Source organism: Aplidium turbinatum, chromosome 17 (assembly GCF_918807975.1).
Source record: "Aplidium turbinatum chromosome 17, kaAplTurb1.1, whole genome shotgun sequence".
Classification (NCBI taxonomy): Eukaryota; Metazoa; Chordata; class Ascidiacea; order Aplousobranchia; family Polyclinidae; genus Aplidium; species Aplidium turbinatum.
Genome location: NC_137488.1, coordinates 21336681 through 21408769, shown reverse-complemented (window position 1 = coordinate 21408769; position 72089 = coordinate 21336681). Strand labels below are relative to the sequence as shown.

Sequence of the window (72089 nt, the reverse complement as noted above, 5' to 3'; positions counted from 1 at the left end):
ACAAATCTAATATGGGCTGCCCATATGTAACCCATAAATCTAATTCAGGCTGCCCATATGTATATCAGGTATATATATAACTGCAGACAGATGCTAAAGTGCTCAATTCAAACTGCAAGCAGTAACTTTGCGCAATGCATAGCAAGGTGCCCCAGTAAAGTGCTCAATCGGCGTAAGCCAAGAGCGTCAACAGACAGTGACTACTGTTTTACTTATACACTGGAATGGCCATGAAGGTGTATACCTCCATGTGACATTTTCCTATTTGTGGTACGTAAGCACTAAAAATAGTACTACTGGCAACTTTGCCAAAGTGCTCCAACTGCAAGCAGTGAGTTTTGCGCAATGCATAGCAAGGTGCCCCCAGTAATTTTGCTTGTTCAATTTCATTTTGCGTTTGTTTAAAAGATCTCAAAGTCTAGAGTCTAGACAAATGCTGATCGATCAAGGTGTATATCATATTAGTATGGGTTGCCCACAAACCTTTGAATCACTGTGTGAGTAGCCCATGGTCTGCCCATAAAAAATGTGGGCAGCCCATGGTCTGCCCATAAAAAATGTGGGCAGCCCATGTTCTGCCCATAAAAAATGTGGGCAGCCCATGTTCTGCCCATAAAAAATGTGGGCAGCCCATGTTCTGCCCATAAAAAATGTGGGCAGCCCATATTCTGCCCATAAAAAATGTGGGCAGCCCATGGTCTGCCCATAAACAAAGTGGGCAGCCCATGGTCTGCCCATAAACAAAGTTGGAAGCCCATCAATATTTCATGCTTAGCCCATGATCAATAATTTTATGTGGCTAAATTTATTAAAATGCATTTATGTGATCACGCATTTGAAGACTGGAAGTTTTATATTCCACCTTGCCATTTAGCAACACATTCTGCAAGAAAGCCCATATTGGGCACATATGGCAAAAACACAAAAACCCACATAGAACCCACATGCCCACAAGCCCATTAAAATAGTATATGGGGCCCATATGGGCTTGCTGGCTGGGATGGTCAGCTTAAGCATTTACCCCTTTACCTTATGTTTCTTTTTCAACAAACTCTCAGTTTTTAATGAATAATAACTACAGACAAAGCTTCTGTAATTAATTTAATGCAAGGTTGCATGAAAAAGGTGTTTATTACAGTGACGAAAAATCATAATTTTGTATTTGTAATAGAAGTAATTCGCAAAATCTTTGAAGAAATGATTTCAAAGTTTATTTGTAGCAGGATAATTCTCATTTTCTTTTCCAGACTGTTGTAATCAATGTAATTCTGAGTTTATCCATGGAAGATACTTTCAGAACTTTTTCAGTGTGATTAGTTCATTGCTTTATGGGAAAAAGTTGCTTGTTAGAGTTAGTTACGTGGCTTCAGCAACCAACCTTTTCCACTAGACATATTGGTTTGGACCAGCTATTGGCAATTTATCCCAATGACATTATTATTTTTAGATGGAGTACGAAGAACCCATAACTTGTCCACAGCAACAAATTCAAATATCCATGCCGCTATTTCAGACTGGCTGAAATACGCAAGAGATGAGGACTGAGAAGTTTGAGAAGAGGAAGACAGGAAATTTGATTTAATTTGCCTCATGCCCTTTTCTAGACCGCTGTTATATTTAGCATGTTCTTTGTTTTTGCTGTGATGGTTAGAAATAAAAACAAACTTAACTGCCATCTGTCCTACTCTTCGCTTGTATGAGTGCCTTTTCTAGCAATGTTGTACCGAGTGGAATGCTAGTATGGTAAGTGATAAGGTTTACTGCGAATTGAGGCCTAGATCCCACGTCTTCGTGGTCATCATTTTCAGCACAGATTAACTCGAAAAAAGTGAGTTAACAACACGCCACCATGTGGTCAAAGTTAAGAAACGTTTTCGGTTTGGTGAGGTCGTAATGTCTAACCCTTGTCAGAGCAAAACGTGAGCGTTTGGTCGTAGATTAGCAAATGATGGCCAACGCTAGGCCCACGAGTAACCAAATCGTTTTCGCCAGAGGGGATGATAGTAAATTGCGTCTTCCACGTCGACCCAACGAAAGCGTTTGGTCGTAGGTTGGCCAACAGTGCACTAACGTTGGTTCTACGATTAAACAACTCTTTTTTGCCACAGTGAGGATAGTTGTAGGCTAAATTGCGTCGTGGATCCCACGTCGAACCAACGAAAGCGTTTGGTCGTCAGGTTGGCCAACAGTGCACCAAAGTTGGGTCTACGATTAGCCAAGCATTTTTTTTGCCACAGTGAGGATAGTTGTAAATTGCGTCATGGATTCCACGTCGAACCGACGAAAGCGTTTGATCGTAGGTGGCAAATGGTCGGGAAAGGGTTGGCCAACAGTGCATCAACGTTGGGTCTACGATTAGCCAAGCCTTTCTTCGCCACAGTGAGGATAGTTGTAAATTGCGTCGTGGATTCCACGTCGAACCGACGACAGCGTTTGGTCGTCAGGTTGGTCGCAGGTGGCAAATGGTCGGGAAAGGGTTGGCCAACAGTGCATCAACGTTGGGTCTACGATTAGCCAAGCCTTTTTTCGCCACAGTGAGGACAGTTGTAAATTGCGTCGTGGATCCCACGTCGAACCAACGAAAGTGTTTGGTCGCAGGTTGGTCGCAGGTGGCAAATGGTCGGGAAAGGGTTGGCCAACAGTGTGCCACCGAGGGATCGACGTTTAACCAACCGATTTTTGTGACTGACGATTCGCCCAAGGTGGCCCGCTGGCCAAATTTGTTACGCGCCAACGTCGGAAACCAACGGAGGGCCCACGGGACGTTTCCGATGGTCTAACGTTGGACCAACGACACGTTGTTATGCGGGTGCTGACGCTTTAAGCTGTCTTTCGTCCAACGATGACACAATTTTTGACGGGAGGAAGGTGAAAATGATATTGATATTGTTTACGCAATTGATACGTTGGACTCGCAGATAAGTCATTCCGACTCGACCACTTTGAGCAAGGAAACATGCAACAACCCTCCGTGCAACATTCAAGCGACCAGCACCACCTATAAAGCAGCGGCTGAAATCAAGACGCCCCTTTGTGCCTGCCGCACAACAACTACTTAAGAACGCAGAAGAACTTGGTTTAAAGTGCCTCTGACAGGAAAATAAATTTGCTAAATTTACCTAAGATGCCAAAGAGATGACACTAACAAACTTCCCTAACCAGCAAATCGCAAAAAATATCAACAGGCTACTAAGTTACACGCTTGTAAACTTTCGCTCACTTTCGGCGAATCCGCACTCATTTAATTGCGAAAATAAAAACGGCAACACCACTGTGACGTCACCATGGGTGGGAAGGATGCTTTCCTTGTTTCTCTGTGGTGAGTTGGTATAAGGTATGGTACGACTACTGCAAAACGTCAATGTGTGGCGCTCTATTAGTCTAAACAATGTGCAAAATGAGAATTACCGAAATGAAAAAGTCAACTTATTATTACTATCAGGTTTAGATCAAATAGGTTGAGTTTATTTTTATCAAACAACATCTCAATTCAATTAAAATTGCAGTTTTTCTAAACTCTTGTAGGAAACAGTACCGTAAATACTACAATTTTGATAATCTTTTATTTGTCCTAATCTGTCTATGGCCATTTGCAGTGTAACAGCAGTATCTAACAAACAGTACCCTTAATTTATGGTTGAGGTAATGCCTACAAATTGCTATTTATGTGACAGTGTCGTGACAAAGACGTGTGCTATCTTTTCACGCTTTCAAATAAAACAAGGTGCTGAGAAGAAAATAGTCCAAGCATGGCCACCTAAAGATACGACCTGATTTGTTACATTTTGCAGAAATTTCCAGGTTTTTCTAACTTTGGGCGAACGTTTGAATAAATTTTTTTTTAAATTAGATTTTTACGTTTTCTTTATTCTTTTCCCCAGATGACACAATAGGTTTTAACATCCTCACATGTTGAAAAACAAAGAAAATTTGATTTTGTAGATTTTAGTCAGACTACAGCATAGATACTGTACACAGACTGAGTCAGTATCATAAATAGGCCTAGTACCGTATCTTGAAATTTTTTACCATGTCTCAGATCATTGTGAAGACGTTACTGACAAAGAGAAAATTTTGAGGAATATTTGCATCCCCCCGCCAAACTTTTAGGGGGAATAATTCTCCTCTCTCCGGATTTACGCCTATGATGGCTACCCATTGACAAACTGGTGTCGTTATTTAATGATTTTCATATTTTTCAGACGTACATAAACGACGATCAAAACGGGATATTTGTGGAGGAGTAGCCTAAGTAAAAAAAGAACGAAAAGCGGACATGAAAAAACGTCGATGTCCTTTTGCTTAGTTTGCTTTGAGCAAAACAAAAGTAAATTTTGGTTGGGAAGATTCAATACTTCAACATCAAAAGCACACATTGGTTCTGTTCACAAGAATTGCAATCATAGGCGTAGCCAGGGGCGGCGAAAGGGGTTAGTCTACTCAAATGTCCTAAATAACTATGATAAAAGCACACAAGAATGTTTAAGTTTTTTTTCTTTTATTAATAACTGACACGCAATTTCAACGGTCAATCAGTGAGACTTTTGTGCTTGCTTTCCACGAACAATTTTGGAGATTCTTGGAACAGTCGTTGAAAGAGCTACTCGCATGTCGTCTTTGGAAACTAAGCGAGATTGATGTTTTTGTTTTAATAGTCAACAATGAAAAGAACCCTGCTTCACACAGATAAGTAGTTGGAAAAGATATAATAACTTCAAATGCACGCTTAGTCAGCGTAGGAAACTCTTCGACTAATCCACACCAAAACTTGGAAAAGTCACCTTGCAGGATAAGAATTTGGAACAAAGCGTTGTTGAACATTGAAGATCAATCAATTCATCTTTGCAAAGATTGTCGTCAGCAATACTTTCTAACTTGGCTTCGAAGGGATGAGTTATCCAAAGAGCAGTAGCCTAGCTGTTAAAACTTTCACCTTCGAAGCAACCGTCAAAGGTCTTTTTTAAAACGAGTATTAAAAAATCATTATCCTTCCCAAGTTGATTATATAGAAGCTCATGTAATGCGAGATATGCCAACAATATATGCTGTGACACCTACTTATGCTAGATTTACACAGAAAGCTGACTTGGTAAGGTTATCACATACCTTAGGCAGCAAGGATGATGACTGATGGCATATTTCGACTTCGAGGTTAGAAATCTCGTTGCAACATATACTGACTTTCCAATCATCAAATGTTAGAAAATTTGCGTAAATTCCTTTTTGAACTCTTCCACTCCACAAATCTAATTTGTCTGAAAGCCCTGAATTTTATCATGTACATCTATAATGGTAACACTTTTTCCTTGCATTTGCATATTGAGCTGGTTCAAACTTGAAAAAATGCCTGTAAAGTAAGTCAATGCACCAGTAAATTTGTTGTCGCCCAAGTGCTTACTCAACGGGAATTTGCGTTCTCGAAAAAAATCTCGATTTCGCCATGCGGTAGTTCAAAAACTCAAGACAAAACAAGACCCAAAGAGAGCCACCGAACTTCGGTGTGGTAAAGGAGAACAGAGTGTTCTGATCCCATCTGATCACAAACCACTTTGAAAAGACGATGATGATGAAGTTTGCTTTAATTTATGATTCAGTAAATTACCCCCTCGGTAGGTAAAATTTACCCCCAAGGGGTAAATTTACCCCCGGTTAAGAACTCCTGACTTAGATAAAAGACGGAATTTTTGTCCAGCTAGCGAGCACTAAGCCAACAGTTAAATGTGCGACTAACTCTCAAGCAACCATTTCACGAATGACCAGAATAGATAGCAATATCTCAAATGCACGTACACAGTACTGTGACGCAATAATGAAAAACATTGTCACGCAATTCAAACCGGTGTTGAAAGGCAATGATGCAATATTTCATCAGGTCTTACGACCGATGGTGCAATATTTGGACATTTTTTTAGCAATTTCCATGACGTAAGATGCCAGCTAGGTTAAGTAGACCATAACGGTTTTTATATGACGTTTGATTTGGTGAACAATTGGCTGGAACAGGGCCATACAAAACTAGTCGTATATGTTCACTTTACTGGAGATGATTTTGTTAACACCACCAACCCGATTTGGATCTTCCCAGCAATGAGTGGCGTGCTGGGAACTCTAGGTGGTGCGTTTGCCACAAGTGCGAGTCTATGCCCCAGCCCAATGAATGTATATGTTGCCATGCAGTGACACAGACGAAAGAACTTTTGAAGAAAGACGCAGAGTTACCAATTTTACCTATTTTGAGGCACACTTACATCCTGCAGTTCTGGGGACATTTTTTTATGAAGAGCAGGAAGAACTGGAGAAAAAGCAATAAACCGAAAGGAGAAAACGGAGACCTATCAAAAGAGTAAGGATGTTACATTAGGCTAAAAATACCCTAAACGCTAAAGAATGCACACTAAAAGAAGTGATTTTATTTCCTTGCGGGCAGTATCGGTAATTAGTCGCTTACAGGCATGTATTGGAGTGGATACTACAAGGTGATGCTCTCGGAAGCAACAATCGGATTGTGCTGCCGTCATGCATTGTTTGGCGAATCCGAAACAATTTTCCAAGTCCAGATGACCGTTACACCGGATTTCAATGGCCAACTGAAGGCACATTATGAGAGAGAGAGAGAACTTTTATTTATTTATGAATAGTGATAAATGAAGATGAATTTAATATGAATGATGATTCGTACGATTTCTTCATTTTTCACTTCAAGCATATTTTAGGTTTTGTAGGAACGTATCCAGTGCAGTTTTATTAAACTGCAAAAAACAATAAATCTTTGAAAAAAGCAACCGCTTGTACTAACTCCGACCAAACTGTGATCCACCAATTACATCTAAAAAGCATTTGTTTTATCCGTCGCTAACGACGCCCACCCACGATGACGTAATACCACCAAAGTCGTCCCAGAGCAGTGAAATATGGAGTTTCGCCTGTGGTGGCGCTGCGAAGCAGTCGTGTTGTATAAATTTCTCCATAACCAGTCGAGCTTCGAGGGTAAGATTAAAAAGTTCGCTAAGCATAATTCTGCGCTAAGAAATGCTTAGAAAAGTTACTATACTTGGGTCCAACCTGTCAGGGGCACTTTAAGCGCGGCACACTGGACGAATCACATGTGGAACACGGAGTGGCAAAACCACACCTCCACGCATAAATCCCCCGCGCACTTCAATTTCCAGCCGCGGTGTCAGCCGCGCAATTCACGAAAAATTACAAGCGCAGCCGCGCAATTCACTAAAAATCACAACCTCAGCCGCGCAAAATCGCTCCGGCCAGCCGCGAGAATGCAACTAAATAATCGCAACAATTCTATCGTTTTATGCAAAAACCACTCGTGAGTTTTTGTTAAATTATGGTTGAATCGAGAAAATCAACAATTTATGTTCCATTGTTTCACCTTATGTGACGTAACAATGAAAATTGCCCACCCTGCAGTGCTTCCACTTTGAAGGATTTTATCACGAAATTAGGATTTTTCAACGCTTCGAAGGATAAAAAAGGAAATGAAGATCGGAAGGATTTTTTAAGGATTTTTAAAAATTTTACAAGGAAATTTTGTCTTAAAAAGGGAATTGTTGTTTTCAGCAATTTTAAAGAAAATATTATTAACCTTCCCTTTCAAAAGTTCTAAAAATGACTGGAATAACGATGATCAGCTGGTTTCAGTCGTCACTCGCCACCAGGAACCCCCTCTCACTCCCTTTCCCATTCTCGCCTTTCTGTCGCTTGATTTCTATTTTCGTCATTTTGGGAATTGGACGTGAGTGCAGTGAGTGAGTTAGTTCTCCATTCTTTTAGTTAAAATTAGGTAATCCGTTGATTTAGGCTACAGTTGAACTTGAGTAGCAATGACAAAGTTCACTGAGCTTCGACGTACAGTTAGGCATGATAAGCTTAGGCTAGTGGTATCCTTCCGGTTTAGAAAAGTTAGTTATAGCCTAGCATATGCTAACCTATTATGCTGTCATAATAATAGAGCTAGCTAGGCTGTGTATGTGTAGGCCTATAGCCTAGGCCTACAGCATAGATACTGTACACAGACTGAGTCAGTATCATAAATAGGCCTAGTACCGTATCTTGAAATTTTTTACCAGTCTCAGATCATTGTGAAGACGTTACTGACAAAGAGAAAATTTTGAGGAATATTTGCATCCCCCCGCCAAACTTTTAGGGGGAATAATTCTCCTCTCTCCGGATTTACGCCTATGATGGCTACCCATTGACAAACTGGTGTCGTTATTTAATGATTTTCATATTTTTCAGACGTACATAAACGACGATCAAAACGGGATATTTGTGGAGGAGTAGCCTAAGTAAAAAAAGAACGAAAAGCGGACATGAAAAAACGTCGATGTCCTTTTGCTTAGTTTGCTTTGAGCAAAACAAAAGTAAATTTTGGTTGGGAAGATTCAATACTTCAACATCAAAAGCACACATTGGTTCTGTTCACAAGAATTGCAATCATAGGCGTAGCCAGGGGCGGCGAAAGGGGCCATGGCCCCCCCACAGTGGCGCCGGCAGGGGGGGGGCAGGCGGGGCAGCTGCCCCCCCAATGTTTTGGGCATCATCTTTTTAATTTTTTTTTTTTTATTAATACATATTAATATTTTTTTTTAATATTTGGATCCCAACCTCAAGTAAGTCAACTCAAGTTGCAAGGGAGGGGGGGGAGGTAAAAGCTCTCTCTTTAAAACAAAGTATGGAAAACCTTGATGACTAAATTGTACAGTAGATTAAAAGATTTTCTACAGAAGCAAAGATATAGACTTTTTAAAGTTTTAACTAACGTCACATTGATGTAGAAAAATAACAACCTGTTAAAATTTTGATCCCTCACACTCCCATGACTTCTTCCGCGCGCATTTTGGCATTGGTTGCTTGCAGTGATTCTTTCACTTAAACAAAACGTTTTGTTTCAGCAGTTTTGCGTTGTTCGATTCTTAAGTTGTAAAGAGACTCAATTTCTCCAATATTTATCATTTATGTTTCTTCTTTAATCTCAGCAGAATATAAAACTTGTAAAAGTTTTTCATCCATACGACGTCATGAATGAAATTATATCTCAAATCAGCGTAATGACGTGACATCATCTAAACATTTTACCGAATAATAAATTAACAAATTCGATCGTAAAAAGTGGTTTGGTGGTGGTAAATATTACGTAATGAAAAAAATGTGATAAGGTTGGAAGACATTACGTCATGTATTTTCAATATAAATATGAAGTTTAAAATTTATTCTTTTGTTTATAGTCGTAATCCACCTTCGAAGCGGTACTACAAAGAACAATTTTCGATAAGGGGGGCATCAAGAATAAGTCGACATGACTTTTAACCCTTAGAAGGTTGGGCTCCTGAAGTCTTGCTCAGTTTGGGGGGGGCTGTCAATTCTTCTTATGCTTTAGGAGTGATATCTCTGTTATTTTGGCATGGTTTCAAAATTTGGGATTCACTTTGTAAAATTATTCACGCTGAGCATATCCGAAAATTAAAACTATGTGAATTTTAGAACTGCTCATATACGTTGAAATGTTGAGGTCACTTATGAGTGTAATTTGTAGCGTGAGTTTACACATTATTTTTTGGTAGAGTAATGAAGAACGTGCATAATAATGTTGTGATTAATTTTTTTTACATTATTTTACATACAGCCAATGCCCTTCACGCTGTGAAACAGTTAGGATTAACGAGACATGAGCCAAATTAATTACTTTCATCCAGCTGGGGGGAAAATGTTTCACAATAGAATATGAAATATTTCAGAGGATGTGCTGAGAAATGCCTTATATCTTTCAATTTATAACCTTTATTCGCTCAAAATTTCAGTTCAATAGAGGTGAATAAAAGTTAGGAAAAGTCAAGAAATCTCGTAGTCGCAGCCTCAGTGGTTTTAGAGATACAACTGTTGATACAAAAAAGTTGAATTGACAGCCCCCCCCCAACCTTCAAAGAGTTTGCATTGAGTTAACAGATCTATGCCTGGTTTACGTCAGCTCCGGGGATCAGTGAAATATAAGGTTGTCATCTTCAGTGCAACAAGACCATTGATTGATTGGTTTAGTGAGGATTCGTAGTCCCATTGCTTTCATTTTGAGTGATCATACTGATTTTCAATTTATTCCTACAAGACGTTACGTAATGAAAAAATATATAACTAAGGTTGGAAAACATTACGTCATGTCTTTTCAATTCAAAATGAAGTTTAAAATTTATTCTTTTGTTCATAGTCGTAATCCTCCTTCAAAGCGGTATTACAAAGAACAATTTTCGATAAGGGGGGCATCAAGAATATGTCGACATGACTTTTAAGGTTTACGTCAGCTCCGGAGATCAGTAAAATATAAGGTTCTCATTATCGTGATTGTAAGCCGCGGGAAATTTTTTCTCTAAAAAACAGATTCCCGGAAAGTTAAACATTTTTTCCAGCCCTGGTAGAAAACAAGAGAAATTAAATAATATGCCACTGTCTTGCATGTCTTGCACCAGTGGCGTAGCCAAGGGAAGGGGGTTCGGGGGTTTCAACCTTTCAAATTGAATTTACGGATGTTAATACATTGTTTACAAGAAAAGTTGTAGCCTATGATGTAGTTTCTCGTCAAACTGTGCAAGGATGCAAGCCATCTGCAACTGCTGAGATCGCTTGTTCGATCTAGATTAACATCTAAACACTAGCTATTCGTTATACAAAACTTGAATATATCAGAAATAGCCTAAAGTAACTTCATTGTCTCAAAGTTTTTTGTTTGACACTCATCAAGATGTATGACCTCTATGACGTTACATTTTCTAAACTTTGGGTTGACTTCAGAGCATAAAAGTTAGTGACTTACCGGAATAAGATCGTTTTTTGAATCAACCAAGGAGAAAATTGACCTAATAAAACTGTAATAATCTCGCAAAAAAAGCAATCAACCTATGTCTCTAAAACAAAGTTTGCCTAATTTTAAACGAAACTGCATTAAAAGAGCGAGTTTTGCCAGTACCAAACATTGAAATATCTCAGTCTGGAATTAGCAACAAGAAAACATAGAGACTTATAGCTTTATTTTCGAAAAATGCCGAAGAAAACATGATCTTATCCTTTTGCTATGCCACCGGACAGCACCATTTTACAGAAATATTCATACCCACAATTTTGTTGAAAATGCTCTCAGAATGCACCAAACTGAAAGTAATTTTTCAAAATTTTCTGGGGGAGGCCCCCCAGACCCCCCGCCGCTAAGTGTCGCCTTCGGCGAACACGCCATCGGGCTTCGCCCGCCGGCTGTCAACATCCCCCCTTTCAAAATTTTTGACTATGCTACTGTCTTGCACTGTCAATATTTTGCCCCCCCAATGTTGAAGGTCTGGCGGCGCCACTGCCCCCCCAAAATTTTTAAAGCTTGGATTCCGAAGTTGAACCTTTTGTTGAAAATGTAATATAATTTGTATAAATTTATATCGTTTTCCAAGATATCTGGCTATTAACACCCCCCAGGACTTGTTTTAGACACACAGAAAGACACCAATAAATTTTGCAAATCGTAAATTGCGCAAAGTTTACGCGATTTACGTTTCTTTGAACTAATCTGTGGAAACAATTTCAGAATCGCTTACTCTGTTGGGTTTTTGTGTAGCTGAGTTCTTTGTGTTCTCTAATTTTAGCCGCAGTTTTTGCCCGTTCGTGAATCGTGTGTAACAGCTACCCTTAATAAGTTAATAGCTGTTTATCTGCTAATAAATTTCATACAAATATTACCCTGAAAGTGTTTCCAGAAAGCGCTATAATCCATTATTTGAGTGTAATTTTGCAAATTTTTTCCGGGGGAGCATGCCCCCGGACCCCCTAGAGTACGCGTGCCTTTGGCACGCTCTAACACCCCACCAGTTTTATTGCTTCCCTTGCTTAACCTACCAAGATACGCCACTGCACTTCAGGTGGAGATGTCTTAAATCAAACACTTTGTCGTTCTCTTCAATTCATCAAATATTTGGCCTCCCCCCCAAATTTTTTTCTGGCTACGCCACTGATTGCATTGTTTCAACGGACAAAATTGTCTCAGATCACAGCCCGCTAGCAAAAGAGGCGTTGAAGGCTTATCAACGTACCCTCACTTCCAAGTAGCCTAAGTCTGGTAAAATGCCGTACGTTTTTCTGCTGAAGTGTGGTCAAACTATGTTTCTGATTTAAAGTTTGTTTTAGCTTAGCCTTGTTTCTAACAAATATTTTTTAGTCTGTGCCGAACCATCATTTTCTGCCTTGCAGCGCAAACTGTTTTTTTGAACAGGACAAACTCAGAGAAACAAGACAATTTATGCAGGCTAACATTCACGAATTTTACAGTAATATAATAACTCGACGACCAACGTATAACTGTAACTTATAGATTTATAGAATGTATCTTGTTTTGTATAATAGTAGGCTATAATGATAACAACTTTTTAGGAGATTGAATACATGTCGCGGCTGATTCGGTTGATGATTTCGTGTCTACTTCCACTTTTTAGGAAAGTAACAAACCCGAAAACAGCAACATCCAAATCCAATCCGGCATTCATTGATTTATCGAAATCACCAACGAAACCACTAAAGAAGTTACCACCGCCTGATTCAAACAACGTGGATGATACCCCGCACAACAACGTGTCGTTGGCCCAACGTTGGACCATCGGAAGCGTTCCGTGGGCCCTCCGTTGGCGCGTAAGATATTTGGCCAGCGGTCCAACGTGGGCGAATCGTCAGTCACAAAAATCGGTTGGCTAAACGTCGATCCCACGGTGGCGCACTAGTGGCCAACCCTTTCCCAACCATTTGCCACCTGCGACCAACCTGACGACCAAACGCTTTCGTTGGTTCGACGTGGGATCCACGACGCAATTTACAACTATCCTCACTGTGGCGAAAAAAGGCTTGGCTAATCGTAGACCCAACGTTGATGCACTGTTGGCCAACCCTTTCCCGACCATTTGCCACCTGCGACTAAACGCTTTCGTTGGTTCGACGTGGGATCCACGACGCAATTTACAACTATCCTCACTGTGGCAAAAAAGAGTTGTTTAATCGTGGAATCAACGTTGCTGCACTGTTGGCCAACCTACGACCAAACGCTTTCGTTGGATCGACGTGGAATCAATGACGCAATTTACAATCATCTCCTCTGTGGCGAAAACGATTTGGTTACTCGTGGGCCTAGCGTTGGCCATCCATTTGTTAATCTACGATCAAACGCTCACATTCTACTTTGACAAAGGATAGACAGAACGACTTTACCAAATCGAAAAAGTTTCTAAACTTTGACCACATGGTTAGTTAACTCACTTTTTTCGGGTTAATCTGTGCTGATAATGATGACCACGAAGACGTGGGATCGAGGCCTCAATTCGCAGTAAACCTTATCACCTATCATACTAGCATTCCACTCGGTACAACATTGCTAGAAAAGGCATTCATACAAGCAAAAAATAGGACAGATGGCAGTTAAGTTTGTTTTTATTTCTAACCATCACAGCAAAAACAAAAAACATGTTAAATATAACAGCGGTCCAGAAAAGGGCATAAGAGGCAAATTGAAATCAAATTTCCTATCTTCCTCTTCTCAAACGCCCACTATCCCAATTTCTTGCGTATTTCCACCAGTCTGAAATAGCGGCATCGATATTTGAATTTGTTGCTGTGGACAAGTTGTGGGTTCTTCGTAATCCATCTAAAAATAATAATGCCATTCGGATAATTTGCAAATAGCTGGTCCAAACCAATATGTATTGTGGAAAAGGTCGGTTGCTGGAGCCACGTAACAAGCAACTTTTTCCCGTAAAGTAATGAACTAATCGCATTGAAAAAAGCTCTGAAAGCATCTTCCATGCTTGATAAACTCAGAGTTAAGTTGATTACAACAGTCTGGAAAAGAAAATGGGAATTATCCTGCTACAAATAAACTTTGAAATCATTTCTTCAAAGTTTTTGCGAATTACTTCTGTTACAAATACAAAATTGTGATTTTTTTCGTCACTGTAATAAAAACCTTTTTCATGCAATATTGCATTAAATCTCTTCACCCTGGATCATTTCGAGAAGGCTTAATTTTCGAAACGAACGCTTAAAATTTCTTCCAGTCATGTTGAACTCTCTTGCCAATGTATTCGTCATGACATGGCTCATGAGCCTCTGAACAGTGCTGAAGACATCTTTTCCTCCAATGCATCCAAAGAACATAACCTGTAAAATATTATAATTTTAGATGTTGCCTATTTTAAACAAGACGATCTTAACAACTACAAAAACAGACAAAATGGCCTTCTGCAGCTGGAACTTGATATTTTAGAAGTAACTCACCAACTGTTTTCTTATATCTTTATCTTCTAGAAATGTTTCTATGTTTTGCACAGCACATCATCCTGGCTGTTGAGTGGAAGCACAAGATCACTAGGAGGCTCGCTTAGACCCTGCTGATGATCATCTTGTGCTTTCACCAGAGAATCAAGTAACATGTAGGTCTTGGCTTGCTGCATTTTTTGTACCTCGATGTCAGTCAATGCTTTTGTAGCAAACCTGAAATACATTTTACTGTAACTGATTGGTGTTTTTTTGCTAAATTTTAAAATAAAACTGAAAGCACTCAATAAAGAGTCATAACGGCACTGGTGAGGCCCAAAAGGCCGAAACAGAGGCTTATTCACTAAAAACTGAGAGTTTGTTGAAAAAGAAACATTAGGTAAAGGGGTAAAAGTAAAGGTGGTTCCATTCTCGATTCTAAGATTTGGGCAATATTGAGAAGAAAAGGTTCACATTAGGCTAACCCTTTAACTGCCACCCTTTCGTTGATGCATTTTTCAGAATTTAGCTTGAGCAAGGCTTTGATTTTGTACTGCCGTATTTTGAGAACGGTAATTGCCAGAAAAAAAAATCAAAACATTACAGTTGTTGCATTTTCAACAGTCTTTTACAATATGTTTACAAATTTTGTGTATTTCGTTTAAAAAGATGCCTCAAATGACTAAAATTTCTGACAAACTACAAAAATTTTGTGTTTTTTGACTTTTTTGTTTCCGTTTAGATATGTAAAAAAAAAAACATTTAAACTGCGGTAAACGTCACCGCTAAACGTCAGGCAAGTGTCAAGCTTTGCAGGCGACGTTGTCATGATAATGTTTATGTGTTATGCGAAGAAAGAGCCGCATAAACTTCACTTTGCACAAAAAAATAAAAATTCTCTGTAACTGATTGAAAATTGAAGAAAAAGTTCAAATACAAACCAAGTAATTTTTTTCAACTTTTAGACAATACAAGGTTCCTCTTTCTAAGAAAGTAAGACCCATGCAGTTTGGAAAACAAACACCAGAGTCATGGTGATTGCAAAAAGTGATTATTTTTTAGGGCTTGGGCTCTTTAAAGAGCCCGTGACAGTTAAACGGTTAAACCTTTGGCACTGACGAGACTTCGGCCGCCTTCCATGCAGAAACTACGCCCACCCAATTTATTGCACCCAAGGTGGAAGTTAGCGGTGTTTTTCAACAACCAGATCGAACAAGGATTGCATCATTGGAGAGCGCACACCTTATCCGTTACGCCACCCCACCGCCATTAGGTATAAAGGTTTTTTACAAAATAAGTTTAGGGAACTAGCAACATATGACAGCTTAACTCACTAAAGAAAGTAATGCAATAGATTTTTAGATTTACCTTTAATTTCAAATCTTGACAGAGACATATCCTCATCAATGACATTTACATCTTGCAAAACATCTGTTTGGAGACCTGAAAAACAATTGAAAATTTTTAAAGCTTCAACATTTAATATAGTAAGATGCATCAATAAAATAAATTATATTTCTTGAAAACAGCTTATAAACAGGAATAATAGAAAGACTATGTTGCGATGGATTGAAACATAACTGACAAACTTTTGAGAAAAAATATTCGAAGTCTGACTCTCTTGGCTTTTATTTATTACGGCTAGAAATCTCACCAAATTTACTGGAAAAATCAGTTTTTTCCATTACTTCGTTTTGAATGACTGGGGCCAGATACAGCGTTGTTGCGACAAATCTTCAAAATGCTGGCGCATTTGCATTATTGCATTGCGGCGTAGGCTATTGTACGTGATGACAATAGTTTGTGTAGTTTCTCTTTAGGCATCATTAATTATGAAATTTTACTTTTTTAAAAACACAACTATACGAACAAAAACCTATTTTTAAAACAGGTATCAGTGTTACCGGCCACGTGAAAAATAATTCGACATACCAACATTGAAGAGATGTCAAATTCATTGGTTGCTCAATTCGTGGGCGTCGTTATAATAGCCAAGGTTCAAAATTAGCTTATTTTTACTCCAGCAAAATCATTGCCGGCGTAAAATTACGAAATGGCGTCCTCAATTGCTGAAGTAAAAACTTTGAATACGTTTATTTGCCATAATTTAAACCGCATTTTTAAAGTTAATGATTTCCTATCGATTCTACAACTTTATGCCCTTGTCAAGCAATAAGCACAGCTCACGAGACAAAATAACTACATTTTAGAAAATAGTATTCACTGCTCAAGAGTGCAAAAAGAACTGTTTTAGGCGATCAATTTTTTGACTTTTGTGTGTAAAATCGTTCTTAATAATACGTAACATTCCATGATCGTTGCATTCAACCTCAAACTTCAGCGACCGCATAAAATAATGATGTAAGGTTGGCTAGGTAATGATAATGGTAATAGACGTCGCTAATGCAGGCAACTGATTACACAAGAAAAACAACTTTTAACAGAATAAAAACACAGAAAAATGAAGTAAAAATGCTCGAAAAGTCGAAAGCGAGACATCCACCACCAACGGCAATATTAAATCTTCATCGTTAAACAGTAACTTGCATTACCATTTTCAAATTGTGTGACGTTTTCAGCACGAAAATCGAACAAGCAAATGTTGAGAACGTCAAAGGGGTAATATTTATAATTGCGACCAAAGCCATAAAACCTCTTATTTTGTATCATTTTTCAATTCAATTCTCACACATTACGAGTATCTTTGCTTGAAGAACGTCATGGGTAGTCTTCATCGCATATTTTACTGACCTAGTTTTGTTTAAATTCAATGGTTTTGATCTTACTAGCCACCGCTCACGCAGGAGTTGTAGTTTTCCCTTCGCTCTACTGGACACGCTTTTTCACCCAGTTAAGCAATTGCTGGCGAACATCAGCCATTTTTTGCATTGATTCAACGTCTGCAGGCGTTGAATCAGTGTGCAAAAGGTTGATTTGCTGATTGGGTTTCTGTATGCAACACGAGTTCAAAATTTGCGTCCGCACTATTTTTGCTGACGCAATTCATACTTTGTCAGATTACTTCAGCATTTACCTCGACAATTGCCGACACTAAATTCGAAGGTTGAATAGCATCATGCAGGCGCGGATCTATGGGGGGGGGGCCCAAGGGGCCCGGCCCCCCCCCCCCGAAATTTTGTGAAAAATTGTTGAATGGTTTGATATGCTTCTAAACAGCTTATATTAGTCCCACAGCGGGCTTACAACCCCCCTTTTGGCACGCGTGTGACGTTACGATATTGAGAATGATGCTTTCAGTCTCTACTCTCTACTGTAGGCTATGTCTCTAAACCAAAGTTTGCCTAATTTTAAGCGAAACTGCATTAAAAGAGCGAGTTTTGCCAATACCAAACATTCAAACATCTCAGCCAGGAATTAGCAACAAGAAAACGGTTATAGGCAAATTGTTCGTAAGCAATTGTTCGTAAAGCAATTGTTCGTAAGCAATTGTTCGTAAAACAATTGTTCGTAAACTGTTTTTCGTAAAATGAAATCCGTAAAACAATTCTTCGTAAAGCATTTCTTCGTATACATCAAATTTTAACTGCATGCACGAAAAAATGCGTTAGGAAGAATTGTTTTACAAAGAATTAATTTTACGAACAATTGCTTACGAACAATTTGTCGGACACCCAAGAAAACATAGAGATCAATTAGCTTTATTACCGAAAAAATACCGAAGAAAACATGATCTTATCCTTTTGCTATGCCACCGGACAGCAACATTTTACAGGAATATTTATACCCATAGTTTTGTTGAAAATGCTCTCAGAATGCACCAAATTCAAAGTAATTTTTCAAAATTGTCTGGGGGAGGCCCCCCAGACCCCCCGCCGCTGGGTGTCGCCTTCGGCGAACACGCCGTCAGGCTTCGCCCGCCGGCCGTCAAACCCCCCAAATTCTTGGCTACGCCACTGATTGTTCATATCTGTTTTATCTTTTTCTTACTTTTTAATTCATTTTCAAATTTTCTAGCCCCCCACCAAAATAAAATCCTAGATCCGCGCTTGGCATCATGGACAGAAAGCCAAACGCTGCCGTGCAAGATCAGGCTCGAACAGGATTGCCATATTGGCGTTTTTTGAATTGTTTTAACATTTGAAATAGAAGTGTAAAAACTCTGTTTTACCAATTCGCAGTGATTAATTATAAAACATCAGGTTTGAAAAGCCCGCATCCTGATAATGCTTTTCATTATCCTATTACATTTTGAGCTAGCTGATTTTGTCAACAGCATGATTTCTATCATTTTTCAATTTTTACTACCGAAGTTTTTTAAACTTCTATTTAGAATGCTAAAAAAATTCCAAAAACGCCAAAAATATGTCAAAAGGCCAAACTGAAAAAGAAAAATTGCATTAAAAAAAACGCCAAATTTCTCAAACTTGGCATTAAAAACTCCAATATGACAATTTTGTTGAGCCTCATCTTGCACGGCAGCTTTTAGCTTCCTGTCCGTGATGTTATAATAGCGACGTCCAGGTTTTTTTTTAAGGTTTGGTTTGGGCGACCGCTAAGTAGTTTTAAGAGACCGCAAGTGTTTCATTTAAATAACAAAAAATAGCCATATTTGCTTAAGACATAAGACATACCATTACTTTTCTACTGTAGTTGCAAGTCCAAATTTTGGGAAACCGCTGGAGAAATTTGGAGGACCGTTTCGGTCCCCCAAAACACCTAAAAAAAACACTGGCGACGTCCATGTTCATTCAACGCTTAAACTTAACAGTGATGTACAGAAGAGGTCAGCGACCACAAGTTTGCGGTGCATTTGCTGCCGGGCCACAAAAAATAAATTATCTCGTAATAGACGTTTTGGATTTAATCACATTTAATTTACACGCAATCCATCGTTTGTCCAATTTCAGACCATGCTTGTGCTTGGAGTAAAAAAAGATTGTCAAAATTTGATGTAGCCCATTCCTTACAGCTCGAGCAAGTTTTCATCGACCTGAAAACTCAAAACAATTTACTTTAAAATGTAAAAATGACCTTATTGACCTAACAAAAACTTGACCAAATAATTTAGTGTGTTTTTGAGATTTTATGTGAAAACTAATCGATTTGGTTAATTATATCTTAGCCTATCACAATTGCAAAATTGCGATACAACACAGCAGTCTGAGCCACAAAACTGGCGATATAAAACAAAACAATATTCCCTACAAAAAAAACGCACCGCGCGAGCTTGCTACAAAAAGTTGACTTCCTTGAAAAGACAGTAGATTATCTATGTAGTATTATCGAAACTAACTTAAAAATCACTACCCTGCACACCCAGGTCACGCAGTGGCGTAGCCAGAAAAAGAATTAGGGGGCCAAATATTTGATGAATTCAAGAGAACGACAAAGTGTTTGATTTGAGACATTGCCACCTGATGTGCAGTGGCGTATTCCGGTGGGTTGAGCAAGGGAAGCAATAAAAGTGGTGAGGGGTTAGACGTTAGAGCGTGCCTCAGGCACGCGTATTCTAGGGGGTCCGGGGGCATGCTTCCCAGAAAATTTTTGCAAAATTACACTCAAATAATGGATTATAGCGCTTTCTGGAAACACTTTTAGGGTAATATTTGTATGAAATTTATTAGCAGATAAACAGCTATTAACTTAATAAAGGTAACTCTTACACACAAACGGGCAAAAACTGCGGCTAAAGTTAGAGAACACCAAAAACTCAGCTACACAAAAACCCAACAGAGCAAGCGATTCTGAAATTGCTTCCATGGATTAGTTAAAAAAAGCGTAAGCTTAAATCGCGCAAACTTTGCGCGATTTGCAAAATTTATTGGTGTCTTTCTGTGTGTCTAAAAAAACAAGTCCTGGGGGGTGTTAATAGCCAGACGTCTTGGAAAACGATATAAATTTTATTATATTTTCAACAAAAAGCTCACCTTCTGAATCCAAACTTTGAAAATTTGGGGGGTGCATGGCCCCTTTCGCCCCCCTTGGCTACGCCAATGCCCAGGTGTGTCCTAAAATCTAACTTTATGAATAGTTATATATTGCATTTAATAGTACTACATCGGACTAATTGAATCATCTAATGCTTTATCAAAAATGCTAACAGCAATGGTACTCACCAATGCTTTTCCATGCGACTCCAGTCTCTGGACTCTGCTGAAAATTGAATGAGGCTGTTCTCCAGGCATTTAATTAAATAATATGTGTTCTACTGGTGCAAATTAAGCTAAACTATCACCAGATGTATACAGTGACAATCTGCTTTCATTTCGACGTTTCGTCAATCAGACACGATTGACTTCTTCAGGGGGCTAGACCAGGTAGTGACTACCAGTCTAGCATGGCAAAACACAGGATCATGTTGCTGAAATCAACTAAACATGCAAAAAGAAAATTCAGCATCTAGACAAAAAATTATCGCGCGCAAAGTTTGAAATAACTTAGAAGAAGGGTCTTGACTGTTAACCATCAACAAGAAACTTAAATAACAACAGGAGAGGAGAGTGAACGGCATGAGTCATCATGATGAATCGAGTTTTGTACGCACTACTGCACAGTTTTACAATCAGCATGAAACCAATTTAAACAACGTAAAATAAGATCTTACAATAGTTTTTTGTAGATCGCAGGAAAAGAGATGCCATCATTGCGATTCGTCACATGAGGCTTTTGATTGATAAACCAACTTTCAGAACACATTCGCTTTTTATAATCACTTTCAACTTTTAGAATTTTAGAATTGCTCCAAGTTATTTTATGATCTGAAGTTATGGCATGCATGCAAGGAGCAGAATGTTCCGGGCGTTGATATTTGAAATCTCTTTTGTGTTCATTAATGCGAGATTTAAGATCTCGTTTGGTTTGGCCAACATAAATTGAATTGCAATCATCACAAGAAACTCGGTACACCAAACTTGAGATTTCGCTTTGTCTTTTAAAAACGGCAAAAATTTACTTATAGTCAAGAAAGGTTTCAAAGCGACTTTTACACTAATTTTATTTAAGATACGCCGAATTTTTTCAGAAACTCCCCATAAGGCAGTGCTTCTCAACTCCTGGGTCCCGACCCAAAACTGGTTCGCCGTTTCATTTGGCTGGGTCGCTGTAAGATGTGATGATAAAAAATAATGTCTCTTGAGCAAAGTTAAAACTGCCTACCACTAATTTAGTTTTCGTAATTTCTGCTATTCTATCTACGCTGCGGGTTTCACTCGATGATTTTGCCACACGCATTTTGCGGTGAAGTGTACACAACAGCAGGGAATGGGATGGGATGGAATGGAATGGAAGATGGAATGGAAGACAGATTTTGGGATGAAAGATGGAAAATGTCAAGGATAGAAAGGAATGGAAGATCTTGATGATGGGATGGAAGACAATCTTCCATCATTCCATCCCAATTCCATCATTAACTTTCTAACGCTTTATCAAGACATGCATTTTATTACACCAATTGTCTGCGATGCTTCTCAAGTATTTTCGTTAGGTACTTTGTTATCTTCTCCAACGTACAGGGCCGGATTTAGCTGATGGGGGGCCTGGGGCACTTTCAGATCGGGGGCCCGAAGAGATTTCTGAGTTGGAATGGAAGATGGAATGGAAGATTTCTAAGATGGAATGGAGATGGAATGGAAGAAAATCTCAGGATGGAAGATGGAAAAAACGTCTTCCATTCCATTCCATCCCATTCCCTGCACAACAGTAGCCTACAGTAACACTAGACTAGGGAATTGTAACAATTAGTTGCTTCAAAAACCACCCCAAACAAATACAATTAATTGCTAAACTTGGACAATTAATTGTTTTAAACCTTATCAAATGAAAAATTAATGCATTTCCCACATCCTCTTCAAAGAAGGAATTTTTAATAAACAAGAAGTATAGCTTGGTAGAAAAGTTTGCTGATCAAAAGTGGCTTTTGTTTGTGATGTATCTTTCTGATATATTTTCGCAGCTGATTATCTTGAATAAATCTTTGCAAGGACCAAACATGATGTTGGTCGATGTATTTGAAAAACTGATTGCTTTTACAGAAAAGCTGAATTTGTGGAAGAAGATCGTGTCCCAGAAAACAGCATCATTTAGGCTACTGTTTTGAAACAGTTACTGCAAGACGGAGTTTGGCTTTGACGATGTTCAGCTTGTCATAGAAAGGCATTTGGGTTCATTGATGCGATAATTTCATTTGATTATCCCTAAAAATACAAAGGATTTGCCTTGGAATGGGTGCGCAATCCATTTGCTATTGATGTAGATACCCTACAGAAAGGCTACCTATGCATTTTTGAGTTTCAAGAGGAGTTTATTGACATTCAGTGCGACAGTGTATTGATGAACTATTTTAAGAAAGAAACCATTGGTCAATTTTGGACAAAAGTCACAAATGAAAAAACTGTTGTTGGCACGCCCGCAGTGGTGCCGAAGTTAGTGGAGGATTGGGGGAATAAATCAAAATTTTATCAAAGTTTAGACGATTTTGAACATTGGGGAGGATGGATACCTTTATACACAATTTTAGTGGTTCTGGTATTAAGTTTATTAAACAATCACCGGACCTCGGTAAATTAGCTGCTAACAGCCTAATAATAATATACAGACAAGAAATCGTGGAGATAAAAGCGCTACCAGTGCTCTTGTGAATGACTGCTGCAAGATTAAGAAACAAGCAAAGAAAAATTGGTACCTCCAGCGGGATTCGAACCTATGAACTTACAATGAATACTTAATTTTTCCAAAAAAAACAGAAGTTATACTTTTCTTCTTGCGCTCTCCTTCACTAGAATCACTACACTTAGTGCGCTATAGGACAAAGTCACTAGTCAGGAGATTGAAAGCAATCGAAGCTACAGAAGAACATCTGCAAATTTATGACAAAAATGCTAACTTTCAAACACATCACAAGAACTTGTTACAACCGAATTCGCGTCTTACGGTAGTGCACATTGAAAATACATTAGCACTGCCATTTATGCTGATGTCATTTAAAATATTTTGGTGAATGTTGCAAACAATGCTAGCATTTAACCTTTCATGTCCCAAAGTATTTCTCAGCTAGGTTTTCAATCTACGAAGATTGGAAAATGACCTCTCACAAGCAGCAGAGTTACCAGGCAAAAAGAGGATCTTAATCAGCTGGAGTATTAAATTTGAGAATAAAGAGAGGTTTTTCCAACTCGGACAATGCCTGGTAAGCTTTTTTAGCATCGTAGCCTACAGAGATTTTGCTCCTGTTGCCTTGCTGAATGAATCAATTTGATAACTCATCGATTGTCTATTCAGCTCTGGATAATTTTTGACCATTTCAGGAACTAAGCGGTCTTGAAAATTCGTGCAAGTTCTTTATACTTTGCAGAATCGGAATTCAGGCTACTTTCAAACCGTTCGGTCAGTGCAGAGATAACTCTATCCATGAACTGATTGTAAAGTATTTTATAACTTAATGCAGTTGAGTGTCTGCAGGAGCTGCCATCGAGCCTCCACCCAATCTTTCAGAGACTCTTCTTTGCCGTGGTGCTTGCAAAGGCGTGATAAAATTACTAGCAAATTTTTTCCGGAAGTGAAACTGCATTTTTGTAATTGTTCTCAAACTCCAAATCACAATATTTCTCTCCAGTGATTTTCAGGGTCTGAAACAGCTCTTCACAAGAGTCAATGTCGAGCTTTTCTCCTTGCAGCGTGATACTAAATTGCTCTATAAGTGCCAAAGGCTACAAAATCAGCACAAGTCCCAAATACGTTTCTGCAGTTTCTTCATTACTGCAGTGCCGTGGCCAGTGACCTGGTCCAACTCGTCCTTAATACCTTCAATGAAGGTCCTTCATTGTCTAGCGTCAAATCCAAGACAATTTAGAACTGTGATCAAACATCAATAAAAGAAAAGCAACAGCAATTTGAGATGCTTGCGAACAACTAAATCGAAGTACAACTTCATAGCAACTATTTTTTTTCTGAATTATTGGGGGGGATGCTGTCAAAATATTGGGAGGATACATCCCCCCATCCCCCTTACTTTGGCACCACTGCACGCACGCAGTAAAAGCTCTCCAGCCATTTGTTACTACCTGCCTGTGTGAGAGAGGGGGTTTTCTGCGCTTACTAGACCGGGAGCCCGCGACCTTCACTCTAGGTGAAAAAGTTACCAATTTCTATTCATACAGCGATGTCCGGTGGTATGTGGGTACTCATAATCTGGAAGTTTGCCGGGCCGCCGGTGGTGGGTATGGGAATGGGGGGCAATTTTCATGGCCCAAAAAATGCGCTAGGTTAGTTGAAAAAGTGACCGCTTGAAACTTAGTTGGTTGTACAGTAAATTGTTTCTACATGATTGTCTGGTATGTGACAGACATTTTCGGTGGTGGGGGGGCTCTGACAGACAAGTTTTATACCCTCTAAAAAATTTGTGCTAGGTCAGCTGAAATAGTTACCGAATAAAACCAACTGATTATTAATCTGTGGGTGTCACGCTTCACAAAAGTACATGTGACAGACAAATTTGATGGTGGGTGTCCCCTAACAGACGACCTAAAGTAGGTAGCCCCCCCTAACTTGAGCTAGGTCAGCTGAAATAGTTACCGGATAAAACCAATTGAAAATTAATGTATGAGTGTTAAGCTTTACAAAAATGTATCTGACAGACAAATTTGATGGTGGGTGTCCCCTGACAGACGGCCTAAAGTAATATGGCAATCACCCAAACTTGCGGTGGTGTATGTATGGAATGAAGCGATGGCAGTGCGCTCAATGTATTTCATGAAAATGTTAGCCACGACCGGGGAAATGCAAAAACCCATCGGCGTACCATAAATTTGACCATAAAGAACGTTATTATAACAAAATACAATGGACTCTAAACACAATTTCAAAGCTTCTGTGACGTCATTCATAGAAAGTTTAGTCTGCAAACATTCTTTGAGAGGGACGGAAGTAAATAAGCTCACAACATCAAAAGAAACAAAGCAATTATTGCAATCAATAGAGGTCTTTTTGATTAATTGTACAAACTCAAAAGAATTTTTTACGGTGTATTCTTGGTTCAACAATGGCGATAAAATGTCAATTAAAAACTTCGATAAATTATAAATAGGCGAACCGATAAAGGACACGATAGGTCGAAGAGGGGTGTGGTTTTTATGAATTTTGGGCAATCTATAAATTTTTGGAGTTACACTCTTATGATACTTAAGACGATGATAAACTGGCATAGTGATGTTTCGTTTAGTTGCAAATCGCCAAACTAATTTGTTTACAGATTTTTCAATAGATGCAATAGGATTAGGTTGACGTCTTAAAATTTTGTATGTAGTATTGTCATTTAAAAGTTCAGAGAGTTTGTTATGATACTCAGAACTGTCCATAATTATCGTAGCGTTCCCTTTATCGGCTTTTATTATTTTGATGGAGCTGTCAAATTTCTGTTCTTTTAAAGCTGTCATTTCTTCTGGAAGAAGATTGGGTGGAGGGGGTCTTGCCGAATTCAGAATTTGAGTAATCTTTGATCTGACCGTTGCAACACCAGCTGCGTCATTCACACCTCTGTAATCTGTATCCTTTCTTTGTTGCTGCTACAATATCCAATTTCGGAATCAATTTGGGCTAAATGGCAAAATTGTGACCCTTTTTCAACACTTTGACTTGACGTTTAGTGATTTCTTTCTGGCTTAGATTTTTCACCCATCGGTTTGTCAACTATGATGTGTCATTTCTTTCTGAGAGCTGTGATTGTCGTAAAGCAGCTAACTTTTTTTATGAATATCTTTTGTTTTATTGTTTGTCCTTTATCGGTTCGCCTACTTATAATTTATTGAAATTTTTAATTGACATTTCATCGCCGTTGTTCTTCTCTCGTGTTGTCGCTATATGTCAGAGCATCCGTTGGTTAGTCACTGCCTGGTGTCGTCGTCGATAGAATCTAGGCCTTCCATACCATGAGGTGGTCTGAATAGCCGGCAATCCTTGATAATGTGGGCTGCCGTCTGCATTTCACCACACTCACAAGTAGCACTTTCTGCCAAGCCCCAGCGCAGCATGTCTGCACCATAGCGTCCAACACCAGTGAGCAAACGGTTACGCCTTGATGAGGCAAGTCTAGAGAGACCATGGCCCAGCTGGTTCTCGGGCGTGGATCTGAATACTTGGCGAAGTGGGGATGTGCTGCTTGACCATTGTTCACACCACGCCGCGTGGCACCACTGTTTGCTAGGATTTCCACCAGAGGCTGCCAGAAGGTCTTGTGCAGCGCGTACAAATGGCTTTCTTGATTTTAGCCGCTGCTTTGGTGGATCTCAGCGTGGTTTTCGCCATTGTCATTGTTGAACCTGAATTTGTTGAATCGCCATTGTTGAACCAAGGATACACCGTAAAAAAATCTTTTGAGTTTGTACAATTAATCAAAAACACCTCTGTTGATTACAATAATTGCTTTGTTTCTTTTGATGTTGTGAGCTTATTTACTTACGTTCCTCTCAAAGAATGTTTGCAGATTATCTCTCAATTACTTTCGCAAGATAAGTCTTCACACGAACGCACTAAACTTTCTATGAATGACGTCATAGAAGCTTTGATAATGTGTTTTGAGTCCATTGCATTTTGTCATAATAACGTTCTTAATCGCCAAATTTATGGTACGCCGATAGGTTCTTGCATTTTCCCGGTCGTGGCTAACATTTTCATGAAATACATTGAGCGCACTGCCATCGCTTCATTCCATACACCCAGGCCCGGATTTAGGAGGGGGGCAGTTGCCCCGGGCCCACCGACTTTTGAAGGGCCCCCCTATGTGGAAAAAATGTGATTTTGTGTTATTTTTTTCTTTTTGGCCTTTAAAGTTTCTGCAAAATGCTGTGCGGTACTGGACTGATGCTACTGTCGACGTAGAGTTGGGTTTTCGCGCCGTAGGCGCAAAACAATTTTTTGCACGGGGCCCCCCCGATCTAAAAGTGCCCCGGGCCCCCCATCAGCTAAATCCGGCCCTGCATACACCACCGCAAGTTTGGGTGAGATATGTAGATGACACTTTTTACATTATAAAAAGTCTGCGGTCAACCAATTCCATCAACATTTGAACAGCATATCTTCTTCAATTCAATTCGCAACAGAACATGAAAAAAACAACTTCATACCATTTTTAGACGTCTTAGTTATTCCTCACTATACCACAAACACTTTGACTACTACGATTTTCGAAAAACCCACACACACTGACAGATATTTAAATTTTAATTCACACCACCCCAAACATCAAAAACTTACTGCAGCTAAAACTTTGTATGACAGCATTGACACACATGTCGCAGTTTCGCATGAACGTTCACGACAGAACAAAGCATACACAATAGGCCTACGTTGTTCCTCAATGGATTTCCAAGAAAGCATGCTTGCCAACGACAACCAAAAGGTTTAATACTGTACCTCTTTCTATACCCAGTATAAGTTTTTTGTTTCTTTACCTTATTTTAAGGGAGTTTCTGAAAAATTCGGCGTATCTTAAATAAAATTATTGTAAAAGTCGCTTTGAAACCTTTCTTGACAAGAAGTAAATTTTTGCCGTTTTTAAAAGACAAAGCGAAATCTCAGGTTTAGTGTGCCAAGTTTCTTGTGATGATTGCAATTTAATTTATGTTGGCCAAACCAAACGAGATCTTAAATCTTGCATTAATGAACACAAAAGAGCTTTCAAATATCAACGCCAGGAACATTCTGCTCCTTGCATGCATGTCATAACTTCAGATCATAAAATAACTTGGAGCGATTCTAAAATTATAGAGCTTCGGTAGAGACTTTGTCTTGTTGAACCATGGGCATACGAAGCCGAGCAACGTTATCAAGTTTAACATATTCAAGTTTATTATATACCGGTACCAATTCTAAAATTCTAAAAGTTGAAAGTGATTATAAAAAGCGAATGTGTTCTGAAAGTTGGTTCATCAATCAAAAGCCTCATGTGATGAAACGCAATGATGGCATCTCTTTTCCTGCGATCTACAAAAAACTGTTGTAAGATCTTATTTTACGTTGTTTAAATTGGTTTCATGCTGATTGTAAAACTGTGCAGTAGTGCGTACAAAACTCGATTCATCATGATGACTCATGCCGTTCACTCTCCTCTCCTGTTGTTATTTAAGCTTCTTGTTGATCGTTGACATTTAAGTCCCTTCTTCTAAATTATTTCAAACTTTGCGCGCGATAATTTTTTGTCTAGAAGTTGAATTTTCATTTTGCATGTTTAGTTGATTTCAGCAACATGGTCCTGTGTTTTGCCATGCTAGACAGGTAGTCACTACCTGGTCTAGCCCCCTGAAGAAGTCAGTCGTGTCTGATTGACGAAACGTCGAAATAAAAGCAGATTGTCACTGCATACATCTGGTGATCATTATCATTATATTCCTTTTTCGTATTGAGGGTTGGATACAATGCACCATTGTTCTCGACCATACTGCAGTTTCATAACTTAATTTTGTCCATTTAGTGATGTTTGATGTCCAAATCATTCTTGGTCTGCCTTTGTTTCTTTTACCGTTTATTTCCTTTCTATTAATGATTTTTGTAACGAGTTTTGCCTTATTGTGTGTCCGAAATACTTCAATTTTCTTTATTTGACTATTTGTAAGAGAATTTTGCTTGAATTAAATGTGGATAATACTTCATCGTTAGTGATCTTTTGTTTTCATGAAATTTTTAACATTTGCCTGTATGACCAGAGCTCCAAGGCATCGATCCGTTTTTCCATTTTTTGCTGAGCGATAATCACTCGGCCACTGTGGTTAGATTGAGACTAGATAATAATAATAATGTTATGGTTTTTACTTATTGTCGCTCAGCAACAGCTAATTGTCGCTCAACAACAGCTAAGTAGCAACAGGACTCGTTTTTATTTTATATCAGGTTTACGATATATTACCTGGTTTATTCTCACTGCGTTATGCAATAAAGAATACAGTTGGTACTGTTTTTACCCGTAAGTCTTTGGTATGACCCGACCTGGAATCGATCTAAAATCTACCAGTACCAGAGCCAAAAACGAAACCACTTGGCCACTGAGCTGGTGTAGACACTAGATTACGCAGCAAAACAAAACGAACTAAACATATTAAAAACAAAAAAAATAATTAATTTTGCTCAGAAAAGAAATGGAAAAACTAGATCCTCTCTACCAAAGCAAACTCTCTACTTAGTGGCACCTAGTGGATGCCAAAATTTTGGAGAAACAACACTAACAACAAGCCGAAACTTCACTTTGTCAGTTTCGATCAAAGTTTCCCCGGGTACCAAACGCAAAACTATCAGGATTGCGCTTCCAAAAAAGCTTTCCTATTGTAAACAATCGTTTACTTTATAGGCTACGTACTATAGCACTACGACTAGCCGCAAAAAATAAAGCATGCCATGTGAATATGATGCTACCTCTCAATGAAATAAAGTATTTAATATAGGAGTGATTGTAACATTTTGTTTCTTGAGACTTTTGTTTTCTTTGATTGAAAACTATTTGATTCAATTGCATACGCATTAAGATTTGTTGGCAAAAGGTTGGTTCACAACCGAATGCCCACGGCGACGAACGCGCTGTGGGGCCCACCATTGGCTAAACGTCGCGTCAACAAACTACTTTTTATATAGCGTTTTTGTTGCAATAAACCTTCGTTCACTTTAATTTCGTCAAATTGTAACACATACTGGCCAATAGTTAGAATTATTTTGTTGTAAATACAAAAAATGATATTTGTTGTAGAAAGGTTGGTTCACAACCGAATGCCCACGGCGACGAACGCGCTGTGGGGCCCACCATTGGCTCAACGTCGCGTCAACAACTATCATTCATATTAAATTTTTGTTGAAATAAAGCTTTAAAATTCTTTATTTCACAGAATTATAATACATACTTGACATAATTCTTAATTCGTTTGCCAGAAACACCAAAATTAGAATTTATTCTCAAAAAGTTGACTGACAACCGTTCAATGCTCACGGCGAAGAACGCGCTGTGGGGCCCACCATTGGCTCAACGTCGCGTCAACAACTATCATTCATATTAAATTTTTGTTGAAATAAAGCTTTAAAATTCTTTATTTCACAGAATTATAATGCATACTTACCATAATTCTTAATTCGTTTGCCAGAAATACCAAAATTAAGATTTATTCTCAAAAGGTTGGCTGACAACCGAATGCCCACGGTGACGAACGCGCTGTGGGGCCCACCATTGGCTCAACGTCGCGTCAACAAACTACTTTTTATATAGCGTTTTTGTTGCAATAAACCTTCGCTCACTTTAATTTCGTCAAATTGTTACACATACTGGCCAATAGTAAGAATTATTTTGTTGTGAATACGAAAAATGATATTTGTTGTAGAAAGGTTGGTTCACAACCGAACGCCCACGGCGACGAACGCGCTAGGTGGGGCCCACCATTGGCTCAACGTCGCGTCAACAACCATTATTCATATTAAAATTTTGTTGAAATAAAGCTTTAAAAATTCTTCATTTTACAGAATTATAATACACACTTATCATAATTCTTAATTCGTTTGCCAGAAACACCAAAATTAGGATTTATTCTCAAACGGTTGGCTGACAACCGAATGCCCACGGTAACGTACGCGACGTTGGCTCTTCGTTGGTTTAACGTTATGTTAACAACCTATTTATTATATTGACGTTTGTTGAAAAAAAATTTGTAAAAGCTTCAGTGCACAGAAGTGTAATGGGTACTTTTCATTATGTAAGATTATTTCACCGGGAATATAAAAATAAACAATCGGTGGCTGAAGGTTGGTTTTCAACCGAATGCCCACGACGACAAATGCGACGTTGGCCCACCATTGTCTTAACGTTGTGTCAACAACCAAGTTGTACACAATATATATTTGGTGAAAAAAATATTTTACGTGGTTTATATCACCAAATTAAAACATGATTTACACTTTTTTAGTGATTCTTTTTTCAGTTAAAGAAATAATGTTAGTTGGCAAATGGTTGTTTTGCGACGAAAAGCCAACCGCGACGTTCGCGACCGTTGGCCACCGATCAGCCAACATTGTTTGTTGTGCGGGACCTACCAGGATTTATCGATGCAAAACATGAATAGCCTACCCTGCCGCCTTCATATCTGGCTCTTGAGTGTCTAAAAAACATTAGACATATTTTTTTTGCTATTATTGTGGTCTCCCTGTGTAGGCTACAGACTGTAGGCTACTAATTTCATTACCGTAGCCTACTATACTCTACCAGCTAGCCTACAATTACAGTGTAACCAGACGCAGTAAGTTATAATATGATGAAGATGATATTTAACAGTGCATTTATGTAAACGTAAATTTGCAAGTTATATTGCCGGGTCTGGCAATGTAAATAAATTCTTTCGTGTATTATGTTTTGTAATTATTTGATTGAAGAGCACGTCATTAAACCTATTGTACCTGTTTTATTATAGTAACGCTTTGCTACCACACTGCCATTGGCGTAGCCAGGATTTTCGGTTGGGGGGGGAGGCAAAGTTTGAAGTACAGATGCCAAGCAAAATTTGTCTCCCCCGAACATTTTGACCATTTTTAACCAAAAATAGCCCTTTTTGGTAGTCATTTTTGAACCAACAATGTCAAATTTTTTCCTCAAAATTGGCATGATGTTAAATAATATTGGTTTTAGGCCTACTTCGTAATCAGCAAATTATTGTTAAAGTGAATTCAATTAGCCGCAATTTATTGAAAAATTTGTCCAAAATGTACAAAAGTTGCAATATATCGCTCATAAAGTTGTTGGATTGGGGGGCGGGCCCCCTAGCTATGCCCTTACACACTGCTCAATATTTAAAAAAAACTGTAAGTTACTGTGCACGCCACTCTTAATATTTTTATGTAGCCCCCATGTCTTGCGCACTGGTCGAATCATGCAAGAGCGCTGCAGCACATTTAAATTACCGAACTGCAATGAAATTACGTGCGAAATAATGTTTTCTACTGCAACGCCTAACGGTCGTCGGTCGTGTTGTTAAAAAAAAACAAGAAAAATTTCATTGTTTTCAAGAAACAAAATTTGGTTTTGGATAGAAAGTTCAGTTCAGTTGTTTTTATTTCTGACCATCATATCAAAATTTTACGCATTTAAGTTAAAAATTGTTTTGTGCCATGATACGTAGCCTAGATTAAAAATAAATGATGGAATGAGGATGGAAGACCTTCTTCCATCTCATCATCCAAATCTTCCATTCCATCCTAGGATCTTCCATCCCAAAATATGCCTCCCATCCCATGCCTTGCTCCTATGGCACGTTAAATCAAGTCACAGCGTATCCAGTGGTTCTCAAACTGGGGTCCGCGGTCTTTTTGGAGTCCGCGAGACAACTTTCTAGGACCGCGAAGCACCTTCCAAAAAAATAACACAATCCCGAAGAAAAAAATTTCGTGGAAACTAAAAATTTTTAGGCAACTTGTTTTCCAAACCAAACTTAAAAGATATATTTTAGTAGCCTAAGCTGGCTTGGCATCCCTTCACACAGTTTTTTAAGCCTGGCCTTTTGTTTGATTGTGATAGCCTTTGTTTCGTTTCTATCCATCGCCTTTGTGACATCAAGGAGTGCAAAGTAGTGACGTGCTCCTACAACACTCGTGTTTACCAGATCAATTCAATTCAATTTATTTTTCTTTGTCAGAATGCAAAAGAAATGATATTGTGAAAAAGAAATACAGTAACAAAACTAACAAAAGGAAAAGGTGGCAAAACCTTAATGGTTTAAGACGTGCATGAAAGGATCTAAAATTGAGGTATATGCATCAATAAATATAGTTAAGCACGGCCACCAAACCTGATACTTTAAAATAAGTTGATGAATCAGTTAAGAATCAGTCGCCTCCTCGTTCCTGGAACAACTGGAGCGCCAATTCTTAAAGCAATCAGAACACGACTGAACCCAACATCACAAAAACAAACTAATATACACAGTTACACACACATATTGAAATTACGTAACGGACTATCAAAACAAGGACTATTTACAGATTTCATACAGAAATAAAGTGTTCGCAGCAACGATATTAAGTAGCCTATAGCCTATATTGCAGGACAAATACATAATATGGCAGCTCATTATCAAGATAAAATAGTTAAAAAAGCTTTGTTTTTTTTAATTAATTTCCTGCGCATGTAAGAGCATAAGAATCATGATGATATAGCAGCGTGTTTTTGGTATTTCTAATAAGAGTTGAATCATCTTTTATAGCGTCAATGAGGGATGGAGTGTTTTTGGTATCGCTAATGAGAGGTGGAGATTCTTTGGTAGTGCCGATGAAGGATGTAGTGTCTGAGTTGTTTCAAGCATCTTTTCCAAACCAACCTAAATAATAATCTTACGAAAAGTCAAGCGATCCTCTGAACGAACATAATAGCTTATAATAATCAGGGAGTAGTTAGATGCAAGCTGGTAGTAACTTAGTGATATATTCTTATCTGGCAAATATTAAATTATGCAAAATGGTATAGTAGCTTATTCATGGAAGAGTAAAGATAGTAATCATCATCCTTATCCGGTCGGGTGTAATGTATAAGATATAGGCTACCTATAGTAAGATATGTTAATGTATAATATAGTAATATATGATATGTAGGATAAATTTACAAAAGTGGCATTTGGAAAGGCATGCTATACCAGGATATGGTGCAACAATCAATAATACAGTCAGATAATTAAAGAGTAACAGAATTACGAAATATACTTGACTAAAAGGAAGTACGGTAGGCGAAGGTGATTAAGGCTGGTTATTTTTATTGATTTAAGGTTTGAATTGAATGCTTTTCCGAACTTTTAGCTTTTTTAGCCTTATTCAGATATCAAAAAATGTCGTAGTAACCTATGAGAAAACCAAAAAATGCACCTACACAACAAGTTGTCACAGTAGCCTACGTAGCCTTCGCACAAATCAGTCATGTCACCCATGATAGCGCTACCAACATCAGTGATGTCATATGTCACGCATGATTGCGTCGACCAGTGGAATATGTTAAAGTGCCTACCGTAGGATCGTAGATAGGCGATAGCCTACTGTGGTCAAGATTAGCGCAGTTATTGAGCTGTTATGCTATTTCCAAAAGAAGCTCAGCGAGGCAGGACTGCATTGCAAAGTTAAGGTTTTCAGTAAGCATTTTTCTTACGTTTTTGTGAATAATTTTCAAACGCGCAATTTCCAGCGTTTGATATTGACAACCGCGCAATTTCCAGCGTTTGATGTTGATAGCCGCGCAAATGCAGCAGCTGAAACTCTTCTCCCCCGCGCAATGTTCAAACTTTCCAATCTGGGCCAGTAGTTCTCAAACTGTGCGTTGCGGCGCCCTGGTGCGTTGTTTCAATTTTCCAAGGGCGTCGCAGAAGAGTTTCGTTTTGTAGCTGAATTCAGTTTATCTTATAAAGATGAGGTTAATCCTTGGATTAGCAGTTTCAGTTGTCATCAAAGTTGTTAACTTCATTAAAACACGCCCACTGAAATCAAGAGTTTTCAAAAAATTTTGTGGAGAAATGAATGCAGCGCATCGAAGTTTGCTCTTTTAATTTTCATCCAAGTGGCTTTCGCTTAGAAAATTCTTTGAACGCTTCTACGAATTGATGGATGAACTTCAGGCTTTTTTGCAGCAAGAATAGCTTTTCAGGCTTTTTTGCAGCAATAATCCACTTGCAGATTGTTTAGCTCAGAACAATTTCTTATTGAAATTGGCTTACTTTACTTGTGTAATAATATCTTCGCCAAACTGAACATTTCTATGCAAAGGCCGAATAAAAATGACATTTCAGATAAAATTGCAGCATTCGTTAAAAAGCTGCTATTGTGGAAGGAAGATATATAGCAAACCTGTCTGGAAGCTCTCGATACTTCACCTTCTTGTCCAATTTGCTTGAAAAGAAAAGTATGACGCTGCCTTCAAATTTGTGAAGCATATTTGGGCAACATTTGTCCAAGCTCGAGTCGAAATTTGCAAAATACTTCCCGAAAAATTTATCAAGCTACGAATGGATTCGTGATCCTTTCGTCCAACCTACTCCACTGTCTTTTACTGCACAAGAAAAAGAAGCCTACATTGACCTTTCTTGTGACAATTCCCTGAAAAGGATGTTTTATTCAGGAAATCCGGCAAATTTCTGGATTTCAATGAATGGCGATTATCCAGCTTTGGTGAAGAAAGCACTACGAATTATTATCCCATATGTCACGTCATATTTATGTGAAGCAGGATTTTCTGCCTTGGCGGTGATAAAAAGCAAATTTCGATCACCAATAAACACTGAAAGAAAAATGCGGGTGGCAATTTCAAAATTTCTCCCAAGATTTAATGAACTTTGTAAAAACAAACAAGCCCACACGTCACATTAAATGGGTGGCGACGATGTCGTCCCCTGCCGATGTCGTACCCCCGATGTCGTACCCTCATACATCGGGACGCGCAATAATTTACGCCAGCAAAAAAAGCTTCAGATGCGGCGCGCTGTTGGATTTCAGCTCGAGCGTCAATGCCCATGTCGTCTCCAGTGAGTGATCATGAATCACGCTGCCGAACAGACTTCAAAATGCAGCGGGCTGTTGCATTTCAGCTCGAGCGTCAATGCTCACGTTATTCTTTCAGTTTGGTACAACTTGTGGGATTAGTTGATGAACAAACAATTTTTTTTTTGTTCAGATGAACAAACAAATTATTTTAATTTCAAAAATAAAAATTAATTTCTAGGCTAATTTTTTTTCAAATGTCCGCTAGCCAGGGTTAATTATTTTGTTGCTGACGAGTAAACAGTTTGTTTATTTATTATTATTTCTTTAAAATAACATAACCTACGGACACGGTAGCCCACTGCTACGAGTGGCGGATCTATGCAAAATGGCGCCCATGGCAAAGTTTAAATGTGCGCCCTTTTTAACAATTTAAGTTAAATATTGCATACAAGTCTTTTATGAACAAATCGTAAAGAAAATAAATCAATGTATTATTGCCGTTTTATAATGTTCAAAGGCAGTCACGAGAGATTGTTTCGTCATGCAAATTTTGTTCTCTCTGCAGAGCTAATCAATTTGATAGAATGCTGCGCTATTGCGCCTTTCCAAGTTATTTCTAACATAAAAACTAGTCAACGCGGCTTATTACTTTTTCATCTGACGCTGTGTGTGTATAGTCTACCAAGTGAATTATTGGACAAAATCAATCGGACATAAGCTTGTCTGCTTGACTTTTCAGCTTCTGCTGCTTGCAAGTCTCGTCTCTTTCGCCCTTCAGCCCCACTTTCCTTTTTCTTTGTATTGGTTTGTTTCAGAGTCTAAAAGGGCAAGTAAAAGTTAAATTAAAAAAATCCTTGGTCGATAATTACAATATATAGCCTAGGTATACGCAAAATGTTTTCTTAGTTTTTTACGTAGGCCTAGCCAACTTAATTAAAAATTCATCTCAATAGAGCACTGTGTTGATGCAACCGGCGGTGACCGACCTGTAGATAGGGGTATTTTTGTCTGATAACTGTGGATAAAAATAAAACGACCCAAGTCCGGCAGATTTTTTCAAAAACTAATATTAATTAATTTAATTTGTCGCCGACATTTGTTGGCATGTCGGCGGGTTTTGTAACCGTTGGGTTATAGCCTATGCTAACTAGAGATTGAAGAAACTGATAGCGAATCAATCCCAACATTGGTGTGTAGGCTACTAGCTACTAAGAATTGCGTTCATTTTATCCGTTTGACAACTTGAGGAAGTTAGGTAAAAGTACGGTACCGTATATTTACAAAGCACAGCTTGTGAAGTTGTCAATGAACCTCAAAACTTCAGACTGCTTAGTGCTAGGCAGTGCCAGCACAGCACGTAAAAGAAATCATACCTAGCATAATTCTTGGTCTCAAAATTTCACATAATGATGCTTATAGGCTCAATAATACTTCAATGCTAATTTCTTCCTAGAACAGACTGAGTGCTCTGGTCAGGACAAATTGAAGTCATACAACAGGTTGGATTTATAAATTCTTATAAAAATGAATAAGTAAGTACTGGAGCTACTTCTAAGCTTCAACTAATCGCTGCTTAGCGACTTTACTAAACTTCCAATTTTTAAATGGCAAAATCGCCATTTCCGTAGGGTGGCAAATGACTAGGTCGTCTCGTTGTCTCCCTGTCGGTATGGAAACTTGTGTAACTTTTGCATTGTGTATATTACTTGCATATTTCCAACATGTAAGCCTACTGTACTATGTTCCTGTTACTGACAAATAAACCATTGATTGATTGATTCCAATTGTTGCTGACTGAACGTAAAGTGAGCCAGGAGAGGCACAATGTTGCTTTTTCAACGTCCATTGTTTGACAATGGCTACAGTAAAGAGTGACCCTTTTTGATGTTTGTTGGGCGCAAATCAGATTTTGAAGAAAGTATAACTCACAAATTTTATTTTTTACCAACCGATTTTTGCGCCCAAGGCTCGAGCCATGCCTGCCATACCCTAGGTAAGCTACACCACTGCAGTGCTACGGCCTCTAGGGGAACGAAGTCGTAAAAATGTGGCTTGTAATTCTGTTCACTTCCGTTTAATTGTGTGTCTGAAAATACGTTATCAATGGAAAATTACCATCACAGAAATGAAGAAGAGCAAATTCTAAAATTAGTTTGCAGTCATTATGTGTTTATATCTTGACCTAGCCTATAGCATAAATTTCAAGCTAATACCTGTCCGCTTACAACAGTTAGCTTTGTTTTCTAAGTAGGCTAGTCCTAGGCCTATGTTGACTTGCGAACAAGGCGGACTATATAGAAAGCAGTATAGACTATATAGAAAACAAATGCGAACCATCGATGCAGTGCAGTAACGTGGCACCTTTTTTTAACATTATTGTTAAGCAGAAGCGCTATGTTCTTTGCTTGGATTCGCTATCATGCAATAGGCCAAATGCAAAAAAGTAATGCTTTGAATGATAATCAAGACGTAAAATAGCCCAGTCAAGCCTAACAGTAAGAATATAGCTAATACAGATCGAAATCTATAGAAAATAATTTCAAAATTGCAACCTAGTTAAGCTTTTATTTAACAACGTTTCTACTTTCAACAACGCGTTATCATTTCTCACTATGCGGCCCGTGGAGTTTTTCTCAGACCCTAATGTGGCCCTTCATGTTTGCAGTCTTGGACCACCCTGGTTTACACAATTGCTTTTTTAGTCACACGTTAGCTGAGGTTTACTCTAGCCTAGCTTTTTTCTGTTTTCATGGTTTTAGCTTTCAAAGTAGCAGTTCAGATTTTCAAAGTAGGCTACTTATTAAAAAGTAACATTTGAGCACATCTCTAATCTACATTACCAGATAACGTAGGACCACACTTGTTGCATGTCATAGTTAATGTTTTTGCTAGCTGTTTCTGTGTTTTTTGTCGTAGGTTAGATATGTTTACTTTCGCCATTTATTGCGTTTATTTATTGTCCGCCCCGTTAGCTCAGTTATGCGCCGGCTCAAGATCACGCGGCGCAAGCTCGACGCTCGGGATGTGCGCTTGAGCAACGCATTTCAGGACTGCTCTCCATTCAGCGGGCCCCAGTGAATGGAATAATTTCTCGGCAACAACACATCAACAATCGGAAAACTTCACTCAGCCAATCTCGGTGACCGGCCCTGCGTCAAGAGCCACTGCAAGTACGCGTAACTACGGTACCAGGAATAACCAATCAAGGCTTTGTCAGTCCGAGGATAAAGATTCAAAACCAACGAACCAATTTGCAGTGGGCTACGCTAGCGATGTGAAAATAAATGTTCATGAAAAGAAATTGAGTGTTGATTCAGTGGCGTAGCTTGGAAATGTGCCGCTCGGGGCGGATTCAGATTTTGCCACCCCTTCAAGAAAAAGTATGTGAAAATGAAATGCGTTTTTTTATCAGATTATAATCAAAATCAAAAATCGTAGTCTTAAAGTGCCACCCCCAGACGTGCCGCCCGGGGCGGTCTGTCCCCCCCCCTCCCCCCTTAGCTACGCCACAGTGTTGATTGCAAGAACATGAAATCCATGTTCTTCGGACAAAAAAGCAATGCGAAATTCATGAGGAATCAGAACAGGGCAAGAAAGATTTTTTTGTTTTCAATTCAGTTTTATTTTTCTTTGTATAAGTGATGATAAGTTGAACAATATTGTAACGAGTAAAACAGTAATGATAAATTTAACAATAGAGTACAGGAACAAAACCAACAAAAGAAAAAGATAGCAAAAATTTCGTTTCGATTTGAATAAGTTCGTTTCGAAAAACCATAATTTTTACCTACATTTAAATGGACAAAAAAAGTTGAACATCTGGCAACAGGGACGACATCGACGTGGGACGACATCGGCAGGGGACGACATCGGGGGGACGACATGTCCAGGGGACGACATCGGTGGCATTCACATTAAATAATATGCATTGCTTTTTGTTGTTGTATCAACAAACAAAACTTTAATAATAAGTTTCCTCATTAACTTTTATTTGCTGGTGCGTCGCAAGTCCAGAAAACTTTTCCAGAGGCGTCGCAACAAAAAAAGTTTGAGAACCACTGGCCTAGGCTATTCATTTTCATCCGGGAAAACAAAAGGACTGACTGGCGAGTGGCGAAAGCGAAATTGCACTTGTATCGAATATAGGAAATTATAGTTATATATAATGTTGGTTTAGTATCATAATTTTTGAAGCTTTTATTGGTGTCTAAGCTATAAATTAAGGAAGTGGCTATTTTACACAATGAGGTGTTGCCAGACTTAGGATTAAAGTTAGGAAGGGTTAAGGTAAGGGCTAGAGTTAGGAATAAGTTTAATTAGGGTTGTGATCTTTTTAATGGGTTGTAATTTCCAAAATACAAGTTTTTGTTTTCAACAGCTTTAAACTTTTCTCAACTTAGGGTAGAATTCCTTATCTGGCAACACTATTGAGGCTATTCTTACACTATATAGTGTAAATATAGCCACAGCCATAAATTAAAGTGGGAAAAATTGAATGTCAGTGGAGAAATTTACTGAATGTAAACTGGTGTTCCTTGTGTGATGAAAAAACAATGATAGATTGTTGTACTTTTTGTACCAAGGTGTACGAGTTTAGAAATGCTGCAGGGGAGTATGAATTTAGAGAAGTTGCTCAATTGGCACGAACAATGTATTATAGTCAATTTGGGTACGTAATGCGCAGCCATTTTTAACAAACTTTGCTCTCATTTGGTCAAATTACACCTTAGACAAGCCAGTTTTAACTTTTTAAGTGCCTTGCTACTTGTAGATCAATTGTACTAAGAAGTAGGTCAAGTGTGCCTTTCGTTTGTTCTCGAGCGAATTTTCGGCATCGTTTGCGCAATAATTGCGTTATTACGAGTGTGCAGTGCTCGTTGCGCTAAAGCGCATCGCGCAATCGAATGTGCAGTTAGCCTGCATTATAACGGCTTCGTGCACTTGCAGTATACCACCAGGCAAAAAGCAATATACCACCAGGGGAAGGGAAACTTATCAGTGTTATAAATCTTTGTGTACACTACCGTACAAGCTTTTTAATTCACCGAAAATTTACGCTGAATCACCACACCAAGTAACAATGACAAATTAGGTTTAATTGGCATCAAAATTAAATACATTATCAGGTTGAAAATTCTTTCTGAAAACTGGCGAAAATTTGGTCACGGTCTTGAGATTTCACGATCGCGAAAGTGTTCTTTATTTCCATGAAGTTTTTAACCTTCCATCTGTCCCCACAAAGAACATCCTCTTCTGCTTTTGCAATGACATTGCAAGCCGGGAAAATGTCAATGTCACGTTCTAAATGCTTGGGTATGCTTTCAAAGATGCCTTCTACCCCACTGCGTGGTTTCAGACAACAATCGATCTCATAAGTACATAAAGCATAGTTACCAATAAATGATGCTACTGATATTTGAAGATATGGAATTTTAATGTGATGAAATGCAGTGTGTGCTTACTACATAGTCACTGTTTTTAATTAATTAGTTTTGCAATTTCTCCTTTTATTAGTACCAAGTTAGTGTGTTTATGATGCAAGTGAGCATGGCTTCAGAGGCTATGGTTCTTTGGTGTTCTTTCACAAGTCATTTTCTTTAAATTAGCATTGGTTTAATTTGTTTGTCATTTAAAATAAATTGTTGAATAGCGTTTAAATTTTCTCTATATAATCGATTTCCACAAGGCGACTTGTGGAAAAGCACCGGTACTTTATGTAGTGAATCTATAGCCTTTGCCTTGCCACACTTTGCCCTTTGCCACACAATGTAGTGTCACATGCAGTGAAATAGATAAAAACTTATTTCTGTTCCCTTCAAAGTTTATTAAGCTTGTGCTTCAAATTAGGACCGGTATGAGAAGTGTTACATTCAAATCCTTATGGATCTAAGGTTTTCAGTTTTTCTTTTGTACTCGTTTCAGAATTCTGTGTCTTTTAACTTTAGGTATATAACTGGTCTTTTTATTGATCCTAATTTAATGTCTGGAACTGCAGCAAACCGACTGTTGGTCAAGGGAGGGCGTGTCGTCAATGCAGATCGATCATTTGATGCTGATGTTTTTATAGAAAATGGAATAATTTCTCAAGTAAGCCTCTCGGACTTAATCAATATTTTAAAAATTTTGGTTTATACTTTTCATAAAACTGGAAAATGCTTGACATTTCTTCCATCAAAATCACCTTCAATCTTTATCCACAAATGCTGCATTTCACTTATGACAATTATAGTTTCATGTAATATATCCAAATCTTACCTTCAGAGTTTTAAGAATAAAAACGATACACAAATCTGCCTGCAGCTATAAAAAATAATGTTTTATTTTTTCAATTGCAACATTGTGTTCTCAGAGTATTCTCTATGTCAAGAGTTTGAGGTCATAAAAAGGACAGAATGTTCAACTATGCAATCTTGATTGAATTGTATCTCATTGCCAATGCGTGTTTGGAGCAATCTTGATTTATGTGCTTTTCCAAAGTATATCCTGTGCAATGTGTGCATCCTCTGATCCTGGAGTGATCATTAATGGTGGTTGTCTTTGTCACAGGTTGGGAAAAATTTGAGCATCCCAGGAGGGACAAAGATTGTTGATGCCACTGGGAAGCTGGTGATCCCTGGTGGGATCGATACCCATACCCACATGCAACTCCCATTTATGGGAACATTTGTAAGTCACTATGGTTGAAGTATCATTCTTTCAACTGGCAATTACTTTGCCATACAGTTTTGTTTTATATCATTGGCCTGATGTAGCCATCAAAGACGCCTGCAACACTTTATCTAAAGACGCAAAGTGATGACTTATTGCACATACTAGGCCGTTGACGACTTTTACACCGGAACTAAAGCTGCTCTGGCGGGGGGAACTACCATGATCATTGACTTCATCCTCGACCAGAAGGGAGTTACCCCAATTGAGGCGTACGACAAGTGGAGAGGATGGGCTGATCCCAAGGTTTGCTGCGACTACTCGCTGCACATGGCCATCACTTGGTGGAGCCAGAAGGTTTGTCATATCACATAGTATTTTGTGTGGATGGGACATCTTAGACCTACAACTCTTCCACATCATTTTAGTTGTTGGAATGTTGCCAAGGTGTTTTCTTATCACTTGCAGTTTAGAGTAAAACTTACCTATGTTGCCCTCTCCAACGCAAGCCACACAAATGACATCATGTTGGTGCAGGTGCATGACGAGATGGAGGAGCTGACCCGTAACCGAGGGGTCAATTCATTCAAGATGTTCATGGCGTACAAGGACGTCTTCATGCTCTCCGACGACGAGCTCTATCACGTCTACAAGCGTTGCCGGGAGATCGGGGCGCTGGCCATGATGCATGCAGAGAATGGGAACGTCATTGCCAACGTGAGCACTGCTGCCTGATATGTCGCATAATAACATAGTAACGACATCCATGCCTCTGAATCTCCGAGTAACTTGTTGTTGAATTGTGTTGTTTTAAATTGTTTAGTTCAGCAACATCGTTTGTCGTCATAGAGTACCAACAGTTGATTTCTGTCAATTTCTCGATGTAATTTAAATGCGTTTTTTTAACGAGGGCGCAGTGCTGGCCAGATTCGTAGTTTTAGCAATGATAGTTTCTTGTGTGTATAAATGCAAAAACGTTACGTCATACGTTGTTACTCAGTTTAAAATATTTGCGGAGTAAAGTGAATTCTCCTCCAAATTTCAACATCTCTAGCGTGGGCGGAGTCCGAAAGTGTTACCAGACACTACTAACTATATTTACGCAGTGTTGAGCCTTTACGTAGTGTTGCCAGGCGCTGGTAATAAATTGGGACTTTGTGCACTGTGCAGTGTTATCAAACGACGGTGACAAATTCTGTGAGTGTGTGTAGTTGTAGCAAGATATTTGTTTGAGCAGGAGCAGAAGCGAATGATGGATTTGGGGATAACTGGTCCCGAGGGCCACGAGATGTGCCGGCCCGAGCCGGTGGAGGCGGAAGCCACAAATCGGGCCATCATGATCGCCAACACGGTGAGTGGATGGATATGACTGAGTTCGGTTCGACACCGCTCCAGTGCACACGGATATGCTTCGACAATGTCAACATATTGAGAGCAGCTGACTACACTGGTTTCCGTTGCATTTGTAATCGCAGTTTAATGTTTGTTGTTGCTGCATTGGGTTCAAAATAAAACCTTGATTAATATTGTGATTCCACCGGCGGCCAAACCACTGCCACCAGTGACAAGTTCTTCTTTCCAGGTGAACTGTCCAATGTACATCGTCCACGTCATGAGCAAATCATCGGCTGACGTCATAGTAGAAGCACGAAAGCGAGGTAGGTAACTGTGGGACGATCGCCGTATTTCGTCGACGATGTCATTATTGTGACGTATATTGCAGGGAACGTGGTGTTTGGGGAACCAATCGCGGCCAGTCTCGGCACCGATGGGACCAACTACTGGAGCAAGTGTTGGCGCCATGCGGCAGGTCACGTGATGGGCCCTCCCCTGCGGCCCGATACGACCACCCCTGCCTACCTGATGGACCTACTGGCCAGGTGGGTTGGACAATGGACATCTAGTCGTGTGCAGGATATTGTTGTGACCAACCATGCATGACAGAAGTCTGCCATGTGCAAGGATTGTGATGACCAACTAACGATGCCTGCAGCTTTGAACGAGATGGTTCTTGCTTTCAAATCCTACACTTTACTCCCAATGTCTGTTGATGCAATCTTCGATTCTGAATCGTTGTTGTCCTCACAGCGGTCACTTGGAATGCACGGGTACCGACAACTGCACCTTCAATGCGAATCAAAAAGCGCTGGGGAAGGACGACTTTTCCAAAATCCCGAATGGAGTGAACGGAGTGGAGGATAGAATGTCGGTTGTGTGGGAGGTAAGTGTGCTTCGTCAGTGTTGCCAAGTGTGTGTAAAAGGTGTGTCTTGTAAGGGTTGCCAGCTGACTGTGAAAGGCAAATGTGCCTCGTCAGTGTTACCAGGTGTGTGTCTCGGTAGTGTTGCCAAGTGTGTTTGAGAGGTAAGTGTGTCTCGTCAGGGTTGCCAGCTCAGTGTGAAATTAAATGTACCTCGTCAGTGTTGCCAGGTGTATAGGTTTTTTTGTGGTCACTTCATGTTTGTTTCCACTGCAGAAAGGGGTGGCCAGTGGGAAGATGGATGAAAACAGGTTCGTAGCGGTGACCAGCACCAACGCGGCGAAGGTGTTCAACATTTACCCACAAAAGGGGGTGATAGCCCCCGGTTCGGATGCTGACATCGTCGTGTGGGACCCGGAAGCCACCAGGTGGTTAAAATATTACATTTTTAGTATTCGTTTTGATTCCTGGATTCGTCAACTCCGGTTCAAGGCTTCAGCCTTCCTTGCCTTGTTCTTATGCTTTAAACTCCATTTCGTCACCAACCAACTTAACTTCTCTGACGTCATGGATTTTGTTTCAGGGTAATCTCCGCCTCAACACACCACCAAGCGGTTGATTTCAATATCTTTGAAGGAATGAAGTGCCATGGGGTGGCGCTGTACACCATCAGTCGCGGCAAGGTTGTGTTCTCGGAGGGGAAGTTCACTGTATCCGGAGGAGATGGGAAGTTTGTCCCGAGGTCAGTTCGGACTCTTGGAAGGTTTTCGGCCCATAAGTCAGTTCATGCAGGAAGCGACACAGATTTGTGGCAGAGAATAATTTTTATTGCTCCGTGAATCTGGTCGGTTGGTGGGAACCAACTAGGATTCCATGAGGGATGCGTTGCTCCCTGCACAGATCGAAAGTTGAACGACTATCGCTTGATCTCTTTGTGTCACTTCACGACGTTTGTGTGCAGGAAACCATACAGCGACTACGTCTACAATCGGATTAAGAAGAGACAAGAGAATTTTGATCCCGAAAAGGTGGAGAGAGAACCTTACCAAGGTGGGTCACAAATAGGGGTCAATACAACCGTTAATTCCCTGTCAAGGTGGGTCACCACAACCCCCCAGTTACTTACTAATGCCAAATCCATACTTCCATGTTTGCCAAGGCCTAGTGGCTAATGTTTCTTTTGAAAAGCAACTTCAGTTTTGAAAATTTCTTTTCGAAAATAAATCAATTCCTAAAATGGCTTTAGTGACGTATTTGGCCGAGATAACACGTTTGTTTCGTCACAAACTCATTATCACCTTCGTTTCCATCAGGTCCCGTCTACAAACTTCCAGGAGTCAACACTCCAAAGGAAACCACTCGGGACCTCCACCACAAATCCTCCATCAATGTTGCAGGTTAGCGACATCTGGCAACACTCGCTGTTCGATCTTTTCCGCTTGTGTCATTATTGTTTGCCCTATCATCCTTCACTCCCCTCATGTTTGACAATCACCTGCCAATCTGCGCTATGAACAAATGTGAAACATGAAGCATCATCTCGGCCGACTGGGGAGGAACAAAGTAGTTCTTTTCTGCCAAGTTTTCAATGATTAAATTTCGTTCAGTGATAAGGAGTTCTGCTTTGTTACGTTTCATAATAAAGCAGCTTCGACCGCGTTGTACAAGGTTAAAGGTCGTGGCTGCTGGCTGCTGCACTTACTCGGCTTTCAGAATTCTCTCTGATATGAAAAACCTGCAATATGACGTCATTGACCGGTTGGGTCCAGGAAACACAAATTCAAAAGGTCGCAACTGTTTCTACATCATCCGAACAATTCCTTGTTGCTTCATGCGATCTGTTAGAAAGTCGCGGTTTGACGTGCAAGCTTACTTTTGCACCCGGAATGATTTTAGGGCCTCGTGGCCTTTCTGAAGGTCCGGGAACTTCAAAAATACATTCTTTGAATATTAAGCGTTTTTTTACGTGTTTGATTTAAGGCCCGAATATTTGGTACCGAGTTGTCACTACCCCCTCAACAGCCCTGGCTGCCATTGTGCTGGATTGGAGGTCGGTATTCAAAACGTCGTGTGTAGAACCAAGTTACCAGGGCTGCCAAATACAATAAAACTCGTCTAATTCGTCAGTTTGCCTTCTTCGTCACGCTTTCGACGGTCCCGTTGTGGTGTACAGTAGTAATCACTTTTTTCTAACCCCTTGAGATGACAAGTTAAGCAAATTCCATTGCAGCAATTTCTATAAAACTATTTTTGAAACCGTTGAATCAATGTAATTTTGATTTGCCGTCTGGAAATCTGTTTAACGCTGTGCTAACCTTCAATGATGTAACAGGTCAACACGTCAACAACAACAACTCGGTGACAACATCAAGAAAAGTACTGGCGCCACCGGGCGGAAAGTCTAACATCACATTCTAACAAGTTGAAGTGACGTGCGTGGTTTATAATTGATTAATGAAATGAGTCGCGCTTTCTTAATCGTAGTGGCCACCGTGCAATTAATGTTTTATCATGCAATTCATGTCTGTGGCGTAGATGTAGCAACTTAAATACGTTTTCTTGGATCGCATTAAAATGAAAAACAAAAACTGTGTCCGGTGTTTCATCAGAAGACGATTTAGTGAAAATGATTTATTGGCGTAGCAACTCTCGAGCATTATCAAGTGGACGTCATAGCTTTCCTCATCAATCGTCTCCTCTGCTTGGGATACAAACGAACTTTTTTCTCTCCGTTAGACGGCGCTCGTTTTCTCCTTTTTCGTTTTGATCTGCTATTCTCAACATTCGTCGAACTGACTGCAGCGTCCATCGACTTTGCGATGACGCCACATTTTGTAATGTCTTTCAATTCTTGCTTAACGACGCCCTGTTGGCGTTTTCTCTTTCGTTTCTTTTTAATGACGTCGCTGCTTGCTGTTGTGGCGGCATCACTTTTCTTTGTTACGTCATTCGCGACTTCTGACGTCACATGATCAGTTTTAAATTTCTTTGGTTTTTCTTTAATTGCACAATTATTTTTTAACGCCTTTTCTTTATTGACGTCACGTCTTTTGGATTTCTTTTCGGTCGTGATGTCATTTCCACTAACTGACGTAGTTTCCTCGCAAGCTTCCAATCGAGCAGAGGCCGTCGTGACGTCATCACAATCTTCTGTCAAGAAAAACAATAACATTTTCTGACCTATTCGTGACATGCCAGCAATCCTTCACCGAGTAGGCTACTTACCTTGGCCGGAAAACCAATCAGCGCTCCACAATCTCACTCCGCCCTTCTGTCCACCAATGGCGAACAAGCCAGGAACGTCGGGATTGGAATGGAAGCAATGCACCATCCCCTGCGCGGAAATGATCATTGTTATCGAAAACTCCAGAATCACGCGCCCATCCTCGGAAACCGGAGCGGATTTTTGGTGTGTAGAAAAAGAGGATTGGGACCCAAATTAGGTGTTTTTGTTTGAACAGATTGACAAGTGAAACCAAATGGAAAACAGCCAAAAAAATTACCGTATTGACACTTCTCAATTTAGCGAATTCACTTATGAAAAAAATCTTAGACTGGCAAGTCTGTTTGGGCACTCTCCGGCTTGCGATCAGTTCGTTTTACATTGCTATTTATTGACTGCAGACGTTAAAACCATCAAAAGTGACACTTAGAGAGTGGAACGTGCATTGACTTTATGTTTCCAAAATATTGCAAAATGCAACTAAAACTTCATAGCACTAGCTGGAACCCAAATCATAATTAATCCAACATCTGCTCCAAGGTTTTGGTAATGTGGTTAACCCAAATCTTCAATAGTGTTAAGACAATTCTTAATTTAATCAGCTAATTCTTAATTTAATCAGCCAGGTTGATATTGCCTCGAAAGAACAGTTTTCATGCAGCCCGCAACTGGGAGCTATTGTACTGAGGCGACAATAAAACGAATTAAACTTCTTTTGTTGTAGGGAAGCGTCTTACACCTCTCATCTCTAGTAAATTCACACGGCTTCATGTATTTAAAAAAGGTCTATTGAACCACGTCACACTAGTCATACATTGTGGAACAACTTATCACAAACGTGGCAGGCTATTCATTTGAACCGGAGACGTATTTGCAATCTGTCGGTCACTGCAGCAGATGGGATGGTTTTAGCAGTAGACACTTTAACATAGGACAATAATTCTCCCTATGAACCAGCAGACTGCAGTGATTGTGGCTTTCCAGCACTCATCCAGAGACTTGATTCTTGCTTTGAAGTTTCGTTGGCGACGGCGAAACGTTCAATTTACTTTCTAACGTGAATGAGTCGCATGACTGCATCAGCTGATTAAAATCTTGCCTTCTTATTGGTTAATAAACCTCATCTGCTGTTGCGACCTACAGATTACAAATACGCGAACTTTCTAAAAGATCTCAAGCACAACAGGCATTCCGCAGACTCCGACGTAGGCTACAGTCCGGCACAGCGTTATAGCCGGCTCCAAGCCATGATAGAGATGAGACTACTGGACCAAGCAAACTGAAGCAGCTTTTCAATGCTTTGAGCATCCCACCAACTTCAGTGGAGGCAGAACGAGCATTTTCTGCAGCAGGATTGTTTGCCACAAAGCTGCGATCACGGCCGAGTGACAAATCTATCAGTGCCCTGTGTTTTTAAGACACAGACGAGACTGTGTTTTTAACGTCGTCATTAGGCTCCATGCAAAATAAACAAAACAAGCTTGGATTTATTTTTCGTTTTGTTGATTCGATAAACTACGTCCGGTTGATATTTTCACGTTGTTGATTTCATGTTATCAGTACCGGAAAGTCTCAGGCGGCGGTGTGGCCAGTTTCCTAATTGAAATTACTGTATAGGCCACTTCTGGTCTTCAAATGATTCACTGCTAGACTGAAGATAAAACGCAAATTGAACGAAACAGCCTTTAATTCTCCTCACCACTCTAATGCTGATCTCCAAAAAGGATAGTTTCTATATTTTATTCCGATCGAGAGTTGAAACTCAAGCTCCCGACATGAAAACGGACATTCTAAGCAGCCAACACATACTAATTGTCCTCAAGAATTAAGTTTTTTTCCCGAATTTCTGAAATTCTTTCAAAACCGGGAATCGAGAAACCCTTGTAACAACCAAGAATGATATTTCGATGGCAGATGGGATGAACCCAATTGACAACAAGTGCATCTTACAAAATACTGTACCAGAACTCAGGTTCCAAACCTACCATGTTCAATTCTTTTTCTTCGACCAGTTGAGCGGAAGTTTCCCCAAGTCTCCAAACCTTCACAAAACCGTCACTTCCTCCGCTATGCAACAGAGATGACGTCACAGAGAGCGCTGGGATAGCGCCCTCGTGCGCTTCGAAGCTGTAAACTGACGTCATAGGCTTTCTCACGTCACAGTAGTGGATAGTTCCGACATTGGTGCTTGCCTGAAAAATTGTCGAAGTTTACAAAGCCGCAATTCAACGCTGTCTTGTGCAATGACAACCCAGCGACGTGATAACCCACCGCAAAGTAGTCGCTGCTGTCGGATCTCCAAACCACGCGCTCGATTTCGTCTTTTAATCGCCATTTAGAGTGACCGTTAGATGGCGATCGAGTGTCAAGTGCAACCACCCTCCTGAAACACAAACATCCACGTCAGGCGCCCAGCAACGTTCGGAAAGGAAGCCACTTTAACATGACGAAATTCTGCCAGACCCCAATGCCACCGCTAACCAATCAAAACATGTAGAATTGACCACCGTCCAATTGTGACCCTTCTAGCATTCAGGCACAGAGTTGACCTTTTGTTTTGACTGTTGTTAGTAAGTACAGGAAAAAGCGTAATGGTGGGTGTGGGAATCGAACCAAGGTCATTGAAATGACTACTTTCTAACCCAAACCGCAAAGCCAAGCAGCTGACAGCGACACCATCGCTTAATTAGCTCTGCATCATCTGCTTTTCGCGCTTTTTCACATCACGGAAAACGTAGCATATTATTGGTTTGAGGTTTCAGTGGCTGTGGCAGAATTTCGTCATGTGAGCGGAACTGCAACTTGGCAAAAGGGGCGACCAGTCGACAGCGCACGATCACTGGGTGGGAATGGCAAACACAAGTTACGAGTTTTGCTTCATCGATGAGTCAGCTTAAAGGAACGAGATGTTTGTTGTTTAGATGACGTTGAATCAACGTCGCGTGCCAACACAAAGATGTCACACCCACCCGTCGAATGCTCCTGACAACAAACAATCCCGGTCGTCTGGTTTCCATGCCAACGTCTGCACCTGCAACACATCACAACGTTCACTACACCCTCCGACGGAAGTTACTGCCATCTGTTTAACCATATGACGTCATCCAGCTGAAGTAAATGATGACGCACTACACGTCTACAAGTCGCGTGTTCAATTCCAAACAGGGCCACACCCAGGCGACGTCATCGTGCTGCAACTCGCAAGGTCCAGCGATGTTTATCCGGATTGTGACGTCATAATGCCACTACTCCCGGTCACGTGACCGACTGGTGTAAACAAAGAAAGATTAAAGACGATCGTGAATCGTCGCTACCAAACATGGAGCGAGCGCCAATTTACGACGCAACATCGGTCGCACCGACTTGTTGGTGACATATCACATCGATCGTGTGACGTAATCAATGCCGAGATGTGACAGCAACCACTGAACCGTGACGGTCGTCACATAAGGACCTCTCGTGTCGGCACACGACTTCCCACAGACATCGTTTCGAACACGTACGAAAACAGGTTTCGAACCAGACAAAACAAATATTAACAAAGTCGTGACGTCACACAAAACCAAACAGGTTGATTTATATGGAAGTGCTATTAAATCGTCGACGCGTTAGATGTGACGACGCAGCCTGGTAGCGCTCGGTTACGGTTAGGGCCACGTCACTACCGCGTACAGAGTTGGAAATATTTGCATGGAAGGAGTTGGCGGGAGAGTTTCGCTATGACGTCACAAACCAAGGTGCGACGAAGCCACCATTCAAGGTGGACGTCATACATGTAGAGTGGGTGGGTGGCAGCCGCCTTGTCTTCCAGCGGGCACCGGCCTGCATTGTGACGTCACAGTAGAGCAAGGTTGCGCAATAAACAAACAAACGAAAAGAGAATGAGAAGAAATAGTTGAAATAGTTGTAAGAGAGAAAGTGTCGGACGCAACGCTACCCGAGGCATTGTCACCGCAGAGTTAAAGTCCTGAAGGCCGAGGCTACGCGACAATAGAAAGCCGCAGTTTCACAGCAGTCAGGCGTTTCGATCGAGCGGTCAATGTGTGAAAATGAATTTCCTTCGATTCGCGATCGTAGTCGAGCTTCTTGTGGCAACTATCAGCGCCAGACATCAGCAAGAATCGGGTAGCTTGCCCAGACAATCAGGAAGAATTTCTCGAGAGCCTCTCAGAAGCTTTTCGATTGCATTTTCCGCCGCAAGATCACATTCGTTGAAGGGCCATAAGCAAAAGCAAGCCAGCCTAGGTTACGACCACATCTTCTACAACGAGGGAGGCTACTTTGACCCTACAACAGGGATATTTTCGACCCCCCAAGATGGTGTATATGAGTTCACGTTCTCAGGGGGAGCATTACCCCACAAGAAGTTATCATTGCAACTTATGAAGAATCATTTTGAGGTGCAAACACTGGCATACGATGGGCATAGGAAACAGCGCCCTCATGTGCAGACGCAGAAGATGATTGTCGAACTGCTAGAGGGAGACAGGTGAGAAGTTGAAATAAAACTTGTTTTCAAGCAACAAGAGGTTGCTACTACCTGCCCGATAGAAGAGTAATTGTAATGTTTGGCAAACAATTTAAAGATAAAATGAAGATGAAGGCCGCAACACTAGAGCATTGAGCAATGCTGCCTCGGATCACAGGCACTTAGGGTCGTTTTTGTTTATAGGACTATAATAATAATAATAGTGGTGTTGCAAGCACAGTCGTGCTTTTTCATCTTCATGATAACTTACGTAGCAACGCAAGTTTTGTATCAATCGCAGCCGAAAGGCATATGAGGTGACAATGAGGCATATCTGTGTGAGTGGACAGGGCGGCGCTTAAGCACTACTCATGGGCCGTAACGGTTTGAAATGGACCCAGAAATCCGCTCCTCGCACCGCATGGAGGCTTGTTCAGGTCAAAGCCTCCCTCGGGTAAAACTTTTTCCATATTAAGAAATATTGAGCTTACTTAGTGGAAAGTTCCTCCCATGGCCAACTATACACACAGTGACACAGGCCATGCCAACTTGCGAATTTCAAATCTGACTGGAGGCCGATTTGCTAAGCTTGATCGCTAGTATTGATAGTTTGAGCAGTAGTTGATAATTTTGGGATACTTTTGTGTTATTTATAGTTATACAGTACCATACAAATATTGGACTAGATTTCGGCACTAGTGTTGATAATCCAAAGAGCACGTGGCAACACTGCAAGCAAGGGAAAAGTTGCCATTTTTTCAAGTGAAACTGGAAGTTTTGTAGTGATTTGAGATTCAGTGATCACACTTTGGCAATTTGGATTTTCAAACGCATCATTTCAAAGAAATATATATAATGTAAATTTAGGTTAAAGTTCAAAATTAAAATTTTATTGGTCATCATTATGATGATGAAACGCATCACTTCAAAGAAATATATATAATGTAAATTTAGGTTAAAGTTCAAAATTAAAATTTTATCGGTCTTCGGTCATTATGACACGTGGGCAAGGCGGTGTGTATAGACCGCTGTGGCTCCTTCCACTGAGAACATCGCTCGTCAAAGCTACTGCTTGCGTCCCGGTGCTAATGGACGGATGGGAGTTAACGTTGTGACGTCATGTTTAAGCAAGCAGGAGTGTTTGCAGACGTCGGCGAAACGTATCCACAAACTCGTAATTAAACGCGGCATTCAAACGCATTAAAACATTAATTAGCTGCAACGCGCTAAATGATATCGCGACTGCAACAAATCAAGAACGATGACGACGAAAGTGCGAAAACAACCGCGTGACCCGCAATTGCAGTCACAATGCTCAGATTGTAATTAGAAGTCTCGTAAATAACCAGAGCTAGATGGGGCGATTAGCTCAATCAATCTTGCTGGGAACGAATCAAGAATGGTCCAACCGCAAAATAACGTCAGGTAACGTTGTAACAAGGAAGTGAGTGTTGTTGCCAGAAGGCGGAAATAATCAACAATACAAGAGCATGAAGGTGGCGAACGACTTTGCGGAAGGGCAACCCGATACGCATGACCGCACACTGTGTGACGTGCAAATCACAAGACCAAACTGGAACATCACCAGAAACATTTTATGAATCCCACAACACCGAGCGTTGCGATACCAGGAAACAATTTTGAAAAAAAAACTTGTTTCATTCGATTTTCCGTTTTATTTCGGCCAATTCTGTTGTGAAAGTTTGAAAACTATCTTCTTCTATGACGTCACGTTGTTGCTTCACAGCATACAACCAAAATATGCGAAGTCGTATTGCTTGCCTTGCACGATGGGAATGAACAGGTGAGCATACAAGGTGGCTCAGCTGGAGTGGCGTCCAAATGAGACATCGGTGAAGGTGGAATGACCATGGTTCTAATGCAAAATATTAGCGGCAGTTTTAGCTACTAATCGTAGCCAAAAAGAATTCAGAGCATTTGTCAAACAAATCTATTTTAGATATCCCAGATAAAACTTGGTATTCAAGTGTCCGGCCCCACAGGATATGTATTATGTGAGCTGTGTGGCGAGAGTTTGCGAGAACGGGCCAATCAAACAGGTGATGAATTGTCATTCTGTGCTCGAGGGAATGGCAAGAGATCATTACACAGATGGTTACACAGATACACAAATGTGGCACACTGTAGGTTACGAGACGAAGTGCTTTGGTGGCCAGAACAACATCGTTACGTGATGCGCGCAGTCATCGATTCAACTTCAACTTAGTGAAAACAATTATTGATCAAAGATCAGCAACTTGTCCCCTCTTGTTATATGAAGCCGATGTACGTATTTTTGTTCACAGAATTTGGACACGACTGGCCGCTAACAAGCAGTATGGAGTCGTCGGCGCCGAGCGCGGTGCTTACGTCACTACATTCACGGGACACTTGCTGAAGGATGCGTTTCGTCATCACCTGGACATGCGTACGTCTATAATGTTCTTTGACGTCACAATAGACTTCATTCACTGACGCCACGTCATATTTTGCAGGTCTGGATGGAATCAGCCTCACGTCAATTCAATCAGCAACTTCATCTTATCGTGACGTTTCTGTTGATGACGCGCAAACGCGAGAGAAGCGATCCGTAGCGACGAAACCGAATATCGATTTCGTCGCTTTCTCGGTTGCAAGGACTACGAGCATTATCGGTTATGACGTCAACAGCACACGTCATCAACCGAGCTATGATGGAAAGATGACGTACGACAAAGTATTCGTCAACGCTGGTGACGCTTTCAATATGACGTCGGGCCACTTCACAGCGCCATCCAACGGATTATACTACTTGTCTTTCACAGTGGGGAAATACCCAAAGATGAAACTGTCGGTCTCCATGATGAAGAACAACAACGAGTTTCAGGTATAGTGACGTCATAGAGAGCATATAAAACAGAGAACGCGAAAGTGAAGCCTTTAATTTTACAATGACGCCGATTCCTGGCGACTAACACCCTCTTTCGGCAGGTGATGGTCTATGATGAAAGCGCCTCTAAGCGGAGACACATGCAGAGCCAAAACATCATCCTGCACTTGCTTACCGGCGACACCGTGTGGCTCAAGTCGTACAACGCAGCGGGCTACGCCGTCTACAGCAACCTCGGCAATTACGTCACTTTCAACGGCTACCTGTTGCAAGCCTTATGACGTCATCGACACGGTGATGTCAAGACTATGAATCAGCATATTATTAGCTAATGTGTGACTAAGCACTTAACGTTAAAGCTTATCAAAGTATTGCAGTTGTATGTGGAGGATTGCAAGAGGTTACCACATTAACGTTGGTGGGCTTCCCTTATGATTGAAACCACCTACACATCACGTTGAATTGGAGGCAACTCGGTTAGTAAACAGCCTTCGTGCAACATGCAGTCGAGAAGAACAACAAAACTGCTCATTGAACCTGTTTCAATGAAACCAGAGTATTGGAAGATTTCTACTGAGAAATTCTACTTCTACAATTTTTTTAAAATTTAATGTTTTCGTTGCGATAAATCTGTAATTGAAGAATTGTTTCACCGGCCAACAGCGATGACCATTTTTGCGTCATAATCACTTCAACAATAAAACCGCGCCACTACCTTCTCCTTGTGCACTTTGAACTTCCTTTCGATTGTGAACTTTTCAAGGTCCCACAGCGCCACCAAATGGTCGGCAGAGCCACTAGCAAGCTTCTCTCTGAAATCGAATGACAAGAAATTGTTCATAGGATTCATGAAGGATTTTACATAGAATGGCGCCACGCTGAGCATTGAACTTCAGGAGCAGTGGGCGGCCTACCTTGCCATCGGGGTCCATGATAGACCCAACACCGCCTCCGTATGGCCAATATTTTCCCCACCGGAGAGCAAATATTTCTTGTGGTTCGGCTAAAAAAACAAATTTAAAAATTATTTTAACCGTCGCTTAGTCATATACGTTCGCAGCGAGCACGAAACCATGGAATTGTGATTGGAAGTAAGACAGGTTACCACTTCACAAATGTAGATACAACGATCTATTTTAGCCTGATGCTGCGAGTTTGCTGTGGCTTATGGAACACAATTAACTGGTCATGTGCAATAGCGAATTCGACAGAAGATAAGACGTTTGCTTTCCAATCATGCAATCCTGTTTCGACCAGAACCACGGCAGAAACTGGTTGTTGAAAACACCGCTCACCTCTACCTCGGGTGTAATCAATTGGGTGGGCAGGTGTAATCAATTGGGTGGCTGAAGGAAAGGCGGCCGAGAGAAAGGAACAAATTCCACGCTTCGAATTAATTATGGGGCCACCTTTTCATATCAGTATAATCCCCAAACACAAATCTTTCGTCCAGAGTAAAAGATGAGAAAAAGTTTACTCATTATTGCACATAAAATAATATGTGAAAGAATAACAATAAATTAGGGGGCAGTGAAGGCACCTCCCAGACATCGTCAAGCAGCCATCTTGTATCTGACGAAAGAAGGTGCTGAGGATTGTTAGCGAGTAAACAGAGTATACTTATCCAAGAGAAATGCTGGCAAGCAACAGCCGGCTAGAGTAAACTAATTGAAACAGTGCTCACCTTAGAAACACCAAGGCAGTAGGCTGGCTCGGTGGAATTGATAACATCCAAGTCCCACACCTCAATCACCGAATCCATGTTGCCAATAGCAACAAAGTTGCCTGAAAGAATAAGTCCAGCGTGAGTATCGACATACGCCAAAGTGACGCAGCTACAGGATTGATACTTCCCACCTGATTCCAGAGATGTACGTATACGCCGCATACCTACGGCGTAGACTTTTTGTTTGCGCTAACACTTGCGGCCACATTTTTTTGGATAGTTTGCGCTTGAGGCTACGCCGTAAATTTTTCGCGGTTTTTTAGCGCATAGCCTCAACGCATACTTTTTAAAGTATTTTTTTATCTACAACACGCCAATACCAATACCTTCCAGCGCTGCAGTTGAAAGAATGTTTTCAATGGGCAAAGACATATTGGAACCAAAACACAGCAAAATGTCAGATGAACACTTTCAGATGCTTGTGTTTCTTCGTGGAAATTCAAAATAAAACTTGTTTGTTTCGAGTGGTTTATACCGTGTGAATGTTTGGCACATAGCAAACAAAATTAGTTTACGCTAGTGTATGCGCTGACGCCGCCAACTTTCTTTACAAGTTGCGTTGACGCATACGGCATATGTTTTTTCGAACGTTTGCGTTAACGCTGACGGCGTCAATATTTTTTGTATGCGCGTACACATAGGCGTCGAAATAGGGTGGGCCGGGTGGGCGACGCCCACCCTGCCGTGAAACGAGGGTGGGCAAAATATGTTTCGCCCACCCTGTTTTCATGACACTTATGAAGTGTTCGTTACAATTATTTCCGTTTTTCTTAAACGCTGGACTATCCAACCAACTGCAGCGCAACTTTTTGTTTTGCGCTATGTCTCTCGCTAGGTACCGACAGAACAAAGCAATTCCGCAACAACGCTGCGTGGAAAAAAAGGGGCTACTCACTGCATTGTTGTTGCTACGGCAACTGCCACAGCTGGCAATTCCTGGTGAGAGAAAGCCACGTTTAATATTTTCTCCGAATTTGCGTCGGCAATTTGATTTTTTCTCCGAATGGTCTCACTTTCGTTACGTCACAATCAAACTTCAGTTCCCGGTCAGCGTAAGCAGGCCTCGAAATTCGTTTTTGTTGACGGCGGACAAACGTGTCCGGTCTGAGCAGCTATCTCGGCGGACAAATCAAGTCTCATGGCGGACACACCAGTTTTAACGTCGATCGTTATGCTTAATCACTTTATCTTGATAATTATTCGCCATTTGAGAATGAGAACTATAGCTACGGTTTAGAGCAGTGAAGAGCAACGTGGTCCAGGTGGACCACAAGTGGTCCACAGAGAATTTTCGGTGGTCCACAGATAAAATAATTCAAGACACACACACTTTCGGTACAGTTATTTCCATATTGTTATAAAAAAATATTCTATCTTAGTGATATTTTCGAAGCTATCAATCAACTTAATCTGACAATACAAGGAAGAAAATCTGACTTAGTGAAAACCATCCAGAAAATAAAGGGCTTCATGAATAAGTTGATGTATTGGAAAAATCTGTTTCAAAAGAAAAACACATCTTTGTTTAAGAATTTAGAAATCAGTAATCCTTCAGAAAATTGTATAAACGCTTGTTACCACCATTTAGAAAGTCTCCATGAAGACTGTCAGAGACGGTTTAAAGACATTCTGAAAAAAGATATCCCAGAATGGGTGCTTGATCTTTCAAACTTTGAACCAAATGAAAATATTGATCCAAAAATATGTGAAGAGCAGTTAGCCATGAAAGAAAATGTTCAGCTTATTACAAAAATAAAAAGGGAAGGTGTCTTTGGTTATATATATACTGAAATAATGAACTCCAATCCACAGATTACGAAATTGTACAATCTTTCATCATATCCTTTCCAACAACATGGCTAGTTGAGGCTGGATTTTCTGTTATTAATGACATTTTTTGTAAAAAAAGAAACCGACTTGATATTAATAAGCGTGGTACAGTAAGATTTAGATTGAATCAAACTTTTACTTGTAATTATGACTTAATGGGGAGTCACTGACGTAAAACATTATGATATTTGGTCAATTGTTACTTATAATTGTTTGGTTAAATTCATTACTTATAAATATGTTGTTTTTCTAAACTTAAGCCACAATTATAAATCTGATATACAAAAAAGGCTATGGTCCACATAGATTTCTAAAAAAATTTTATGGTCCACAGTCACAAAAAGGTTGCTCATCACTGGTTTAGAGGGCGTTTTCAAAATTTCAGCGAAGTCATTGTCTCACTGACTCTGAAAAGTTTTCATCAGACCAACGACATGCGCTTGAAGAGTCAAAGCGCTGCGTAGTGCGTAGCTGCTTAATACGCCGCATAACTAATTAACTTCCACCGAACAAGGTCGTGTGGCTTCTTGCGTCACAATGCTCTGAACATGAGTCGGAAAACTTCTATACTAACGCTACTATTTTCTGTTGTGCAAAGTTTCACTAGGCTTTGCTCTTTATGTTTATTTTTGCGCGTCATTTGAGCGAAAGTGAATTTTCCCTGGACCTTTTCTTTCTTACTGCAATACCAAAACTAAACAAATTTTGCTGCATCTTGCTGTACTGTAATAGCCTACTCGTATGATCATATTTTGTAACTAACCTTGCCTTATCAATATTACTTGGAGATCAAAGCCAGACATTGTGACGTAAGACTTGAACTAAGTTGCTCGTGATTAGTGTAAAAGTACTGGTACTCCCATCGGTTCTTATCGAATAATCCACCTTTGTTACGCTGATTCAATGTCCCCAATCGTTGAAGCAACGTAAAAATCGAAAGTTTTCCTGCTTGAATGGAAGCTAAAGGATACAGTATTAACATTTTCTAGATGCGCGCTAGAATGCGCGGGAAATTATATATTCGCAACAATTGTTCGTGCTATGCAATGACGATTTCTATCGCTATTTCTTGGCGGACAAATATGACCGATCTAGATGGTACTTCCCGCGGACATCACATGCTGTGACGGCGGACATGACCGCCGTGAATTTCGAGGCCTGGTAAGGGAATGTGAATATGACATCATAATGAGGAACATGACAATAAAATAACCGATACAAACTAAAGACGTACTAAAACAATCGCTTTTACAAATCAAAATGCGGCAAATCCGAAGGCGCCACTTTAAAGATAACAGGTCACGAGTCACGCGTTTTTTAGGTCGCAACGGAAAACATAAAAAAAGTTTGTTTAGTTTAGCAGCGTTCATAAGATCGCAAGATGCAAGAAAGAAAACATCCAACCTATTAAAGCTTAATTTCTGCAGCGACGCTAAACGCAGTCTTTGCGAGAAAGACTAACCACACTTTTCGAAATTAGCGTCGGCAATTGCCGAGGTGATTGTAAGGACCACAAGATTACAAGAAAAAACTAATTTTCTTAGACTACACCAGACTAGGAATTTGATTCAATCTTACTATTGCTGGATGTTTTATTTGGGTTACTTCCTACTTCGCCGGCGCTTAGACACGTGTCCAGCTGGGAGAATCTTTTATAAAAATATCACCCCATTTGCATTGATTTAACTCCAGTAGATGTCAAATTAATTGTAAGCATTTACTCCTTGTTGCGCCTCGCTTTCCGTTATCTCGTCCAGCTGATACAGCATTTGATGATACCGATTCTGACTAGTTCATCAAACAGACTTTGTGTTGCTCGCAGTGTCCCAATTGTGCCGAAATTATGTTGGCTTATAAGCTTACATAAATCGAGGCGATCTTCTCGCAGGGAGCTATTAATATGTTACCTGTACCTGGTTGAGTAATTAACGTTATTTTATGATAAGTCAACGTCGCTACATGTCGAATTAGTGTAAAACAAACGTAAATTTCTTATTGGGCATTGTTGTTACGCAATATAACCCGCCGGAAAAATTAAATCGATTTGTGCTGACTCGAACGTTAAATCAACCCAAAATTAACTTACTTTCCCCTCCCGTGAGTTTTTTAACGTGAATTACGTAACAGCGTGCGTATCGCGCTGTTCGCTTTATCACTACTTTTGGTATTATTACATCACAACAAATCAAACAATGCGTTCGTAATAGACTACTGTAGTATATTTTTCGCTTCTCGTTTTACATGTTTTAGTACAATCTTTTCCTACTAAATATTTACAGTAATTGCCGAGGCAATTTCAAATTTTGCCGTTTGGCCTCAGCAACGTTTTTGCCGAAGTAAAAATATGCTATTTTGAAGACTGAACCATTGCGAACTTGCAAACATACACATTCAATGAAATCTGTTTGATAAGTCTCGCCCACCCAGAATTCCTCTCTTCTAAGAAAAAATCGACGCCTATGCGCGTACATCACTGCCTGATTCCACCATCGAGGAAAGATAAGAAGTTCCCGAACAGTGTAAAACAAGACGAAAACGATGATTATTACAATAAAAGAAAATGTACATACCAAGTTTAAATATTACTATTGATAGAATGCTGATCGATCAAGTCAAATGCTTTACCTATCTGGGACACACAATAGCTGAAAATGGCAGATGCGATACGGAAGTATTAAAACAAATAAAAATAGCAAGAAAAAACTTCTTAAAAATGAAAAAGCCATTAACAACACGCAAAATTAACATCAACACTCGAAATCGAATTATGAAATGCTATCATATATATGGACTACGTTACTTTACAATGCAGAAACATGGACAGTTGGACACTGTCATCACAAACGGTTAAACGACTGGAGGCATTTGAAATGTGGATTTACAGAAGAATGCTTAAAATTTCATGGAAGGATAAAATCAAAAACAAAGATGTACTATCCAGAATACAAACCAACATGGAAATTCTACAAACAATTAAATCAAGAAAATTGAAATATTTTGGCCACATGATTCGCAATAATTCTATTCAAAGACAACTACTAGAAGGAAAAATGAACAGCAAACGAAATAGAGGCAGACCACCAAGAATTTGGACTAATGATATGGAAGACTGGTCAGGACTTAATTACAAAATTGCAGTAGAAAAATCTCACCACAGAGAAACTTGGAGTCTCATTGCCTCCAACCTTCGACGAGAGGAAGGAACTTAATGATGATGATGAGCAGTGTTAATAACAAGTGGGTGCACAACGTACAGACCCGTGGGACCCAACGTAGGGGATATGACACGCTGCATGGCAAAGCTTTGTTAAACATCGATGGTTGAAACTGCACTGACCTTTGTTGCTCTCTCCTCCCTCTAAGACTCCTCCTGAATCAAAGTCCAACCACTCCATACACAAGGGGGCACTAGAAAGCATTATGTCATGGTGCACATAGAAATCCTTTGCTGCGCGATTGTGTACTGCAGAAGTACAAAAGTTCATAAGCCAGTGAACAACACGGGTGTCACCAATCACATTCTTATGCACTGGACGAGCTAAATTGTCGGCTCCTTACCAAAAACTTCCAAACATGCAAAATCTCTCTCGCATCTCGCACACACCAGTAGATTATCTTCATCACGGAGATTGATTGCATCTTCTTCCGAGTCACTATCCGACTGCACACGATAAAGACACGCGTTACAAAGACACACAGTATTCAGCCACACTGACAAGAGGGCAGCCCCGTTCCCACCTGGTCATCCTTCCTCCTGGACACGTACGGATCATCATCACTGCAGGGAAACACTGCCAGGCTCGATAACGACTCGGCTTGGACGGCATCTGCAACGTAAACAGACGTCATTTCCGGGAAACCTCTAGACGGAAGTGATGACAAATGGATCAATGATTCAACAACTTTGGCCATCAGCTTAAAACTTCATGTCCAAGATTTGGATCTTGGATGCATCCATAAACATTACAAAGAATGTTGCCTGGAATGCCCAAGTCACACGAGCACGATTAGAACGCACCTGGCTCATCGTCGTAGTTTTCGAAGTCGAATTCTTTTAAATCGTCATCCACTTGTGATGTAGATTTCATGTCGTCATCGCACTGCTAAGACACAAGTTAAGTGGTCAAGATTATATCTTGATTTGAATACTTTGCAACATGCGTGGATTGAACAGGCAGTTGAAATAATCAAATTTATGAATGGCTACGAAACATATACAAGCAATCTAGCATATGTTGTGGATAGAACCAAAACTAATTTAAACACAAACTGTGAAAATAATTGGTTGAGTCGCAAGTTCACTCTCGCACCAATTGTTGAGTCATCAAAATTGTGGGAACGACAACATCTCACCTGATTGGAAGTATCTGGTTCCTCCAGGAGCCCTGCATTGGAAGATTCATCATCATCGAACCTTTAAAGTTATCCAGACAAGATCACCTGATTAACTTTATACAACTCTTCATGTGTTGAACAATGTAAAAAATGCTTCATTTGATGAATGCAAAATAGCAATAGCCTACCAAATTTATGACTAAAGAAATCATTTACAAAGCTTCTCATTTTGGCTATGTAGCAAGATAATCCTGCTACATAGCCGAGTCATATAGGCCTAGTCAAGATGAGAAGCTTTTCGAATGATATATTGAGTCATGTCAATTTAGTTATCTGTAAACTCAAACATATCATTTTGCATAAAAACAAACGTTTTGATAAAATGACAGAAAATACTTGAAAAGAAACCAACTTGTTGCCTTGTTCAAAAAGATCCTTTAATTCTTCTTTTGACAGTTGGATCCGATCAGGAATCATTTTAGCAGCTTTCCGCTTCACCCAGGTCAAGGCAAATATTTGACTGCTACCCCGGCCCTCAGTCTGTTCCTCTCTGTTGTACTCGTCATCAACAGACATGTCATCATCAACGGACATATCCTCATCAGATGACATTTTACAAAATAAAGAGAATAGGGTTCTATCTAAACAAAACTTTGAAGCCGCTGAAAGATTTTGGCATACATTATACATTAGAACAATTGAGTAAAACTACGTTGCATGACACTTTTTATGATGACATGACACCCAAATCACAATTTGAACACCAAACAGACATGCTTCCATCCATCACAATCTTGCACTATAAATCAATTTGTAAAACTTGTTATTGGAAGAAGTAACATCAATAGAAATAAGGGCCTGATACTTGATTGAGCATTATCACTGCTCATAAATTTGTGAACAATGACTTAAATATGCAGAAAACATATTAAATCCAGCAATCATGATTAAATCATCGGTATTTTATGTAGGAACCAAACTTTGCTTTCTACGCAAAGCAGATGCTTAAAAATATGTTTTGCTATAGTAAAACAAATTATATACCGGTATATATTTCAATAACAAAATGCAACATAATAAATATACACTTTCAGCCAAAGCAACAACAAAAATGTATTTACTGTAGAATGTTTTAATAGCTTCGTATGAAGAACGATAAAACAACAGAAATAAAGAAACTTGATTAGGTTTTAACAGGTTTAAAGTGTTCATAGTATTGCTTGGTGGCGTCGGTCATCAAGTATTGTGTGCACTCAGGGAGATCTCTGACAGCCTTTGCTGGCGAACCAGCAAACACCATGAAAGGAGGAACTACCGTTTCAGGAGGCAGAACCGTATTATCAGCGATCTGGCAGCAGTCCTTCAAGACACAACGTCGGCCAATGACACAGTTTTTCCCGATATGGACATAAGATCCAATCTGCGCGGCATTGATGATTGTGTCTTCTTCTATGTAGACATGATCCCCAATCACACACGGAAAAAATGCAACTCCTTTATTGAACTTCTTGAAAGGGGGACGAATGACAGATCGACTCTTAATTACACAATTTCTTCCAACGCGGACATTAGCAAGGTCTCCCCTGATAATGCATTCTCTCTCTACAATTGTTCTACCATTCAGTACAATGTTTTGGCTTCCACAAAGCACCGATTGTCGACTGACTTTATTGCCAGATGCTGTTTCAATAAATAATTCCTTTTGGTATGTCACATCTTCAAGATCCATCGCACACAATTTTGGTTTTGATGAAATTCAGTGACCTAAACCAATCAGAAATAAAATCTGGAATTCAATTAATCAATTAATTGCAGTTTATAAAACTTGTGTGAAAACTGGGGCTTGTATGTTTTACTCCCCACATAAGTTTTTTTTTTTTTCATGAAAAGAAATACAAAAAAGTCTCAAGAAAAATTATCGAGCATCTGGACGTACCACTCGCCTAGACCATTCACTCATTACAATCATGAACTAGAACTGCAGTTTAAACTTATTTTTGTAAGTTGGAATATGCTGTCAATGCATTGCATTACAACGTGTAAACAGGTATGTAAAATTGCATTTAAAACTTATATCCTTGCAAGTTGACATACTTCGTTGCAGTGCAGCAGAAGTTATGGCTTAGAATGTGTGATAATATGAAGTAGTGACAGTTTAAAATGCAGTTTCAGTTCAAAGTTATAATGCAATAAAGAGATTTATCGACAGAGGCAAAGGAAGTATTAAAGTTTGACTTGCAATAACAATTAAACTTTTTACTGGCTTGAAACTCCTACATGGAGCAAAGGTGGATCTACGGACTAAAAATTGTAGGTTCAAATGCTGTCCTGGTTTAAGTTAACATGTACTACGCCTTGTACGGTACCCATTAATGAAAAGTTGCAATAGTTGGTTGGTTTGAATCTTTGTCCTCAGACTGATTGTCAGAAAAAGAGTCCTCAGAAAAATTGTAGGTTCAAATGCTGTCCTGGTTTAAGTTAACATGTACTACGCCTTGTACAGTACCCATTAATGAAAAGTTGCAATAGTTGGTTGGTTTGAATCTTTGTCCTCAGACTGATAAAGTCTCTAATAAGTTATTCTTGGCAGTTTTGCAGACTTGTAGAAGCTTTGAATCACTGAAAAGGGCCGGTTACCGAGATTGCCAAAGTAAAGTTTCTATTGAAGTAAAAGGGTGCAACCTAATTTGTACCATGAACAATTCGTACCGTCAGTTTGTACCTTGAAAAGATCGAGAGAAAAAATAAAAAAGCTGAAGTCGGTGATCGCAGTTTATGCAAGGTTAGGGTCTCGGAGTATCGGTAGTTAGGGTATCGGAGTATCAGTATCCGCAAACAAACAAACTGAAAAGATCGAGAGAAAAAAATAGAACATCGCTGATCGCAGTTTCCGTTTTTTCGCAGTTTCCGCAAACATTTAAAAATTTCTGGTAATGATCCTAAGAGTTTGCCGAAGTCGCTGATTGCAGTTTCCGCATACATTTTAAAAGGGTTAGGGTTGATCGGAGTTTCCACAAACATTTTAAAAGGGTTAGGGTGTTTCCGCAAACAAACAAACTGAAAAGATGAAGAGAAAAAAATAAAACCAAGCCGAAGTCGCTGATTGCAGTTTCCGTTTTTCCGCAGTTTTCGTAAACATTTTAAAATTTCTGGTAATGATCCTGAGAGTTTGCCTAAGTGGCTGATTGCAGTTTCTGCAAACATTTTAAAAGGGTTAGGGTTGATCGGAGTTTCCGCAAACATTTTAAAAGGGTTAGAGTTGATCGGAGTTTCCGCAAACATTCTAAAATTTCTGGTAATGATCCCAAGAGTTTTTGTTTGTTTGCAGAAAATTTTAAAATGTTTGCGGAAACTGCGATCACCGACTTCGGCTTTTTTATTTTTTTCTCTCGATCTTTTCAAGGTACGAGCTGACGGTATGAATTGTTCATGGTACGAATTAGGTTGCATCCAAAGTGAAGAAGTGTTTACTTAAAGAAGTGCTGCTATTGGGAAAGTTTTTCATCATTCACTTGGTGCTGCTGAATAGAGAGCTGTTCTGATATGCTTTGCTCAAGCGCACATCCCCGAGAATCATCGGTTCCGCGATGATATAATGGTTGAAGAGCACTGACTAGTCTACGCAAATGAAAGAACTACAGGTCCTTAACATCATGAGAGGTTATTAGAATTTTTCCACTCACTAGATGCCGTTGAATGGAGAGCAGTCCTTCACGAGCGTTGCTCAATCACACACCTCGAGAGTCGAACCAGCGCAGCTTGGTCTTGAAGTTACTTTGCTCCAGAAGTCACGTCACACGCTAACCAACTGAGCTGCTACAGGGGAAAATTCTTTCCACTAACTTATAATTGCCTACTTTAAAAACTCTAGACAATTTGATTGCCTGCAAAAAATAATCAAAGACCTTTGCCTTGGAACGAAATAATGTCGTTCTCTACATGTTCGCGCCAGCAATGAAAAATAAAATTGAATTAAATGGTTAGGCTACTAAATGACAACTAATAATAATAATGTTATGGTTTTATTTATTGTCGCTCTACAACAGCTAAGGTCTTTTAGCGACAGGGCTCATTTTTAATTTATATCAGGTTTAACGATGTTATCACATTATCACCCGACTCATTCTCACTGCGCTATGCAGGATAGAACACAATCGGTACCGTTTTTAAAGTCTTCGGTTTGACCCGACCTGGAATCGATCTCAGATCTACCAGCATCAGAGCCGAAGGCGAAACCACTCTGCCACTGAGCTGGTCTAGATGACAACTGAAATCTTTCACACACAACACTTGCAAGCTTGACACAAATAATAGCGTTGCCGGATCAATAAAATTAAACATTTTTGGTGTTGCCGGACAATAAGCGGTTAGAATTAAATTGCGGTCGCACGAATTACCCATAAGCAGTGGCGTAGCAACAAAATATACCGCCCTTGGATTTTTCCACAAAATGCCGCTCCCCTTCCCTTAACACCATCGTAAATGCTGATTAAAATTCCACGCAACAGAAGAATTAAAGCAGTGTTTGTTTAATTTTATTGAAAGTTCAAAATAAAACGACTTCTTACTCAGAAAGCTTAAGGCAGACTTGGATAACTAGATAATTCTAGTTCTCTAATTCGATAAATTAGAGTGAAATGTCGGTTATTATAATTCTAATCTAATTCAGTAAAAACTTGTTTGCTCTAATTGTAGTTCTCATCCAATCTTCAGTTTTGTTAAAAATTTTAATTTGATAACAGTACTTTTTGGCAAATTTGTTTGTTTGTTCAAAACAGAAACATGCAACATATAATAGGAACATTTGGTCTAATTATTCATCTGAGGCCGTCGATGCCTGGTTCAGGCAAGGCAATTGAAGAAGAAGAAGATAAAGAAGAAGAAGAAGTTTGTTTGTTTGTTTGTCATATCTTTATCCTGCATTGCGGGAAAGCGGACTTGAGCGCTATGCATCGGTTGTACGCCTTCCGACGTACACCTGACCCACGCTGCGAAAATGGAATGATACTGCGCTCTTATTAACGTTATAGCCTACAAAGAAAATGCAATAAAACGATCAAAGTGTCATTCCATCTCTTGAGCAGCAAAGTCATGAAAACTTCGATTAATTCGTCAATTCACTGACGTTACAATGTATATTATGACGCAAGTGGTTTTGGCGCTGTGATGGTGGAATGACACTTTGATCCCGAGTTGCCACATTGGCGTTTTTATCCAAAAAAAAAAAGATTTGTGACAACTGCGTCCAACTAATTCTAATCTAGTTTAAATTCTACTCTAATTTGTGAAAACTTAGATACCGTAGCTTCATTTCTAATCCTAGTCTAATTTGTAAAAGCTTAAATTACACCAGTTATAATTCTAATATAATTTCGAAAGATTGCAAAAATTCTAGTTGTCCAAGTCTGGTCACCACAATATAACTAAAACTTAAAGCCAAGAATGGAGAGTGAGCTTTCCCCACTACAAACTCCAAACACACACTGGACAATGGACATATAATCAACATGAAAGCAGAACACATGAACGCAGCAGTACGCTGCACCAACCCGCAAAAACTTATTGACGATACACTTGGAGGCATCGAAACAATCAAACAGTCATCTCAGTGGGATGGCTCTGATATGTTTCACGTCATGAATTGATAAAACACAGAAAACAGCCATTCCATCGCACTCCATCTCGCTGCGCTCCTTGTTCAGCAAATGTTGAAGTTGTACCGAAACAAGACTACATATAGGCTACCCTGTAGGTCTTCTAGTTTTCTAACACCATACTGCACGTAGCCTAAACCTTAGAAAATACTGCTGCTAAATGTTTAGTTCAAATTTACCCTGTATGGTAGTTCGTGGGCTTACTTGTGGCATGTAGGCTACAATAGCCTACAGGAATAACAAAATTTGTAGATAGAAAATGGAATGGAAGATGACATGAAAAACAGAATAGAAGATGGAAAAAACGTCTTCAATTTCATCTCACATCCTGGCTTAGCGAATGGCCTCTTGTAGTTTTAGGCTGCTATCCGAATCGTGCTATGCTTTATGTATCACTATTAGCCCAAACGATGCAGTGGCGCGGGAACTATTTTTCTCTAGGGGGGCTGACTCTGCCGTGGTGTCACCTTCTGGGGGGCAAAGGAGGGGAGCTAACAAATGAAGAACGGCAACAACAAAGCTGCTGTTCAGGAAATTAAAATGGAAACGAACAAATTAGAAAGTGATATAAAAACGACAGTTTGTGGAAATGAGTTCTCATACGCTTCCGAAGATTGCTTTTCGCTCAAGTGTTTTTTCTATGAACTGTGTTATGAGTTCTTTGACACCGACAGTGTTCAAAATGTTTTGGTGGACATGCATCAATGCAAGATGAATAAGTCTTAGTTTTTTGTGTCATTGAGCTTCTCAACCACGTTTTCAGGCGTCCAGAGCAGAAAAAGAACGTTCTGATGATGCAGCTGAAACCGAGACGCAAAGGCAGAGCTCCACGAATTTTCGCGTTTCTTTGAAAAGATCTAGTGTATGAAGGTTTAGTTGCGATATTATCTCAGCAACCTTTTGAACGGAGTTTGCCTTCTTGCGGGAGTGTCTGTGGCGCCCGAGAGCTAATTTTCTCTGACGCAACGCGCGTCACTGTGACGTCATGTCGTATTCCAGAATCTTCCTTCCCAATCAACAAATACCGCGTACTTTCGGAATGCAGTCTTGTAATTAATCTTTGCATTGTGCCTGAATTGCAGTACCACTGTATTTCAGCGACTAGTGGATCCACCGTTGTATTACGTTAGATGATCGCATGTAGAATTGGCAATGCCTGTAGATTGCGCCTTTCCAATTAAGCTAGAGTACTTTTTAAGTAACGGCAACCATGATCCTTCACTTACAGGGATATCTATAACTACGGGATTGGAAACTATGTGGAACTCAAAACCATTTTATACACCAGTAGGGTCACTTTTCTTTCGGCGCTGCCTTGATAAATAATCAGTTCAGTTCAGTTCAGTTGTTTTTATTTCTGACCATCATATCAAAACAATACACGTCAACATAGCAAAGGTCGAGAAAAAGGTAGAAGAAAGGTAAATTTGACCTCAAGGTAAAATGTAAAATTGACCTCAAAGGGCAACAAGTAGTTGGCTAAACGAACAACCAAAAGTGTAACAATCAATTCACCTGCTGTAAATTGTAGCCTAAGGTCTACGCTTGCCTGGTTTGTTTATTTGTTTGTATTCCATTAGTGCAGTCATGTTGTATTTCGTTTGCTGCTTAAAAAATTTCCAGAATGACTATTGATTTAAGTTCTGATGACATCGTAAACGGATTGGTTTCGTACTGGATTGGTCTGTGAACAAGTTGATGATATAAAAGCATATTTCACTGATTGCTGAACACTCCTCATTTACTTCTGATTCGATTTGCAGTACGCAAATGCTAAAGAACAACAGTAGGCGGTTTTTGGACTCTTTGCATTCATTCATTTTTTGGATTCATTGTTTTTTTTTCTAGCAGCGTAAATGTACTTTTATAATCAATTAAGTTTTAATGTGAGTGCACATTTTGTATTATTATTGTAAAATCGAATTTTGTATATCTTTTAGTCGGTATTTTATTTTGTTAATCTTTCTGTAGTCGTAGTAATGTGATGAGCCTACTGATGTAGGCTATAGCACTGGATAGAGTTTCCAATCCCGTAGTTATAGATATCCCTGTTCACTTATGATACTAGACTGCTATTCAACTATACTATACTGTTCGAGACGATTCGAGGTTTATTCAACTCAGACTCACTGTTATTTCTGTTTGTAATCAAAGTTGAAGTTCTTTTAGTTCGGTGTTCTCATTTCGCTATGTTTGGATTTCTGTTCTTCTGAAACTAGTAGTCAAGTTAATAAACAACGCAGTCTTAAAGAATTCTATCTTGTGGCAAGTACTGTTCCGTCAAGCCAGTCAATAAATAAGACAGTGAAGAAGACCATCGTTTCCTGGTCATTCCTTGCCAGTCCTGATCTCGGTTCTGCCCAGGAATGTCGCCGTCAGCACGGACGGCTGCATATGAGCGTGCGTATTAACTGACGCGTCCGCTACACCGTAGCCTACAACATCGCTGAACAAAGTAAGTTCCGTTTGTAGGCGATCTTTTCTGATGGCACCGGGTATAAGCTGATTTCAGTATCAGATCTTTCCTCACCGTTTGCACAGCTCAGAAGCGCCTTCTCTTTGTTGGCTGCTGTAAGCTGATCCGCCTGGTGGAATCTTCGATCAAGCTCAGCTTGAACCAAATTAAGGGCTTCGATGTAGGCCTTATTGCCGTTTCCACGCTCCTTCTTCCGCAGACGACAAAGCATCCGATTCCTCTGTCTTTCGAAATCGAGTTTTGCTCACTCGGGGATCCTTTGGCGTGTTTAGGTTATTGGCAGACGCAAAGACGTTCGCTACTTCCATAAGCTTAGAAACGGATTCATCTTTTCTGAGATTTTTGATCCGTTTGCGGAGAATGGTGATTGATTCCAAAGCTGACGAAGCAAAGATCTTCTTGTTTTGGAGCTGTCTTGCGACGGCTTCTGCAGGCTGAAAAACTTCACCGCTGCAGGTAATCGCAAAATAAAGCCACATCGTGCGTGCTTGTTTTACCAAGCAGAATGTCGTTGCACGTGCTTCTCTTATTGCACTATTGTCTGTCATGTCGGTCAGACATGACAAAGCAATATCATGTATTATTGTAATTTTCAGAAGTAGGCCTACGTGTGAAATGTAAATATTGCAGAATGATGTCCAACAAACAATGCACCGCCGTGTTAGTAGGGAGGGTGGCTAGTACCGCTACTGCGAGGTAGGCTATAGCTCCCGCTTCCCTGTGATTGACTACCCTACTCTTTATTGCAAATGATGAGCGCGACCACTCGTAACAGGAACTAGGTTTATCGTAGCAATCCCCATAAACATTGGTCGTGAAAAACACGTGAAAAACCCCTACTTTCCGCGCCCCTGAAACGATGCATTATTTTGAAAAGTTTATTCAGTTGTCTCAGAACAGCTGGTGTTTTTCAACCTCTAGCTATAACGCACTTGCGCGGATGAAAAATATTGTAA

At 39.9% G+C, this 72089-nt stretch overlaps 4 protein-coding genes across 6 annotated transcripts; 2 read left to right on the top strand and 2 right to left on the bottom strand.

The window, feature by feature from the left end:
- Window positions 1-41633: 41633 nt before the first annotated feature.
- On the top strand, window positions 41634-47027 carry LOC145786721 (dihydropyrimidinase-like). The gene is made up of 13 exons (XM_082598447.1): window positions 41634-41793; window positions 42253-42372; window positions 42523-42711; window positions 42892-43071; window positions 43592-43705; window positions 43937-44012; window positions 44078-44234; window positions 44443-44575; window positions 44829-44980; window positions 45136-45294; window positions 45514-45602; window positions 45866-45949; window positions 46885-47027. The coding sequence occupies exons 1-13, from the start codon at window positions 41686-41688 to the stop codon at window positions 46968-46970; spliced, it is 1647 nt and encodes a 548-aa protein (XP_082454573.1). The 5' UTR covers window positions 41634-41685; the 3' UTR covers window positions 46971-47027.
- An 87-nt stretch (window positions 47028-47114) lies between these two features.
- Window positions 47115-64133, bottom strand: LOC145786720 (periodic tryptophan protein 1 homolog). 3 transcript variants are annotated; one of them, XM_082598446.1, is made up of 14 exons: window positions 63416-64133; window positions 63022-63082; window positions 62687-62771; window positions 62407-62495; window positions 62227-62329; window positions 62006-62131; window positions 56797-56897; window positions 56027-56115; window positions 55828-55924; window positions 50745-50806; window positions 50047-50158; window positions 49761-49967; window positions 47778-47886; window positions 47115-47699 (listed from the first exon to the last, which is right to left on the bottom strand). In XM_082598446.1, the coding sequence occupies exons 1-14, from the start codon at window positions 63691-63693 to the stop codon at window positions 47212-47214; spliced, it is 2007 nt and encodes a 668-aa protein (XP_082454572.1). In that variant the 5' UTR covers window positions 63694-64133; the 3' UTR covers window positions 47115-47211. The 3 variants fall into 3 exon arrangements, with proteins under 3 accessions (XP_082454572.1, XP_082454570.1, XP_082454571.1); XM_082598444.1 differs by having other exon boundaries at window positions 47115-47702; window positions 63416-64130; XM_082598445.1 differs by having other exon boundaries at window positions 47115-47702; window positions 62687-62768; window positions 63416-64129.
- LOC145786722 (complement C1q tumor necrosis factor-related protein 4-like) lies at window positions 51699-55831 on the top strand. The gene is made up of 4 exons (XM_082598448.1): window positions 51699-52264; window positions 54550-54671; window positions 54739-55109; window positions 55214-55831. The coding sequence occupies exons 1-4, from the start codon at window positions 51825-51827 to the stop codon at window positions 55391-55393; spliced, it is 1113 nt and encodes a 370-aa protein (XP_082454574.1). The 5' UTR covers window positions 51699-51824; the 3' UTR covers window positions 55394-55831.
- On the bottom strand, window positions 63666-66727 carry LOC145786723 (dynactin subunit 5-like). Its single transcript, XM_082598449.1, has 2 exons — window positions 66687-66727; window positions 63666-64767 (listed from the first exon to the last, which is right to left on the bottom strand). The coding sequence occupies exon 2, from the start codon at window positions 64730-64732 to the stop codon at window positions 64187-64189; it is 546 nt and encodes a 181-aa protein (XP_082454575.1). The 5' UTR covers window positions 64733-64767; window positions 66687-66727; the 3' UTR covers window positions 63666-64186.
- Window positions 66728-72089: the final 5362 nt, after the last annotated feature.

Coding starts and splice junctions, on each gene's coding strand:
- LOC145786721 (XM_082598447.1), top strand. CDS start 41,686: ATGTCTGGAACTGCAGCAAACCGACTGTTGGTCAAGGGAGGGCGTGTC. Junction 41,794..42,252: donor AAAATGGAATAATTTCTCAA/GTAAGCCTCTCG, acceptor TCTTTGTCACAG/GTTGGGAAAAATTTGAGCAT. Junction 43,072..43,591: donor ATGGGAACGTCATTGCCAAC/GTGAGCACTGCT, acceptor TTGTTTGAGCAG/GAGCAGAAGCGAATGATGGA.
- LOC145786722 (XM_082598448.1), top strand. CDS start 51,825: ATGAATTTCCTTCGATTCGCGATCGTAGTCGAGCTTCTTGTGGCAACT. Junction 54,672..54,738: donor TCGTCATCACCTGGACATGC/GTACGTCTATAA, acceptor CATATTTTGCAG/GTCTGGATGGAATCAGCCTC. Junction 55,110..55,213: donor AGAACAACAACGAGTTTCAG/GTATAGTGACGT, acceptor CTCTTTCGGCAG/GTGATGGTCTATGATGAAAG.
- LOC145786720 (XM_082598444.1), bottom strand. CDS start 63,693: ATGTATAATGTATGCCAAAATCTTTCAGCGGCTTCAAAGTTTTGTTTA. Junction 50,159..50,744: donor TTGTCAGGAGCATTCGACGG/GTGGGTGTGACA, acceptor TTTGTGTTTCAG/GAGGGTGGTTGCACTTGACA. Junction 47,887..49,760: donor AAGAAAAAGAATTGAACATG/GTAGGTTTGGAA, acceptor ATTTCCGCGCAG/GGGATGGTGCATTGCTTCCA.
- LOC145786723 (XM_082598449.1), bottom strand. CDS start 64,732: ATGGATCTTGAAGATGTGACATACCAAAAGGAATTATTTATTGAAACA.